This window comes from Saccoglossus kowalevskii, chromosome 20, assembly GCF_978046115.1.
Source record: "Saccoglossus kowalevskii chromosome 20, keSacKowa6.1, whole genome shotgun sequence".
NCBI lineage: Eukaryota > Metazoa > Hemichordata > Enteropneusta > Harrimaniidae > Saccoglossus > Saccoglossus kowalevskii.
In genome coordinates, this window is record NC_140660.1 from 13,078,173 (window position 1) to 13,150,261 (window position 72,089).

At 38.2% G+C, this 72,089-nt stretch overlaps 3 protein-coding genes and 2 long non-coding RNA genes across 5 annotated transcripts; 3 read left to right on the forward strand and 2 right to left on the reverse strand.

The window, feature by feature from the left end:
• The first annotated feature begins 8,620 nt into the window (after positions 1–8,620).
• Positions 8,621–9,231, forward strand: LOC146730024 (uncharacterized). Its single transcript, XR_014927864.1, has 2 exons — positions 8,621–8,666; positions 9,143–9,231. It is a non-coding gene; the product is annotated as an uncharacterized LOC146730024 (long non-coding RNA).
• Positions 9,232–9,468: 237 nt separating this feature from the next.
• Positions 9,469–15,783, forward strand: LOC102809325 (uncharacterized). The gene has a single exon (XM_006812842.2). It carries the CDS (start codon positions 9,469–9,471, stop codon positions 15,781–15,783), a length of 6,315 nt encoding a protein of 2,104 aa, XP_006812905.2.
• A 504-nt stretch (positions 15,784–16,287) lies between these two features.
• LOC146730025 (uncharacterized) lies at positions 16,288–16,898 on the forward strand. Its single transcript, XR_014927807.1, has 2 exons — positions 16,288–16,333; positions 16,810–16,898. It is a non-coding gene; the product is annotated as an uncharacterized LOC146730025 (long non-coding RNA).
• Positions 16,899–18,190: 1,292 nt separating this feature from the next.
• Positions 18,191–42,029, reverse strand: LOC102803719 (death-associated protein kinase 1-like). Its single transcript, XM_085494383.1, has 13 exons — positions 41,885–42,029; positions 36,570–36,659; positions 35,607–35,705; positions 33,736–33,834; positions 32,912–33,010; positions 31,413–31,562; positions 29,983–30,087; positions 28,350–28,466; positions 27,176–27,448; positions 24,956–25,082; positions 23,883–24,046; positions 23,338–23,526; positions 18,191–20,915 (listed from the first exon to the last, which is right to left on the reverse strand). The coding sequence occupies exons 1-13, from the start codon at positions 41,945–41,947 to the stop codon at positions 19,659–19,661; spliced, it is 2,832 nt and encodes a 943-aa protein (XP_085350509.1). The 5' UTR covers positions 41,948–42,029; the 3' UTR covers positions 18,191–19,658.
• A 7,586-nt stretch (positions 42,030–49,615) lies between these two features.
• On the reverse strand, positions 49,616–55,313 carry LOC146730026 (guanine deaminase-like). Its single transcript, XM_085494281.1, has 4 exons — positions 55,173–55,313; positions 51,978–52,105; positions 51,067–51,094; positions 49,616–50,298 (listed from the first exon to the last, which is right to left on the reverse strand). Exons 1-4 carry the CDS (start codon positions 55,195–55,197, stop codon positions 50,240–50,242), a joined length of 240 nt encoding a protein of 79 aa, XP_085350407.1. The 5' UTR covers positions 55,198–55,313; the 3' UTR covers positions 49,616–50,239.
• Between the last annotated feature and the right edge of the window lie 16,776 nt (positions 55,314–72,089).

Consider the following 72,089-nt stretch of genomic DNA (forward strand, 5'->3'; position numbering starts at 1 on the left):
TCCCCCCATGATTTTAAATGGCCGACCCCTTACAAGTTCTCATTGCTCTTCAACAACAAAATATGTTAAATTATGTAAAAATATAAAATATAAATTATGTAAGTCGAACTACTGACCCAAATCTTACCCGATCTAGTTTAACGTGACGTTGTAACGAACTCAACTCAACTCTGGAATGAGATGCTGAACTGTTCGAGTTACGAGCATCGAGTTACAAAACATCAAATTACAGAAATGACCACGCCCATATTTTTGAAACCACGGCCACTTTTGTAAAACCACGCCCAAATTGCAATGTTCAATTAACAGTCAACAGAACTTCGAGTTACGGGCAATATACATTCCGTTTTTTGTTGAACGTCCACATTCAGTAACTCAAACTTTAAATAACAGTTAACCAAACTTTGAGTTGTGGGCAACATATATTTTTTGTTCTGTCTAACTTTCAAATTTTGTAACTCGAACTTGAATTAACAGTTATGAGCAAATCTGTGTATAAAGACCACCTGTCTGTAGTGACCACTTTTACACGGTTCCAAGGCATAACATATGGGCGACCTGTGTATAAAGAACACCTGTCTATAGTGACCACTTTTACACAGTCCCAAGGCATAACATACGAGCAACCTGTGTATAAAGACCACCTGTCTATAGTGACCACTTTCACACAGTCCCAAGACATAACATATGGGCGACCTGTGTATAAAGAACACCTGTCTATAGTGACCACTTTCACACAGTCCCAGGGCAAATCTGTGTATAAAGACCACCTGCCTATAGTGACCACTTTTACGTAGTCCCAAGGCATAACATATGGGCAAACATGTGTATAAAGACCACCTGTCCATAGTGACCACTTTCACACAGTCCCAAGGCATAAAATACGAACAACCTGTGTATAAAGAACACCTATCTATAGTGACCACTTTCACACAGTCCCAAGGCATAACATATGAGCAACCTGTTTATAAAGACCACCTGCCTATAGTGACCACGATTACAGTTCCAAGGCATAACATATGAGCAACCTGTGTATAAAGACAACCTGCCTACAGTGATCACTTTCACACAGTCCCAAGGCATAACATATGGGCGACCTGTGTATAAAGAACACCTGTCTATAGTGACCACTTTCACACAGTCCCAGGGCAAATCTGTGTATAAAGACCACCTGCCTATAGTGACCACTTTTACGTAGTCCCAAGGCATAACATATGGGCAAACCTGTGTATAAAGACCACCTGTCCATAGTGACCACTTTCACACAGTCCCAAGGCATAAAATACGAACAACCTGTGTATAAAGAACACCTATCTATAGTGACCACTTTCACACAGTCCCAAGGCATAACATATGAGCAACCTGTTTATAAAGACCACCTGCCTATAGTGACCACGATTACAGTTCCAAGGCATAACATATGAGCAACCTGTGTATAAAGACAACCTGTCTATAGTGACCACTTTTAGACAGTCCCAAGGCATAACATATGGGCAACCTGTGTATAAAGACCACCTGTCCGTAGTGACCACTTTTACACAATCCCAAGGTATAACATATGAGCAACCTGTGTATAAAGACAACCTGCCTATAGTGACCACTTTCAAACAGTCAGGTATAACATATGAGCAACCTGTGTATAAAGACCACCTGTCCGTAGTGACCACTTTTACACAGTCCCAAGGCATAACATATGGGCAAACCTGTGTATAAAGACCACCTGTCCGTAGTGACCACTTTTACACAATCCCAAGGTATAACATATGGGCAACCTGTGCATAAAGACCACCTGCCTATAGTGACCACTTTTAAACAGTCAGGTATAACACATGAGCAACCTGTGTATAAAGACCACCTGTCCGTAGTGACCAATTTTACACAGTCCCAAGGCATAACGTATGGGCAAACCTGTGTATAAAGACAACCTGCCTATAGTGACCACTTTTAAACAGTCAGGTATAACATATGAGCAACCTGTGTATAAAGACCACCTGTCCGTAGTGACCACTTTTACACAATCCCAAGGCATAACATATGGGCAAACCTGTGTATAAAGACCACCTGTCTATAGTGACCACTTTTACACAGTCCCAAGGCATAAGCGATGCGACCAGATATATACACAAGCTAACAAGACTCGCCAGCCCAGCTACTGCATGCTCAGCAAAAGATTTGTACACACTCCTACCAAGTCATATTCTTTAAAGCGGAGGAGCTATCAGGGGGGAAATTCTTCTCTCTGGGGTTCTCCACATGTGTCAGGGGGGAATCTCGTCTCGTCTCTCTATCGCGTCCCCTTGAGGTACGGGATCAGGAAAGTCACTTATACTTTACAGTCAAATAAGACACACACAACGAAACACGTTTCAACCCTCGTCTTAGTCGATCAGTCGAGCACTCTCTAAGACACGGCGCCCTGGGGAAAAAACCCCAAGACTATCACAAGGCTGACCCAAGACCCAAGACCCAAGACCCAATACTCGAGTATTCAATGTTTAGGGGTCAAACATTTAAAAAATATGGGGGGGTCTGAAAGACAATGATTAGTGCATTTTTTCGCGATGTTTTGTGTTTTTATTTTCTTGAATTTTGTCAAAACGTTGGCCCGGAAAAACCTTGCATGCATTTTTTCTCTCTCTGTAGTTTGTAACTCCCCCCATGATTTTAAATGGCCGACCCCTTACAAGTTCTCATTGCTCTTCAACAACAAAATATGTTAAATTATGTAAAAATATAAAATATAAATTATGTAAGTCGAACTACTGACCCAAATCTTACTCGATCTAGTTTAACGTGACGTTGTAACGAACTCAACTCAACTCTGGAATGAGATGCTGAACTGTTCGAGTTACGAGCATCGAGTTACGAGCATCGAGTTACAAAACATCAAATTACAGAAATGACCACGCCCATATTTTTGAAACCACGGCCACTTTTGTAAAACCACGCCCAAATTGCAATGTTCAATTAACAGTCAACAGAACTTCGAGTTACGGGCAATATACATTCCGTTTTTTGTTGAACGTCCACATTCAGTAACTCAAACTTTAAATAACAGTTAACCAAACTTTGAGTTGTGGGCAACATATATTTTTTGTTCTGTCTAACTTTCAAATTTTGTAACTCGAACTTGAATTAACAGTTATGAGCAAATCTGTGTATAAAGACCACCTGTCTGTAGTGACCACTTTTACACGGTTCCAAGGCATAACATATGGGCGACCTGTGTATAAAGAACACCTGTCTATAGTGACCACTTTTACACAGTCCCAAGGCATAACATACGAGCAACCTGTGTATAAAGACCACCTGTCTATAGTGACCACTTTCACACAGTCCCAAGACATAACATATGGGCGACCTGTGTATAAAGAACACCTGTCTATAGTGACCACTTTCACACAGTCCCAGGGCAAATCTGTGTATAAAGACCACCTGCCTATAGTGACCACTTTTACGTAGTCCCAAGGCATAACATATGGGCAAACATGTGTATAAAGACCACCTGTCCATAGTGACCACTTTCACACAGTCCCAAGGCATAAAATACGAACAACCTGTGTATAAAGAACACCTATCTATAGTGACCACTTTCACACAGTCCCAAGGCATAACATATGAGCAACCTGTTTATAAAGACCACCTGCCTATAGTGACCACGATTACAGTTCCAAGGCATAACATATGAGCAACCTGTGTATAAAGACAACCTGCCTACAGTGATCACTTTCACACAGTCCCAAGGCATAACATATGGGCGACCTGTGTATAAAGAACACCTGTCTATAGTGACCACTTTCACACAGTCCCAGGGCAAATCTGTGTATAAAGACCACCTGCCTATAGTGACCACTTTTACGTAGTCCCAAGGCATAACATATGGGCAAACCTGTGTATAAAGACCACCTGTCCATAGTGACCACTTTCACACAGTCCCAAGGCATAAAATACGAACAACCTGTGTATAAAGAACACCTATCTATAGTGACCACTTTCACACAGTCCCAAGGCATAACATATGAGCAACCTGTTTATAAAGACCACCTGCCTATAGTGACCACGATTACAGTTCCAAGGCATAACATATGAGCAACCTGTGTATAAAGACAACCTGTCTATAGTGACCACTTTTAGACAGTCCCAAGGCATAACATATGGGCAACCTGTGTATAAAGACCACCTGTCCGTAGTGACCACTTTTACACAATCCCAAGGTATAACATATGAGCAACCTGTGTATAAAGACAACCTGCCTATAGTGACCACTTTCAAACAGTCAGGTATAACATATGAGCAACCTGTGTATAAAGACCACCTGTCCGTAGTGACCACTTTTACACAGTCCCAAGGCATAACATATGGGCAAACCTGTGTATAAAGACCACCTGTCCGTAGTGACCACTTTTACACAATCCCAAGGTATAACATATGGGCAACCTGTGCATAAAGACCACCTGCCTATAGTGACCACTTTTAAACAGTCAGGTATAACACATGAGCAACCTGTGTATAAAGACCACCTGTCCGTAGTGACCAATTTTACACAGTCCCAAGGCATAACGTATGGGCAAACCTGTGTATAAAGACAACCTGCCTATAGTGACCACTTTTAAACAGTCAGGTATAACATATGAGCAACCTGTGTATAAAGACCACCTGTCCGTAGTGACCACTTTTACACAATCCCAAGGCATAACATATGGGCAAACCTGTGTATAAAGACCACCTGTCTATAGTGACCACTTTTACACAGTCCCAAGGCATAAGCGATGCGACCAGATATATACACAAGCTAACAAGACTCGCCAGCCCAGCTACTGCATGCTCAGCAAAAGATTTGTACACACTCCTACCAAGTCATATTCTTTAAAGCGGAGGAGCTATCAGGGGGGAAATTCTTCTCTCTGGGGTTCTCCACATGTGTCAGGGGGGAATCTCGTCTCGTCTCTCTATCGCGTCCCCTTGAGGTACGGGATCAGGAAAGTCACTTATACTTTACAGTCAAATAAGACACACACAACGAAACACGTTTCAACCCTCGTCTTAGTCGATCAGTCGAGCACTCTCTAAGACACGGCGCCCTGGGGAAAAAACCCCAAGACTATCACAAGGCTGACCCAAGACCCAAGACCCAAGACCCAATACTCGAGTATTCAATGTTTAGGGGTCAAACATTTAAAAAATATGGGGGGGTCTGAAAGACAATGATTAGTGCATTTTTTCGCGATGTTTTGTGTTTTTATTTTCTTGAATTTTGTCAAAACGTTGGCCCGGAAAAACCTTGCATGCATTTTTTCTCTCTCTGTAGTTTGTAACTCCCCCCATGATTTTAAATGGCCGACCCCTTACAAGTTCTCATTGCTCTTCAACAACAAAATATGTTAAATTATGTAAAAATATAAAATATAAATTATGTAAGTCGAACTACTGACCCAAATCTTACTCGATCTAGTTTAACGTGACGTTGTAACGAACTCAACTCAACTCTGGAATGAGATGCTGAACTGTTCGAGTTACGAGCATCGAGTTACGAGCATCGAGTTACAAAACATCAAATTACAGAAATGACCACGCCCATATTTTTGAAACCACGGCCACTTTTGTAAAACCACGCCCAAATTGCAATGTTCAATTAACAGTCAACAGAACTTCGAGTTACGGGCAATATACATTCCGTTTTTTGTTGTACGTCCACATTCAGTAACTCGAACTTTAAGTAACAGTTATGAGCAAATCTGTGTATAAAGACCACCTGTCCGTAGTGACCACTTTTACACGGTTCCAAGGCATAACATATGGGCAAACCTGTGTATAAAGACCACCTGTCCGTAGTGACCACTTTTACACAATCCCAAGGTATAACATATGAGCAACCTGTGTATAAAGACAACCTGCCTATAGTGACCACTTTCAAACAGTCAGGTATAACATATGAGCAACCTGTGTATAAAGACCACCTGTCCGTAGTGACCACTTTTACACAGTCCCAAGGCATAACATATGGGCAAACCTGTGTATAAAGACCACCTGTCCGTAGTGACCACTTTTACACAATCCCAAGGTATAACATATGGGCAACCTGTGCATAAAGACCACCTGCCTATAGTGACCAGTTTTAAACAGTCAGGTATAACACATGAGCAACCTGTGTATAAAGACCACCTGTCCATAGTGACCAATTTTACACAGTCCCAAGGCATAACGTATGGGCAAACCTGTGTATAAAGACAACCTGCCTATAGTGACCACTTTTAAACAGTCAGGTATAACATATGAGCAACCTGTGTATAAAGACCACCTGTCCGTAGTGACCACTTTTACACAATCCCAAGGCATAACATATGGGCAAACCTGTGTATAAAGACCACCTGTCTATAGTGACCACTTTTACACAATCCCAAAGCATAACATATGGGCAAACCTGTGTATAAAGACCACCTGTCTATAGTGACCACTTTTACACAATCCCAAAGCATAACATATGGGCAAACCTGTGTATAAAGACCACCTGTCTATAGTGACCACTTTTACACAATCCCAAAGCATAACATATGGGCAAACCTGTGTATAAAGACCACCTGTCTATAGTGACCACTTTTACACAGTCCCAAGGCATAAGCGATGCGACCAGATATATACACAAGCTAACAAGACTCGCCAGCCCAGCTACTGCATGCTCAGCAAAAGATTTGTACACACTCCTACCAATTCATTTTCTTTAAAGCGGAGGAGCCGTCACATGCGCATGCGTCAGATGGCCATAGCGTGTCATTTACAAACAAGCGTTTACCCATAAGCCTTTGCGTTTTTAGCGTGTGTTATCGTCGCTTGAGACTCAATTCCCGCGCGTGCGCAGTTGACGACCCTCCCGCTTTAATATGCAATTACAATTCTGGTTTCCCAATAACTCTGGGTTCGATAGTATATAGGGAAAGTACCGTCTTCAATATAACGGTGCCAGTAATTGATGAGATGTGCGGGCAATCAGATAGAGAATAGCAGGGAGCAGTAAAAGTTAATCAATCTGGTCAGCTCTTCAATTCGATTCAATAACTTCAAATATTTAAAAGTTCACTTGGCTTTGCCTTTATGTGATAAAAATGTAGTTCGACATTTCCCTGTCTATGTACTGCATTGCTTTAGGGCACAGGTTTCCAGAGAATTTCCCGCAATATACAATTATAAGGTTTTTTACCTCTTGTTTTCCATTCCTGGATAACGGGAAATGTACAACAAGGGCTCTATATCTGTAAAACTGCCAACTTTTCCAGTTGAGTCAAAACGTATATACAAGGCAGAATTCAAACGACGGAAAAAACAGTCAATAAACAAGATTCTCTCTGATTGGTTTGATTCTTGGGTGTTAGCGGTGGTTAGCCAATCAGATACTGTCTTGTAAAGTAGATAAGCACTTCTCTTATGAATATGACGACGTTGTGTCGTCACAGGAAGCGCTGTAACAGCACAGACGTGTAGAAAAAACGCCGACCTGCAGCGTCAACACCACTCGACGGTATCCAATTCATACTCGAACCTGTGGTCATGCGAGACCTACTACTACCACAACTACATTTTCGGGAAAAATACACGCATTGTTTTGTTTTGTATTCAACGTAAATGGTCGCTTCGGACTAAAAGAGCGATCCAGTACACCTCTATGCAAAGTGTACGAATCATTTGCAAGATAGATATTACACCAATCATGCTAACCCGTGGCAAAAACATTCAATATAAATGAAATTGTGTTTATTGTTTGTAGAAGGCACTTTAAAAATAATGTACATATTAAGATAAACAAAATATATGCAATCGTATATTAAACACATTCAATATATCATTCCTATAAATCGCGCCCTCTAGTGACAGAACGTTTTTATTACGTCAAAATACGTGTTGACCACTTTCCCGGAAGTAGCGAGACTGGGGTGCAAAATAGTCCTACTTTGTTATGGCTTAAAATACAAACATGTCAGTTTGTTGACAGTCCATAGAAAGGAATTTTATTTTTTGTGACGTCGATTGGTACACCTAGAAGCACAATATCACACGTGCAAATTTACGTTACACCCCAAAACGGCACGCGCGCGCATGCGAAACGCCGTATCTTCGACTTCCGGGAAAGTCGTCTATATTGGCGAAGGCTATTTCATTCAAATCAACAAGTGTATTTTAGCGATTGATTAGATTTTAGCCAAATCTCTCAAAAACAATCTTTAATTCTGGACGACTACATATCAAAACGATATCGACGCTTTGAACGGCTTTCGCTTCACCTAATTGCGTCATACACACGCTATGTCGCTAGAGGGCACGATTCACTTGGTTATACCACGGTTCCTCACACTCCACATCCCAGAGTTCATAGCGCAGGCAGGCTAACACTTCTGCCACACATGACTTTTCACGCTATGATTTGCCACTGTTATGGCCAAAAACAAACTTATTTAACTCAGTTTATCATTCCTGTTACATTGTACTTGCTCTCTTAAATCCGCTATTGTTATTCACGATACTACGTGTGGTTAGTGCGCCACCTATGGTAGCATTGGAGGTGAGACGGGAAGTAGAACTTGAACAAACAAACAAGGTGGTTATTGCAAGAAATCAAGCGTATGCAGTGACACATAGCGTTGGTTAAGTTTTGTGGCAGAAACTTCGAAAGACTGGCAAGTTTACAGCTTACAAGCAATCGAACGTTTAGTTGATAGCTGGGTAGATCTACAAGTACGGTGAGAGACACTTTATGCAGATTAATCTTGTTATATTTTAGCGAGTCGTTTCTCCATGCGGCAGAGTTGTGTCGATGATGTAATAACATGTTGCAACCACGTTGGGCGATCACGCATTCACTTAGTGATCACAGCCGGACGCCCAAATAATGCCAGTTTACAAAATAATAATAGTTCAGTGATTCATGAATGATTTACTCTGTACTGTCATTTTCTGAATTTGTGTGGTATTTTATATACATGAAGGTTATTTACTGAAAAGTATGTGTATTTTTTCTTGTTGCCTGAGGGCGCTATTACTGTTGATATATTTCCCTTTGTGTGTGCTCTTATGGAGCTGTATTTGTAACATTGAGAAAGGCTTGGTGAGACTTTGTGACATTCTATTTTTTGTATTGTTTGTATTTTTGCAGTCAATCATTCTATACCATCAGAGTACTATTCAGCCTGTACATGTCATAACTGGTATGATGAATAGGAATAAAGCATAACTTAAAGGGAAACTGTTGTTTCATAACTGTCGGAAGAATGCATTGACGTGGGAGACCCATAGCCTGTCAACAGTGGTGTCTATATATTTCATTGAGTCAATAACATTTATACGGAGCTCTACAGTTTTGGGAAATTTATACGGACACTACATTTCTATTGACGTACTTGGTCAACTCCCATTGAAAGGATTGGGACATTCTCCACCAATGCCAGTGATTATCTTGAACAAGAATACAAGTGGATTATAATGGAGTCTACAACAAGTAGCCACATTGGTGAAGAAAACCTAAGGGTTGATGGAATTGGTTCTTTTACTAGCAATCAAGAAAGACAAAGAGGAGATACCTTATACTCCAAGCGATCAAGGATTCCTACAGAAAAGGGAAAAGCATACTTTCTTGAACTTAAATTGAAGAATCGATATACTATATGTAAGAAACTTAACAGCGAGTCTGACCACATCTTGTCATTAATGAATGATCGAATGACAGACCTGAGTTCAATAAGATCAGTGTACACAAAGTGGATGATGACGTATGAGGAGTTCTTAATATGCCATGATGAATATCGGAAATTGCTTACACCATCTGACGAGCATGAAGATCGATTACAGTGGTTCAGACCTCAGAACGAATTTTACAAGAATATACAAGACAACGTCAGGGAATGGATACGGAGAGAGGAACATGTAACACAGAGATTGTATGAAGCCAATGTAAAGCCAGGGGACAGCGCTTCGCAAACAAGTAAAGCAGCTTCAAGGCTCTCCAAGAGGTCACGTTCGAGCACTGCCTCAACTCATGTTAGTTCCCTTGCTATGGCGAAGGCAAAAGAAGACCAAAGAAAGGCAGAGTTGTTAGCCAGAGTGGAGAAGCTGAAAGAAAAACAGGCATTAGAACAAGAAAACCAAGCTCTACAGCAAGCAAGATTTCAGCTCAAAATAAAGGAAGAGCAACTTGATTTAGAAACGGAGATGGCCGTAGCAGATGCCAGACGCAAGGTTCTTACTGAGCTGGAAGCAAACGAGTTAACAGAAAGTGACATTTCACAGGGACAGCTTTATAGAGCAACCAATGATAAGTCAGGTAGAGTAGACCATGTACATGATGATGCATATGGACAAGTAGGTGATGCTAGTGTTTTCAATTTGAAGGGGGGTCCTTGTTTAGGGATGCATGATGGCGAGTCAGTGTTGAATTCTTTCAGGGGGGTGCCTCCTGCTCATAGTCTTGGTGGTGTTGATGCTGCCTTTGTGCGTGACATGCATGGTTCGCTCGGCGGCGGGGGGCGCGGCCGTGATGCTGGGTATCAGCGCTCAAGAGCGGATAGCGGATCGTCAAATGAGGGCATCCTGGCAGTGGTTAGGGAACTGAAAAAGCCGCAGTCAGATATCAAAAGGTTCAGTGGGAACTGTTTGGAGTACAGGAAGTTTGTTCGCCAGTTCAATGCCAGAATTGTGTCCGTTACTGACGACATTGAGGAGCGCATGAATTACTTGGAGCAGTACACCACTGGTGAAGCAAATAAAATAGTAACTGGATATAGTTTCCTTGCTGCCGAAATTGGATACACAGCTGCCTTTAAAGAGCTTGACAAGAGGTATGGAAATGCGCAAATGATTGCTAATGCTTATTTAGAGAAAGCCAAAAAATGGCCGATAATTAAAGCTGATGATGCCAAAGCCTTAGACGAATTTGCGATTTTCCTATGCGAATGTGAATATGCAACTCGAAGCATTAGTTACATGAAGACGATGGAATACCATGATCACATGAAAATCCTCATTCAGAAACTGCCTTACTACCTTCATGGCAAGTGGAGAGCAATTGTACATAGAGCTAATGAGAATGGGAAGCCCATTACCTTTGGAAAGTTGGTAGAGTTTGTTAAAGCTGAAGCCGAGCAGGCCAATGATCCATTGTATGGAAAACAAGCCATGCACATAGAAACCTCTTCCTTTAAAGGTACAAAGACTCGTACACAGCCATACAGAAATAGAGGGAGTTATGCTACTGATGTTGATAAGGTGGACCAGATTGAGCAAGAACACTGCTGCTCAGATTCCCGTGGCACAGTTGGACAGAGCCCATCTTGTAATGCAGCAAAGTTGGCCAACCAGGTATCTAATCTTACCTTAAAAGAAGTCTGCATGTTCTGCAAGAGTGAACACCATGGTGTAGATAGGTGTGATAGCTTAATGAAGGAATCGCGTGAGGTCAAACTGAATTTCTTGAAATCTAAGGGTGTATGTTTTGGTTGTTTAAAGCCTGGGCATATGAGCAAAGAATGCCGCTTCAGAGCAACGTGCACCAAATGTAAAGGACGTCACCCTACAATTCTTCATGAAGAAAGGTATGTGAAGGCAGACGAGCATGCTGAAACTAAGTCACGTGACAATAATTTTGGGCATAAGGCTACAAGTGCCTGTGCAAGTGTAAATGAAGAGTCCAGTGCCCATATGGGGGCCGGTGATTGTACAATGGCCATTATACCTGTGGTTGTGAAGACAAAGAATGGCGGTACGGGTATCCAGACGTATGCATTTCTTGACCCTGGAAGTAGTGTTTCATTTTGCACCGAGGGTCTAATGAGGCGACTGGGGGCTAGTGGTAATAAGGCGAAAATTACTCTCAACACGATGGGTGTACCTTACACCATGAACACATACATGGTCAAAGGGTTGGAGCTGAGTGACTTGAGATGTAACAATTCCATTAAACTTCCAACAGTGTATACAAAGGATAAAATGCCGGTTTCTCTCCATCATATGCCCACCTGGAAAGACATCTCAATGTGGCCCCATCTGCGTCACCTTGAACTTCCACAGATTGATGCTGACATTGAGCTACTAATAGGAAATGAGGTACCTGATGCCTACACACCATTAGAGACTATCACTGGTCCACGTGGCAGTCCCCATGCTTCGAGAAGTTTGCTAGGATGGATCCCATGGAATGTGGTTCGAGGAGCAAGTAATAAACAAATGGGTATGGTGCAGAACAGTTTAGTCGTTAATAGAGCAGAAGTAGTTGCCATACAAGAGGTGGAGGGACTCAAAGCATTAGACAAGCTAGTGAGAAGTTCCATAAACATGGATTTTCCTGAGCGGGTAATAGATGACAAAAGAGAAAACTCTCAAGAAGATAAATTGTTTCTATCAAAGGTAGACACCTCTATGAAATATACCGAGGGACACTACACGATTGGGCTGCCATTTCGAAATGATGATTCAAAGCTGCCAAATAACAAGGAGTACGCTAAGCAGAGACTTAGGGGTCTTGAGAAAAGGATGAGAAGAGATTCTAAGTTCTCTAGTGATTATAAGGCATTCATGGCTAACATGATTGAGAAGAAATATGCTATCCTTGTACCAAAAAAAATACTAGATCGAAATGATGGCAGGGTGTGGTACATACCACACCACGGTGTCTACCACCCGAAGAAGCCTGACAAAATTAGAGTGGTCTTTGATTGCTCGGCAAAGTGTCGAGGTGTGTCTCTAAATGACTTGCTGTTACAGGGCCCAGATCTAACAAATAATCTACTGGGAGTACTCTTACGGTTCAGACAAGAACCTGTGGCACTAATGGCGGACATAGAGGCCATGTTTCACCAAGTGGGTGTTCCAGCTAGAGATAGAGACTGTTTGAGATTCCATTGGTGGACAGATGGCAACTTGGACACTCAGCCAGATGTATACCAGATGACAGTCCACTTATTTGGTGCAGTGTCTTCTCCAAGTTGTGCAAATGCTGCACTGCACAAAAATGCTATAGATAACCAAGATTTGTTCGATCCTGAGATTGCGGAAACAGTTCTGAAGAATTTCTATGTGGACGACTGTTTAAAGTCATGTGCAACTGAAGAAAGTGCTAAGTTGGTAGCCCAAGACCTAATAAGCCTCTGTGATATGGGTGGTTTTAAGTTAACTAAGTGGATAAGTAATAGCCACAAGGTTTTGGAATCGATTCCAGTTAAAAGCAGGGCCAAGAATGTTAAGCAACTAAATCTAAGTTGTGATGATCTTCCTATGCAGCGTGCACTTGGTGTGTTCTGGAATGTCGAGTCAGATGCCCTGGGTTTTGATATTGACATTCAGGAGCGATCCTCCACGAGAAGGAGCCTTTTATCAGTGATCTGCTCAATCTATGATCCAATTGGGTTAGCGGCTCCATTTGTGCTGCCTGGTAAAATTCTTCTGCAAGACTTGTGTCGACGCAATATCGGATGGGACGAAGAGATAGACAGTAAAGATCTACAAAGGTGGAGAAAATGGGCAGCAGACCTCCCTCAATTAAAGACCATCTCTGTACAAAGGTGTCTCAAGCCCCCCAGCTTTGGCAAAATAGTTTCATGTCAACTTCACAACTTTTCTGATGCAAGCGAAAGAGGTTATGGTACCGCATCCTACGTTCGTTTTGTAAATGACAAAGGAATGGTCCACTGTGCTCTTTTGGTTGGTAAATCCAGAGTAGCTCCAGTCAAGAAGGTAACCATTCCACGCATGGAATTGACAGCTGCTGTCATCTCGGTACGAATGAGCAAGCTGATAAAGAGAGAGTTGGAGTATACTTTCGACAAAACGTTCTTCTGGACAGACAGTATGTCAGTCATACGGTATTGCTTGAATGAAACTGCTCGCTTTCACACATTCGTGGCAAATCGTGTAAATGTTATCCGAGAAGCATCTGAGACATCACAATGGAGGTATGTAGATTCTAAATCTAATCCTGCAGATGACTCTTCTAGGGGACTTGATGTAGCTGACTCAGCTCGGCGGAATAGGTGGTTGGATGGTCCGTCATTTCTCTGGAAACCTGAGACCGAATGGCCTACATGCAGTGCCTTTTCTACTGCACTCCCGGATACTGACCCAGAGATAAAGAAAGAGGTGCATACATCAGTTCTAATGAACCCATCTCCTGGAATCTTGGACAGATTCATGTCACACTACTCAAGCTGGATGAATTTGAAGATAGCCATTGGTTGGATTTTGGTAGCAAAGGAGAAGCTTCGGAAATTGGCTACGACGCGTAAGGAAGTGAGAGAAGCAGTAAGAAAAACATTTATGGATCCAATAGAACAAGAGAAGGTTGTTAATGACAAAATGAAAGAGTTCAAAAGGGTGTCAAAGCATTTTAAGCCTGCAGAGCTCACAGTACAGGACTTACGAAAGGCAGAGCATAGTATATTGGCTTACACCCAAAGGCAACATTTCTCAGATGACTTCAAGGCCTTGACATCAGACTCCCAAAGGATTACATGTGGGAGCCGTTTGTACAAATTAGATCCAGTAGTAAAAGATGGACTCATTCGAGTTGGAGGCCGCCTGGAACGTGCAGTATTATCAGAGAGTATTAGACATCCAATAGTTCTACCCAAAGACTCCCCTGTGTCACATCTCATTATAGATGCTGTACATAAATCTGTTGGACATCTTGGTAGGAATGCTATGCTGAACAGTCTCCGTCAGAAGTATTGGATTTTATGTGCCAACACCTTAGTGAGGAGAGCTGTAGCCAGATGCATTGTGTGCCGAAGATACAGGGCCAAAATAGGTGAACAAAAAATGGCGGATCTGCCATCCGAGCGTGTCACACCAGATAACCCTCCATTTACGCATACCGGCGTTGATTACTTTGGGCCTTTGGAGGTCAGACGAGGTCGTTGTACTGTTAAAAGGTATGGTGTTGTATTTACCTGCATGGCAACACGTGCAGTCCACTTGGAAGTTGCCTATTCAATGAATACTGATTCTTGTGTTAATGCTCTTAGGCGATTTAAAGCCAGAAGAGGGAATGTCCAGTCTATAAGATCAGATAACGGTACTAACCTTGTAGGTGCCAAAAGAGAACTGCAGGAGGAACTTAATAAATGGAACCACAAAAAGATTGGAAGCATACTTCGGCAAGATCATATTGAGTGGAGATTTAATCCTCCTGCTGGATCACATATGGGCGGGATATGGGAGCGACAAATTAGAACGATTCGAAAGATTCTTGTGTCACTCTTTAAGGAACAAACAGTATACTTGAATGACGAAGCACTTCAGACTCTGTTTTGTGAGGTGGAGGCTATTATCAATGGACGCCCCATATCAGTTGTATCAGAAGATCCTAATGATCTTGAAGCATTAACTCCAAATCACCTGCTGTTGCTGCATGCAAATCAGACCCTGCCTCCTGGTGTATTTGAGAAGCAAGACACATACGTGAAACGTAGATGGCGCCAAGTACAATATTTGGCAGATGTGTTCTGGAGGAGATGGCTAAATGAGTACCTACCATCGCTGCAGGAAAGACAAAAATGGGTTCACCCCAGACGAAACCTGGCTTTGGGGGATATTGTCCTTGTCATAAATAATTCAGTCCCAAGAAACATCTGGCCAATGGGAAAGGTAGTGGAGGTGATGAAGGACCGAAGAGGGCTGGTTCGAATGGTTGAAGTTAAGACGAAGACCAATGTGTATTTGCGTCCAGTGGACAAGTTATGTTTGCTACTGGAATCTGATGATGCTGATGGTGGATTTGATGGTCCTAAGCCACAGGTCGGTGATGTTTAAGTTTGCGGTTAGCAGTCCTTCGTGAGTGCTTGGTGGCCTGTTGCGGGTGTGTCTTCCGTGGTGGGTGGCGCTGTGCGTGTTTATGTGCGGGGGCTGCGTTGATGCCATCAAGCTCCTGTGATTGCTTTGGCTACCTCATGGGTGGATTTTGGCTGACTCGCACTTTAATGTTTTTTTTTGTTTTTTTTTTGTTTTGTTTTGTTTTGTTTTTGTTTTGTTTTTTAGTGATACTTTAATTAGATTTGGCCATTAGTTAGTTTTAAATAATTGGTTCGACTAAGTCTGTACAATTAGGGGACCGGAATGTTATGGCCAAAAACAAACTTATTTAACTCAGTTTATCATTCCTGTTACATTGTACTTGCTCTCTTAAATCCGCTATTGTTATTCACGATACTACGTGTGGTTAGTGCGCCACCTATGGTAGCATTGGAGGTGAGACGGGAAGTAGAACTTGAACAAACAAACAAGGTGGTTATTGCAAGAAATCAAGCGTATGCAGTGACACATAGCGTTGGTTAAGTTTTGTGGCAGAAACTTCGAAAGACTGGCAAGTTTACAGCTTACAAGCAATCGAACGTTTAGTTGATAGCTGGGTAGATCTACAAGTACGGTGAGAGACACTTTATGCAGATTAATCTTGTTATATTTTAGCGAGTCGTTTCTCCATGCGGCAGAGTTGTGTCGATGATGTAATAACATGTTGCAACCACGTTGGGCGATCACGCATTCACTTAGTGATCACAGCCGGACGCCCAAATAATGCCAGTTTACAAAATAATAATAGTTCAGTGATTCATGAATGATTTACTCTGTACTGTCATTTTCTGAATTTGTGTGGTATTTTATATACATGAAGGTTATTTACTGAAAAGTATGTGTATTTTTTCTTGTTGCCTGAGGGCGCTATTACTGTTGATATATTTCCCTTTGTGTGTGCTCTTATGGAGCTGTATTTGTAACATTGAGAAAGGCTTGGTGAGACTTTGTGACATTCTATTTTTTGTATTGTTTGTATTTTTGCAGTCAATCATTCTATACCATCAGAGTACTATTCAGCCTGTACATGTCATAACTGGTATGATGAATAGGAATAAAGCATAACTTAAAGGGAAACTGTTGTTTCATAACTGTCGGAAGAATGCATTGACGTGGGAGACCCATAGCCTGTCAACAGTGGTGTCTATATATTTCATTGAGTCAATAACATTTATACGGAGCTCTACAGTTTTGGGAAATTTATACGGACACTACAGCCACATATCAATACGCAGGTGTTGTTCGGTTATTCAAGACGGCAACCCAAATCCAGTTGGCAAGGAAACTATTAAATCTTCCCATACACTTTCCATCTGCTTTAGTTTCAATCCCACGTCAGAATTGTACTTATTCAGAATACGTTTTAAAGTTCCAGCGAACTCCGCCATATTTGAATATAGTTCGGGTTTGACCCGTGATTTGCATAAATGCATAACCAAGCTGTGGCAGGGGTGATTTGAAAAAGCGCCATCTTGTGTAGAAAGTGAGTTCCTCAGTGTGGAGCGACTGTGGTTATGCAAATACAACTAAGATAACCGGGTTTTTTTCAATGGTAACTTTCATTAGTTTGCAGGATTGTTATATTTCATATTTATTGCAGATTGTTTTCATTTACTGTCAAATACTTTTAGCTGAAATTAATTTTCGCTGAAAAGATTTCTAGGTGTTTTGTATGGAATTTATTTTCACTGATTTTTGACGAGATGAATGTAAAATATAGGAAAAGGAAATATAAAAAATATAGGAAAAGTATATTCTCTGGATTTTAGTTTCACTGAACCATACCTTCAGTGAAAATAGCAAAAATAAATTCCAAGCGAAAATAAAGTATTTTACAGTATAGCATGGTCTTCGCATTGGGTGGAATCAGATGTACATTACTTGGGGTTTGCAACGCGCATAGTATTGTATGATGACATCATGCCATAATCCCATTCAAGTCTCATCTCGTAGATAGCGAGATAGATGCTACGACCTTCAGACATGACATGGCGGTTTGTAATAAAACAATAAAACATGTATTACCAAATTCATAGTGAAAAAATGTAATACATCGAAAATGTACAGAAAATATAGTTATCGAATCCGTCATATCGTGAGCAGCCATTTTGATCCACCTGGACATCACAGTATCCTAGTTACCTCGGGCATGCGCATTCGCAGTTTTCTGAGTTAGAACGCTTATGCGAGAGCGAGATTGAAATGGGATCTTGGTATCATGTCACCGTAGTTGCAAACCCCAAGTAATGTACCTCTGGTGGAATGTAATTATAATATTATCAATTTTTAAAAGTTTGTATAAACTGGGAAGTTTAGTAGTTGCATGGACCATATTACTCATATTACTGAGGTTTGACTCCACGTGAAGACATTTCAGCCAGCAATAGTCGTACAGTACCTTCACTGATTTTACCATAGAGCCAATACGCCACCTCATACCTATCACCAACCCGCATGATTAGTCTCTACCCAGAAGATCCTTTCTCCATTACATGGATGCAATTTGTTGGAACACCGAATATCGCTATTTTAAGATGCCCATGCCCCAAATTTGCTAAGTACAGTTTTTAAAAACAAATATTAAAAAATAACATCACAAATTTAAAAACAACAAAAGAAACATCAACCACATAATGTCCTACTACACATAATATTTAGATATACGCTATCGCTCTGTGACGTCGTATGTTTAGAATTTTTACAACCATTATGCGAAAGCGGATAACGAATTGTTCGAGTTACGGACTTTGAGTTACGAAAACATCGGGGCTAATCTGCACTGGCTCGGAAGGTTGTAAATGATTAGCTAGTTTGAATTTGCATAACAATACTGACAATGAACGTGCATTCAACGCCACAAGTTTTTTTGTTTTTTTAGCCAATCAGAATTCATCTTCCGAGCCAGTGCAGATCAGCCGAAACATCGAGTTACAATTTACATATTTTAAGTGCCACGCCCACTTCTGTGAAACCACGCCCACATTGCAACTTCATATTAAATTACAGGTTAACACAACTTCGAGGTACGGGCAACATAGATTATTTTATTTTGTTCGGTTAACTGTTAATTCCAGTTTGAGTTACTAAATGTGGACGACAAACAACAATAGCAATTTATGTTGCCCGCGACTCGAAGTTAGAGTTCAAATTCGGGCGTGGTTTTGCAAAAGTGGGCGTGGACACGAAAATATGGGCGTGGCCATTTTTGTATGTTACAAAAAACGATGTTTTCGGAATTTGATTTCCGTAGCTCGAATAATTCAGCATCTCGTGACTAACCCAGGCACGCGATCTGATGTGGCAACATCAGTAAACAAGGCCGTTATTTCATCTTCAAGTGTGAACGACCGGTGCTTGTCAACCAGTCACTGCACACGCGCGCATAAAGTAAACAAGTGTGACGGTCTATTATGAGATCATAAATGGGATGAAACACGATCATCTGAAAAACAAAATTTTAAAATTATAGATGATTGTATTCATCTATGTCCTATCCATTGTTACGTGAAACCCTGAGACTTTGGACGAAATGTGGTCTTATAAAGGTCATAAAACGACTATAAAAGACCATCCATTGAATGTACAAGTTACAATAATAAACTTTCTTTAAAAATTGAAAACGAGTTCTATGTGACTTGATTTTGCTTTTCGGTATAGTGCTTCATTTTTTGCAGTCATCACGTCCACTTTTCCTGTGCTATGCTAATAAACCTTAATCACGAATGGACACACATATCTCGTTGAGAACAAGAGTTCCATGCGCATGCGCATGCGCATGCGTCGGAGCCTTAGTTCATCTCGTGCATTGGTTTACATGTCACATGACCTCGTTTGAATTAAACTCCAACATCCTTTGGATGTCTTTGCAATAATTCAAACATATCAATTATTGCACATTTCACGTCATAATGGTCGATTTCATTAATGATTTTAAGTAGATTGTCAATACTGCTTTCATAGTAATACACACCATACGACGTATTTTCATATTTCACAGCTGATGGGCCATCTCGTTTCCTCTTCTTCGCCCAATTTTCAGACCATTTATTTAGAATCATTTTGGTGACCGTGGTGTTTCTCTTGTAAGCTACCCTGGCCATGTATTGTCTTTCTGAATTCGATATTCCCATGTATTGTGCCATGATTCGATGATCACGGAGTCCTGATGGGTCCTCTATTTCTAGATTCTCAATCAGTTCTTCCTTTGTCTTCTGTAGCAGCCACTTCACATCGCATTGGTACCTTTGGATATCGAGAAAAGTCCTGTCATGTCCTGGACAGAGTAGATCTGTTATGACCTCTGTTCGACCAACTATTTCGTCATAGACTTTTCTCTTCTGAATTTCAGCCTCGCACACCTGCTGTAAAGTGTAGTAGCAGATATCTTCCGGGTTTTCGTGATCTCTGAGTGACTGTGGGCTTAGAATACACATTCCAATATTTGTCCCTGGACACGAGGTGCGCAGCACATCATATATGTCTCGCGTGACGAGGTCAAGCAGTCGAGAGCATTCTCCAATTTCTTCATCATCTTCTGTCCTGACGCACACATGTACGGCTCTCCTGTCATCGGTCATGTAGACCAGCCCTTCCACACTGTCACAAACTTTTATTCCATTCCTCCATATTCCACTGGGCCGGTGACCCAGACTAGTGAAGTGTAGATAAAGGCGCGTCTGAAGACGTGAAAAGAAACCAGGCGAGAAGTTATCAGTATCCTGCAGACAATGGACACGCCTGCCAAAGTAACGTCGTTTGGTGGCGCTCATCCGCCATTGATTATCTGGCATATCACTGGGAAGCAATCCGGGAATTATATATGAATACGCAACGCTGCCGGAACCACGTGTCAATGGAAATAAAAGCTCAAAAGCCTCAAGCAACTTGACCAGTAGCTCAACATCGGCTCTGTCACTTAGGACCTTCTCTAGCTCTGGTCGGGTGTAGATTTCTTTCATTCCCAGCCGATGTGTATACTGGTTGAATACATTGGAAGCTAACATAGGACCAATAACTCTCTCACAGAACCATTGTGGTTCTAATACTATGATGTTCCCACTGTAAGAAGCATCGTCGCTCTTAAAATATAGGATCTATAACAAATGTAAAATAACAATGATAAATAAACAATATGAGAACAAAATAACTGACTGGTCAAATATGATGCAACATATTCTCGGGCGGACATCCGGGCATTTTCACCGCCTTGCAACCATAACGGTGAAAACAAAGGCCGAAAAGGCGTCTCAGCAATGTAGAACGTTCTGTGATGTAGCTACAGGTCCGAGAATAGGCATGCAGTGGAGAGGAGTCAGCACATCCTGTGCCACATGTTATGTCTATTTATAAACTGACTGACAAAACTACGTACCAGGGGGTAGGTGACTTAATGTCAGAGCGAACCAGGTGGTATGAGAAGGATTGTCAAATCACACAATTTTAATTGTTTATGATTAGTTACCTGGACATTATATATGACAAATATGTAAATGACACTGGAATTATTTATATCAATACATTTATGGACAGCTTACACCAGTAAATGATTCGAGTAAATGTTGCTAGAAGAGTCTGCTTGGGTATATTTATAGTTATGCCAATGGCTTATCTATATTGTTGTGCATTGTATTGAATTGCATTGCATGTGTCTAAGGAGCTCTTAGGAGCTGCTATTCAAGATTACACACATCTCTATTGGGGATGATGAGTTCTGATCGTGAAAATCAAAGAAAAGATGTTCTGTTGAGCTCATGAACACCTATATGTTGTTTATTAAATTTGACATAATATTGGTAAAACATTTTTAGAATACAGTATGAGAGCGATTATGAGATTAACAAACCATTGTCAATGACATGTAGGGTGCCAAACAAAATCGTCCAAAGCACAAACAAATTGTCACGAACATGACGCTCATTAGGTATTGCGTATTGCTTAGTTTTGTACCAAATTTAAACGAAATTGGTCTTGAAATCAATATCAGGAAAAGTACATCTAAAAAAGAAGTAGGACACAAAATGGCCGACTGAATGACACCATGGAACAAAGTGATGAGCATCAGTTATTCAACTTTAGTGATGTCATTACAGCGTTTGAATTGGGAATCCAGGTTTCAGGAAGTTGTTATTTGGTTATATGAACCCATATTACGTATTCTTTGAATTAAATTGGGTCACAGTCCAGGTTTCAGGTTTTTATTTGGTTATATGAACCCCATTTTATGTCTTCTAGATTCCAATTGGGTCAAAGCCCAGGTTTCAGGTTTTTATTTGGTTATATGAACCCCATATTACGTCTTCTTAGAATTGAATTGGGTCAGAGTTCAGGTTTCAGGTTTTTATTTGATTATATGAGCCCCATGTTACATCTTTTTAGAATTCAATTGGATCAGAGTCCAGGTTTTTATTTGGTTATATGAACCCCATGTTACGTCTTAGAAAAATTAAATTGCAAAATTTGTTGCACAATCATCGATTTCCACTTCTGAGTCCAGGTTTCAGGTTTTTATTTGGTTATATGAACCCCATATTACGTCTTATTAGAATTCAATTGGGTCAGAGTCCAGGTTTCAGGTTTCAGGTTTTTATTTGGTTATATGAATCCCATGTTACGTCTTCTTAGAATTGAATTGGGTCAGAGTCCAGGTTTCAGGTTTTTATTTGGTTATATGAACCCCACATTACGTCTTATTAGAATTCAATTGGGTCAAAGTCCAGGTTTCAGGTTTTTATTTGGTTATATGAACCCCATATTACGTCTTATTAGAATTCAATTGGGTCAGAGTCCAGGTTTCAGGTTTTATTTAGTTATATGAACCCCATATTATGTCTTCTTAGAATTCAATTGGGTCAGAGTCCAGGTTTCAGGTTTTATTTAGTTATATGAACCCCATATTACGTCTTATTAGAATTCAATTGGGTAAGAGTCCAGGTTTTTATTTGGTTATATGAACCCCATATTACTTCTTCTTGGAATTCAATTGGGTCAGAGTCCAAGTTTCAGGTTTTTATTTGGTTATATGAACCCCATATTACGTCTTCTTAGAATTCAATTGGGTCAGAGTCCAGGTTTCAGGTTTTATTTAGTTATATGAACCCCATATTACGTCTTATTAGAATTCAATTGGGTAAGAGTCCAGGTTTTTATTTGGTTATATGAACCCCATATTACTTCTTCTTGGAATTCAATTGGGTCAGAGTCCAAGTTTCAGGTTTTTATTTGGTTATATGAACCCCATGTTACGTCTTCTCAGAATTCAATTGGGTCAGAATTCAGGTTTCAGGTTTTTATTTGACTATATGAGCCCCATGTTACATCTTTTTAGAATTCAATTGGATCAGAGTCCAGGTTTTTATTTGGTTATATGAACCCCATGTTACGTCTTCTTAGAAAAATTAAATTGCAAAATTTAATCATCGATTTCCACAACACTTCTGTGCAACACAGACAACATATGTGAGAAGCAGAAGCTAACTGGGTCTGCTGTGGAGACCAATAAGTTAAACATAATCTTACCTCGCCCATATTATAAAGATAATCTGTTGCCTTGTCTAAGAAATGTTCTTCGATGTTTGAATCAATAGTTTCTTTCACGTGACTGTAATAATCATCCCAGTGCATCACAGGATACAGCTTCTTTTCTCCAATCAATGTGTGTATGTTCTTTGCAATCTTGTCACATATGCTGGGCATTGGTTTTTCGTTCTAAGTGAATAAACCGCAATAAATGTCAATTAATGTACTTTATTTGCATATGGCCGTCAGAATCTCATTGACACTGAGAAGAGTGCAAGAATTGTGTTTCCCCTCCCAAAATAAAGTTCCATTCTCTGTCATCATCACGCACACACCACCCTCCCAACTTATGTAACTATGGTATTTAGAACAGTGGTCGCCATTAGGACGATAAAAAATATACCAGTATTTGAGAAGTAAAAGCAAGTCACGTGACTATTGCTCCCAACGAGATCTTGGCGGCCATTACGACTCGCCATTCCTGCATGTTTATATTCTGACATTTTTTTTTGAACGTAAACATGACCTCGGGAAAATCATTTTACCTGAAGAACGTTGGTGATCCTTGCATTTAGTAAATTCCTGAGACGTGCCATGTCTGCAGTATCTGGCTCATGACCATTGATGACAAAACATTCATCCACGATGTTAAGGTGGTCCTTCATGATTTCTGAACAGTCTTCTGTTATTTGTTTAGCCACTTGCTTAGCTAGCGCATAAACAAATAAATGTTAATAAATGTTAATAAATGTTAATAAATGTTAATGAATGTTAACAAATGTTAATAAATGTTAATAAATGTCTGTTATTTCAGACACTGAATGCAGCCCTTAGCAACAACTGATATCAATGGCTGAATAATATGAGGTTATTACGAGAATACCTTAAAGTATGCACGAAGACAGTACAGCGGGAGTATCGACTGACGTGCAGCGGAGGTCGATGCGCCGGCGTACTGTCTGAGTGCATACTTTGAGGTATTTTCGTAATAACCTTATTATTATACATCTTTTCCTTCCAAGGATACATCATGGGAATGCCGAAATTCAAAATGTTTAGAACAGAATCAGTGAACTTCTTTGTGTGGAGTGCGGTCACGCGCGTAATCGTTCCATATTTGGAATTCGCATTTCCTTATATGGTAGGATGAAAATGTCCTGTAAAATAATTCAAAATTACGGCACACTGTAACTTATGGCGTTACGTCGACAGATGTATAATTATACTATATAATTGATGTGTTGCCATTATGTCTAGGGATTGTAAGAATAAGTCTCTTGTATCCACTTCAAAAGTAACACACTCAGGTACTTTCTATGGATATTGCTTTCTATAACATCACTAATTGTCAGCATTATATGCCAATGAAAATGTAAGACAATGTGGGGGTCATGCATAAGACCTATTCTACGTGCTCTTGTTACTTTTAAAGGGCGGTGGTCGTCGTGCCACATCCTGGTCGGCATGGGACTCATAGCGATGTACTATATATATATGTGGATATGTTTTTAATCTCACTGTTTCATAATCTCATAATGTTTAAAGAGAATTAGGAAACCTTAATGGTCTTTTGAAAGTGGCATCAAGAGCAGAAGTAAAAATATGTTTTATTACCCACCTTCCTGTTCCCATTGTGCTGCCCAGTCAGCTCTACTTGCCACAAGTATTACAGTTGGCTTTTGACCTTCTTGACCTTTCACCTTGGAAGGATTAGTTGCCTTTATTAGTCGCAGCCAATGGAGAACCTTTAAAATAGAACCAATAGGAATACAGCATTACCGGGGCTGGAACCACCAAATTATGACTTGATTTTAATATCGAAATAGTTTTAATATTAATAAGTGAATAAATATTAATGAGACGAACAATAATAACGAAATCATAATTATTTTTAATGAGAATATTGAATTTCTTCTGCACTACAATCAATAATTAATCTCAGAACACAGAAAAAAAATGTGATATCGTATGTTAATGAACATGAATTAGATTATATAAGTGAAAGAGGTCATGAAAAATAATATTAAATGGTCCATATTCAATAAATTATGAATATATGAATGGAATTATGAATAATAATCACCTCATGAGTATGAATTATAATTATTAAATGTGAATAAATTTGTGTATAACAATAAGAATATGAATACTAATATGAATATAAATGAAATACTGAATATTAAATAAATCATTAATATTGAATCGAGAATATTCAATTTATTATATTATTTACATAATAACTGATTATGAATGTTTATGAGTAATTAAATTATGAATATGAATGAGTTTATGAATGATTAGATAGTAAATATGCATAAATTCGTAATTATTAATTAGTTTATGTATGTGAATAATAATTAGATCGTGAAAATCAATTACTATAAAATGATTTATTTCAGCTGGAATTAATTTTCACTGAATAGACGTTTTGGGTGTTGTGTATGGAATTTAATTTTCACTAATTGAAGAGTTTTTGACGAATGTTAAATATAGGAAAAAAGTATATTCGCTGGATATTATTTATCACAAATAAATCCCAAGCTAAAATATAGTATTCCACAGTATATTGTAAACATGAAATAAAAGTTATCTTGTCCAAGTTTGAAGGCTGAACCATCTGGTATGTACTGTAGAATACTTTATTTTCGCTTGGAATTTATTTTCGCCATTTTCGCTGAAGGGATGATTCCATGAAAATAAAATCCAGCGAATATACCTTTTTCCCTATATTTCACATTAAACTCATCAAAAATCAGTGGAAATAAATTCCATACAAAACGCCCCAAAAGCCTTATCAGCGAAAATTAATTCCAGCGAAAATAAAGTATTCCACAGTATGTTATTATTCTCAGAATTTTATACATGATACACGCAAAGCAGCAAGTTGGTTCGTTAAAACATTCATGGATCACACATTTCTCAAATTGTGGCCATTATTGCTGAAAATTCAAGATGGTTACCAAACCATGTGGTTGATCAAAACTATTTTATTTTTTTTCATAAGAAGCCTTGGTCTTACACATATCAAGTATCAAATCGATCATTTTAAGCATTCCTGAAAAACAAATGCGCCAAATTGCGGTCATTTTGTCAGAATTCCAAGATGGTGACCAAACCATGTGACTGGTCGAAATTATTTCTCATAATTTTCTTTTTCGGTCATACTTGTTATATCCAAATTATCAAGTTGGTCGCACAAAGCACTCGTGAGAAACGAATGCTCCAAAATTTTGGTCTATTTTGTCAGAAATCCAAGATGGTAAAGCATTTATATTGTCTGAAGGAGTACGCTTGAGGGATACAAATTTTGAAGTAAAAAGATAAATGAAATAACAGTTAAAATGACTTTCGAAATATTAGACATAGCGGCCAAACCACATGAACACCCACCCCAATTCTCAAATTTGAATGTGATTTATCCATACATGCTAAAAAAACGTTTACGTCAATATGTTTAGTTTTTCTGAAGAAGATTTTTAAGCATGTTTTTACGTTTTTTAGGGGAAAATGGCAGGAAGAAATCACGTGACTGCTACAGATTTTATTGATGGAATATGCAACCAATATCCTAATAAAGCTACAACAACAAAATCATAATCGCTTGACCCACGAAAAGGGTTCAAAATGGCCACTTCTGGTTTAACTTCAATCCAAGATGGCTACCAAACCAATTGACCAATCAAAATTCAGATAATTCAAGTCCATTAGCGTTTATCATTATAGGAAAAAAAACAGCGGAAGAAGAATTTGATTAGCTTTCACAGCCAAGAATGCATTTTCGACCGCTTTTTTTTTTTCTTATTTGTGTGCCTTTCCTCTGATTTTTCATCTGCCTTACCTTGTTTTTTTGTTCTTCCATGATTTCAATTGGTCGCCTGATTTCTACACCATGTGGTTTTTTATGGTAATCTGCTATCTGATACAACACAACAAAAGTCGCTGTTCTTGCGCCCAGGAACATCGTGTGTGTCACAAAAAACTCTGCGTGGCCGGCATAGTCCCATAAGCTGACCTTACCTATTCCTGGAACGAATATGTTTTCGACCTCTATTCCAGCTGTAGGGACATACTTGTCATCTCCAGGGGGTGGTGCATCTGTGGCTTTTGTTGACTGTGATGAAAACAGGTGAAAATTAAATAGACCATTTGTGGCTTCCAGTGGTTTGTGTTGTTTCACATAATCGGACTCGCTTGCTCGCATAGATATAATCATAATGGTAATCCTTCAAGTATCCATTTTTATATATCTATAACACCATGAATGAACAGGTAATTTTCTGTAGTAAAGTTTTTCGTTTTTAAGACAAATTAGTTGTGCACTCGCCAGTGACCAAGCGCGTGTGCGATAATTTAGTTTAGGAGGTTTACCAGAAATCAGCAAAAAGTATATTGTCAAATAGACAGTTCCTTTAAAGGGGGGTAGTCGTCGCGCCACGCATGCGCAAGATATATGGTGTCTCATATAAACAAAGATGGTGACTTTGGCTGTTGCGTAGATCAACGAATACAAACTGAAACATTTCTAAGCTTAGGTACTTTTTAGGTGATTGGAAGGTATCGAAGAAGTCATCGGCGGTATTCAGCGCAAGTCACACCCAGGTCAAACCTCATACTTGTGATTTCCATTTGAAGAGCGCATTGGAATGTGGGAAAATCAATGTTTATTAACACAAATGACGCACATGCGCTGCGCGATGACCAGCGCGATTTAAATAGCACTCTCTATGGATGAAAAGTTTTCATGACGTAAATGGACGGCACAAAGGCGGTTCAAAACGACGATATAGTTTCAATCTGTAGTGGCCAATCAATGAAGATGATATATTTGATTGTGTATTCTACACGAAGAACCACGACCAATTAAACACATTTCCTTCACCCATATACATCATTTTAACGTCACAAAGTGCTCTGTCACTAGAGGACGTAATTTATAGGAATGGTGTATTCAGTAATTACTTAAAGTCACATAGTTCGTAATGTATTTTCTACAAGTGATGATAAATACTCACAAGTAAAAGAGATCTCTTCAATGTTGACTTGCCAGCACCACAATGACCACAGATATAAAGTTTACCAACAGTTACTGGCACACCTTTTTCAATCATAAGTTCTTGATAAACTTTTTCCTGAAATAGCATTAGATTAAAGTTCAAAATGAAGATTTGTTCCGCTCGGTTATTATCTCCCGACAAATATGCTAATTTGTTCCCTAATTAGCATACTCGGATCCAGTGAACAAAACAGCCGTCCCAATGAGTAAAGCATCGCATAACCAATACTTGTTATCAATATTTTAACATCAGACATACAGAAAATATTGTGGTGATATTGTTGTTTATTTATTTTGTTGTTGTACTAGGTTTCAGTACCACAACAAGATATAAGTTCCACGTTCCATGTTCCACAGGCGACTTACATCATGAGGCAGGAACGCCACGACGCCTGCCGGCGCGAGCTCATCCCTCCTTAATTTTTCGGCAACTCTTGTGTCTGTGTCTTTTATTGGGCATTAATTATTTGGTTACAAATATGCATATATTTTGTAACCAGTGTTAATGCACACTGGACACAGTATTTAATCCCAACACCTATTGTTTTGCATAATGAGACTTTAGGCTGAACTTTGGCATTTCATTCAAGCACACACAGTCTTAACCCATCGCATCGCTTGGGGATTAACACTGACCTTTGGCATTTTATCATTTGGCTTAAATAGCCACCTAAAACCTTAGCTAATCAGTTCACTCTCGATTCTACACGAGTCCACATCGGTCCGTTCCAGAAATCAGCAAACCACCCACCCACCCTGCTGTTGGTCATTAACATGTGTAATTCTGTAACCTTTCAAGTCATACTGTACCATTTGGCACTCTTTGTGCTCAATTGTTTCTTTATGAATAAAGTAAGGGGGTTGCCACCACAGGGCATGCAGGCTGACCCAGGTACCACGATGTCATTCCTTATGGCCTTGCGAGTCAAATCTGAGACTCCGGTCATGAGATAACCATCTATGACGCCTGCGCGTACAGTCACTGCTGGTGGCAGGCTACGCCCAGGTACCACGCTTCAGGCCTGATGATGTCAGTCACAGGCGACTTACATCATGAGGCAGGAACGCCACGACGCCTGCCGGCGCGAGCTCATCCCTCCTTAATTTTTCGGCAACTCTTGTGTCTGTGTCTTTTATTGGGCATTAACATCTATTAAATAATTCCTTCCAAAACATGCATTACAAATGTACTATCCTCCTAATCAGAACGTCCCCTTATTCTACCGCACATGGCGCTCTTCACCAGTATGCAAATTTCAAAAAAAAAATGTCTTCCATGTCTCTTCCATAATGCATTGTTATGACTTATCTCCCATGATGCATTTGTACATCCTGAGTAAATTTAACATTACCCTGGGTATTGAAATTATAAGGCCAAAAAAAAAAATTGTTTTGTTGCTCTCAGTGACCGACCGAAAAATACGAAATACCAGGTCGCGTTTTTTCCCCCCATATACCTCAGCTATTTACGATACCCTTAGTTTTCACGAGTTTAAAAAAAAAAAAATCTGACCGACCGATCCAATTTTTCAATTTTCCGACTTAAGGGCAACATAAGTTGTTGTATTTTTGCCTAATAATGAGAACATTACCAGTTTGGCAGCCAGTATCACATGTTCAGCGCCTTTATAGAAAGTTGTTCTTGCACAGTGTCTTCCGATATTTGATTGTGTTACTTCTAGTGGTGTTCTGCCATCCTGAAAAATATATCTTGCTATATTATAGTATGCGGTTATTACGAAGATACCTCAAAGTATGCACGAAGGCAGTACAGCGGGAGTATCGATGCGCGGCGTACTGTCTGAGTGCATACTTTGAGGTAGCCTCGTAATAATCTTGTTATTATACATCTTTTCCTTCCATCATGGGTATGCCAAAATTCAAAAACTTCTTTGTGTGGAGTCCGGTCAAACCCTGGTGGCAGCCATGTTTTTTTTATTATTAGAGGATGTTTACGCGCGTAATTGTTCCGTATTTGAAATTTGCATTTTCTTATATGGTAGAATGAAAATACACCGTAAAATACCGCAATATTACGACACGCTGTAACTTATGGCGTTATGGTGACAGATGTATAATTATAGTTATTAATACACAACTGACAGAGGCGTAATGCTTAAAATGAAATAAATTTCTGTCCCTAAAAGAGGGAAGGGGCTTTAAGGTGTTGGTTGCATAGAACCAGTTCTCATGACATCTATTATTATCTGGACAGATTAACAGGTCAGAAAGATGTAAAATGTGGATGAACGTAATTACATAAGGTATGCTTGCAAAATACTGAAGAGTGTAACAGTGGCGGCGGCACTGGGGCAGAGGGGGCGGTCGCCCATCTGAAAAAAAAACGTCGTCCCCTCCCAATCAAGCTTAAATCCTTTATGTCAGCAAAATTTGCCCCCCAAAGTGCAGAAATAGCGTTTCAGAGGGTCTAGATTTCAGATCTCGCCCCTCATGAAAAATTCCGTGCCGCCGCCTTTGTATACTGCTGATGTTTATGTTTCTTGATGAGGGTCAATTTAGTCATAGCGCTTCGCCTCCTATTAGCTTTTAGGGGTTTCTGAAATGTACAACTCGTTTTAACTGAACACATATTGTATATGTTGTGATTCGCATACTGGAAAAATTGTTACATTCTTCTTTGTTTGTCTTAAAGCGGGAGAGACGTCACCTGCGCACGCGCGGGAATTGAGTCTCAAGCGATGATAACAACACGTGCTAAGAACGCAAAGGCTCATGGGTAGCCGCTTGTTTGTAAACAATGACACGCTTATCCTCTCAAGATGGCGACGTATTTGACCTTTAGCCCAGGGCTGAAGGTGAATAGACGGTGCCCTCTATCTGACGCATGCGCAGGTGACAACACCCCGCTTTAATAGGCCGTAATCACAAATAACCGTCATGTGACACTCATATTTAACCATGATGTTATTAATATTCATGATCTAATTGATATTTATGATCGCATTAATATTAATGATATATGGCAGTATTTCATAACTCTAATAACGATAAACCAACTTACAGTACTTATGTGATCAATATTAATATCGGCTTCCACCAACAATTTGACAATTCCCAGAGCATCCTCTTGTTTCTGAACACTCTCCTCAAATTTAGAAGACGTTAAATGTCTTATTGGATAGCGTAGTATGGTGTAGAGAGCATTATTTTTCTGAAAATGAAATCAATTATTGGAATTAAATTCAAAACATTTGTGTTATACTTGTTTTCAAAGGTCTTACTAGCATATACAAAGGCATCGTCCGCCTGCACGGTGTTGTTCCGTTCGGACATTCCTCCCTCTACAACACCGTGCGGTAATACCATTCATAACCGTGTATGTCACGTGGTTGCGCGATAGAAAGTTTACCGACCAATAGAAAGCTTTGTTACAAAGTCTGCCAGAAAGCGCTCGGAGCTCTGCATTTCTGATATTTTCGGCTTCATTACTGCCGATATGTGTTGCAGTGATATCATGAGCTTTGGGGTATAACACCTACTCTTCTATAATAGTCAACAGTGGTGACAACACTATTACCACTATTATTAAGTAAAGCTTGAATAGCTTTGATCTGAATATCAGTGAGTTGCATGATGTATGGATATTGTCGCTGTATCGCCTCGACATCCAAGCCAACACAGCTTTAGCTGTGCTCAGCGACATTTATTCTCGGGTCAGGCATTTTCACCGCCTGGCAACCATCATGGTGAAACAAAGGCCAATAAATTCTCAGAAAACGGTATTTTGGGATGGTTGTTGTCACCCCCTACATATGCAAACTATTTAAATTTGGTTGGATTTCTTCAAAGTTAAGTTTGTGCTGTTTTCTCGATTTTAGCTATTTTCACCGGCTTTTTGATCAGTGCACATGGAAATACATGGTAGAGTGGTGCGCGTTTTAAATAGCAACGTGGAGCGTTTAGTGACTTAGCTCCGCCTCGAAGATTTTGATAGCTTGGCCAAGCGCGTTGAAGAAAGAAGTTATATGATTGGCTGTTGTTAAACTGATTCTAAACTGTGAGGGCATTGTCACATACACATATTCCTAATGAAATACTTCAAGGTGATAGTGGAGTGCTTCGCCGGAACATTTACCTTGAAAATTCAAGATGATACAAAGGTGGAATGTACCAGGATGTGTAAATATAACAGGTTTAGGAAACCTTTTTCATCGCCTGGCAACCCTTGCGGTGAAAACATAGGCCAAAAACTCGCAGAAAACAGTACTTTGGGATGGTTGTTGAGACCGTGACTCCCCTGAACAGTGTAACAAGATTAGCCCTGCGTGTGTAACGCATATAAATTTGATTGTTCGAGATTACTTCAAAGTTGAGTTCCTGTTGTTTTCTCGAATTTTCACCGACTCGACCGGCGTTCCTCAGCAGCGCGGGCAGAGCCCATAGAAATACGTGGTACAGTGGTGCGCGTCTTAGTAACGTAGAACGTCCTGTGACGTAGCTCCGCCCAGAGGATAGCAGGATATGTGACTTTCAAGGGTCATACATGAAAACAATTCTCACCTCAAAAAGACTGTTCACGTCGCATCTGTACTGGATGAGAACTTTCACAACTTCTATATTATTATTTAAGGTGGCAAGATAAAGAGGCGTCTGTCCTTCCTGTAAAACAACACAAGATATATATCAATAACTGATAAATGGTACTAACTAAACTAAAACGATGAATAGATTTCAAGTAGAACACGAGAACCATTCATTCGTTGTTTTCTGCTTTTCGATGAGTATTATTATTGGACAAATATGTGGTGGGTGAGATAGGGTTGCGTTGTGTAGAGAAATAGACTTCCATGGGACAAAGTCATAGTTCTTTTTCTTGTGTCTCTGGTCTTAGTTACGAGTCAAAGGTTATTAAAAGAGGCGGCAAGACCAACATTTAACATTGCAACATTAAATGATAAACAAGATACAATGTAATACAATGTTATACTACACAAGTAAACAGTAGAATTCTGAACCATGCATGTAAATAAATTTTGAAATGTTGATTGCAATGGAGCTCTCAGCGATAAAATACAATGGAATTTGTGTTCTTTGTCAAAAAGAATTTGGAAAATCTGTTGAACAGACCCAGAGGCATTTCGTCTGGGGTTGGATTTTGGATAACCTAAAACTTGGGCCAGAAGTAATATGGGCGGTGGTCGTCGCGCATCGCGTCTTCGAATTTCACATAACCAAACAATGTACTTTACATGCGTTGTATACTTCACTGGGAGCGACGACCACTGCCCTTTATCTTAAAAAACTGAGGTGGAAATATTTGCCTTTGCTGACTGCCGAGATGCATTGATGATAATCATAATACATTTTGCTTTTTGTATGCTTACATTGTTCTTGCAGTTTGGATCTACGCCATTACGTAACAGAACTTCAACTACGGAAGAATGACCATTGTGGGAGGCAAAATGTATTGCAGTGTTGCCATTCTGTAGACACAATTGATAAGACAATCAGATCAGTACAAGTGAACACTACCATTACGTTTGGTTGTAATTTAAATGACACTAAGACTTTTTTTCAGAAAGAAAGAAACTGGTAAGGTGCTTGGTTAATGTAGCAGTGTCTCGTGATGTTTTTTTTTTCAGTACGTCATCAAATCCGCGATTTTGTGTATCCTCGTTCGTAATTCATCCAAATTCATTCCAATTCATGCTTGATTTGAATCGGCGTGTAATTCCTTGACTCAAATCGTTATATAGCCCCCGGCATAAATATCGATCCGTCCCTTGATTCTCAGTTAGTTCCTACTATATATATAACTGCATCCCTTGAATTAACTTCCAGCATAAATAATTGTACATCCCTTGATCATAGTTTAGACCCCCCAGCATAAATAATTGTACATCCCTTGATCATAGTTTAGACCTCCCAGCATAAATAATTGTACATCCCTTGATCATAGTTTAGACCTCCCAGCATAAATAATTGTACATCCCTTGATCATAGTTTAGACCTCCTAGCATAAATAATTGTACATCCCTTGATCATAGTTTAGACCTCCTAGCATAAATAATTGTACATCCCTTGATCATAGTTTAGACCTCCCAGCATAAATAATTGTACATCCCTAGATCATAGTTTAGACCTCCCAGCATAAATAATTGTACATCCCTAGATCATAGTTTAGACCTCCCAGCATAAATAGTTGTACATCCCTTGATCATAGTTTAGACCTCCCAGCATAAATAGTTGTACATCCCTTGATCATAGTTTAGACCTCCCAGCATAAATAATTGTACATCCCTTGATCATAGTTTAGACCTCCCAGCATAAATAATTGTACATCCCTTGATCATAGTTTAGACCTCCCAGCATAAATAATTGTACATCCCTTGATCATAGTTTAGACCTCCCAGCATAAATAATTGTACATCCCTTGATCATAGTTTAGACCACCCAGCATAAATAATTGTACATCCCTTGATCATAGTTTAGACCTCCCAGCATAAATAGTGATGATCAATCCCAATATTCTAGCTTTGCTCCCAACATAAATAATCATCCAACTATTGATAATAGGTTACCCTCCACAGCAAATTTTGCCCCCCGCATAAATAATTGTACATCCCTTGATCATAGTTTAGACCCCCCAGCATAAATAATTGTACATCCCTTGATCATAGTTTAGACCTCCCAGCATAAATAATTGTACATCCCTTGATCATAGTTTAGACCTCCCAGCATAAATAATTGTACATCCCTTGATCATAGTTTAGACCTCCCAGCATAAATAATTGTACATCCCTTGATCATAGTTTAGACCCCCCAGCATAAATAATTGTACATCCCTTGATCATAGTTTAGACCTCCCAGCATAAATAATTGTACATCCCTTGATCATAGTTTAGACCCCCCAGCATAAATAATTGTACATCCCTTGATCATAGTTTAGACCTCCCAGCATAAATAGTGATGATCAATCCCAATATTCTAGCTTTGCTCCCAACATAAATAATCATCCAACTATTGATAATAGGTTACCCTCCACAGCAAGTTTTGCCCCCCCCCCGCATAAATAATGATAAGTCCCTTGATTCAACTTTAAAGAAAGTTCCCTTTGATTCTAGATTCCTCCAATGAAATAAATAATGGTTCATCCCTTAATTCTAGGTTACCTCATTGAATCTAGGCTAGCCCAGTGTAAGTAACAATATATCTCCCAATTTGACTTGAGGCTTTAATTATTAACGGAACTCACCGCCTCTTTACATCCAGCACTCGCACCAGCATTAATCAATGTTTCGACTACTTCTCGTTGACCATACGACGATGCATGGGTAACCAACGTTCGCTGATACTGTAACAATGCACAACAATAATTTTTGGATAACAGATGTTTCGTGGCCAGTAATAAGCCAAGAACCCATTACACAATAAAAGCGCAACGGCAGCTCCGCAGTTGAAATGAAGCACATATGCAAGACAGAATTTGGTATGCCGAAAAAACCTGTCAACTAACAACCTGCTCTCTGATTGGTCTAACTGTTAGGCTTTGGTGGCCAAGCAAGCACAATCTAGCCTGGCATTGACTTCTACTATGTGACGTGAAAGTATTCATGGCAGTGTAATATAATAGACCATTTTCCGTTCACTGCGAGAATCACGCGTTATGCGTGAAATCGAACGTAAAAACAGGACAAACAAAGGTCATAGCGTCGTAGTCGCGTCAAACATCGCGTGGGATTCGACAAACACGAAAGTATTTGGGGGGACATTTCCATGCTTAATAATGTGCTGTCCACATTTGATGATAGGCAATTTCGATTAAGTAAGGGTATTCGGAAGCAATATTCCTCTGTCGAAGATCGGCCGGTCAATGTAAGCTACGAAATAAAGAAATTCTAGTTCAAAATCAAATCGTTCGATTTTTGCGGCAGACGTTCGACGCGCGTCTTTCATGCATCTTGCGAGATCTCGCAATTGTACGGAAAATCACTTATTATGACAGACGGATGGTTCTTCAGACGGTGCAGAAAATCTCATGAATCTCACTGAGCAACTCAAAAACAAAATACATGTAGTGACCAATTACCTCTATGGCGTAATAGAATAGTGCCTCTATTTTTAATATTCCACAACGTCTGAGTATATATCTGTGATCACCTTGAATGTCACATGATAATATCACGTGAGATTGGGAGTCAAACAATAATGTACTTACATAAAAATATTTCCTATCCAAGTCTTCAACGTTACTGATGAACGATTTAATGACATCTAAATTTCCTTCTTGAGCAGCTCTGTAATAATCCTAGTAGCATTGTAAAATGATAATCAAAAAGATATTAAAATTTTTGACCAATAATAGCCAAGCTTGAGTGGATGCGTCTGTTGGGAAGATGCCCAATCAAACGCTGTGTAACATAGCGCCGTAAGACAAAGAACAAAATGTCGGAAATGGCGACGTGTAGCACGGTTACAAAATTCTTCTAGCCACCGTGCATGCAGAGATAGGAGTGCTTAGGTTGCTTGCCAAACCCAAAAAAAACCGGCGCTGCATTTTTTCACCCAGTTTTCCATATTTTTTTATGCCAACGTTGCAGGCTGTTTGTGGCATACTTCGTCAGCAAAGTGACAAATATTTATGTCGACGATATTTTAACAAAGTAATGAAACTGTCAACTCTGAAAGAAAATCTCAGAAACTCAACTCAACTGATCATTCAAGAGTTGAACTGTTGCCAAAAAAACGCTCTTAGAGTGTTGATACAATGTAGCTGATTGGCTGTTTATTTTTGTCGCATCTCCCCTCCTTGTCGTTAAGGGCGCCTATTAAATACACACTGTAGTGGTTCAATCTGCCAAGGGTTAGTTTGGAGGGGTGACCCGAAACAAACGTTCATTGGCTGGCGAAGATGCTTTACAATTCGCACTGCCAATCATGAGTCCAGCATTCCCGTCGTGCTTATGAAAAAACACAAAGGTTTATGACCGCTTGACCCTACTTTTCAACACCCGTTTTTTAAAATTATAATACTGTAGAATACTTTATTTTCGCTATTTTCGCTGAAGGGATGATTCAGTGAAAATAAAATCCAGCAAATATACTTTTTTTCCTATATTTCACATAATACTCATCCAAAATCAGTGAAAATAAATTCCATACAAAACGCCCAAAAAGCCTTTTCAGCGAAAATTAATTCCAGCGAAAATAAAGTATTCCACAGTACGTAGCATTGGTATAGGCAAACAGTTACATGACAGGTACACACTGTACATGTTTATAATTATGTAGTTTGTTTTAATTTCTTTCTGTAAGACCCTTTTTATCCTTTCCTAAGGATTTTATGCGTCTAATAAAAAATATATATACATGTTTATAAATATATGTAAATTATAAAATCGTATTTACGCGAGAAACACAGTATAGTATCATCCAATGGCGTAGATACGAAGAATTTGAACCGATATTTATCAAGGAGCACGGACTTGTGTACGATTTGTTTTACTGTCGTGTTAGTGAAACATCATAAAATTCAAGTATGGTGATCGCATCACATTTAGCCGCAGGTGTGTCCGACACAGTGTTTTTTTTTTCAAGTGCCTATATATACATGGCGTATTAACGCTCAGCTCAACTTTGCAAATACGAGCCACTTCCGCGTAGCCTGGAACCCGGCCATTTACAGTGCTCGTTCTTCTCAGTGCACTCAAGAACGGTCTGGCAGTCGGCGTAGAATTCTGTGTCATCGCTGATTGGCTGTCTCCATGACTTCAGTACATTACCATGGAAACTCGCATGCGCAGACTGAGCAGGACATGAGACCCGGCCCACAGCCCTCCGACATATTCACTCGTCTATTATTCGTATATTTGTCCAAGTCTCGCGATAATAGATGGCATATAGTCTAACATGGATGAATGTAAACTTGTTTTGTATTCTCACGCACCAATACGGAGCAGCGAATATAACGAATAAATAAAACAGTATTTCCTAGAGAATAATTTATTTAAATTTAATACATGTACTTCAAATTGCACACCTGTAAGCAGAGCTCCTACAATGATCGAAATGGGCCATCATTTCAACGTACTCATTGCGATAAGAATACATGGGTTCTTTAATACGCTAAGAACATAAACATAAACGCATGAGACCCACAGTTTTAGCGTCTCCGTCCGCCCGCCATTCTCTATATTTAGTTTAGTCCGGCGTTGTTTTGATCATGTGAATGGGGTTAATGTTGCTCACTGTAATTATCAATGAATTGCCGATCATTCCTGGAGGAATTTGCGAAGTTCTGAAACTGTTTTGAAAATAAGTTTATTCTACGTTACGCCTCGGTTATCATTTCAGAACAACCCCACTCGCAGTGCGCCCGCATACGTTCAAACCTTGAAATGGTTATGCAAATGAGCAATCTTTAGGAACCCGAAAGTCCAAGTCAATTGTTGTGGATCATGCCGTGCGTGACTCACTTGTGTGTGAGCGCGTGACACCTGGTCTCGTCTGTAAATAGACCAGCCGTGGACGCATTGTGTGTTGAGGGCGATGGACCCTATCCTCGGGGGCGGACATCCGGGCATTTTCACCGCCTGGCAACCCGCGGCGGTAAAAACAAAGGCCCAAAACTCGCAGAAAATGGTACTTTGGAGTGATTGTTGAGACTCCTCTGAACAGTGCAACAAGATTATCCCTACGTGTGTAACATATATAAATTTGGTTGTTCGGGATTACTTTAAAGTTGAGTTTGTGTTGTTTTCTCGAATTTTCACCGACTCGACCGGCGTTCCACAGCAGCGCGCACAGAGCCCATAGAAATGCATGGTACAGTGGTGCGCGTCTTAGCAACGTGGAACGTCTGTGACGTTGCGTCGCCACGTACAGAAAGCTGGGGATTACTCTAATACATTGTACACGTGGTGGTGGTGGTGGTCGGGAAGGGGGTATGTGCTATAACAGTGACTGGGGTATACAAGTACTGTAAAATACTTTATTTTTGGTTGGAAGTTATTTAGCGATTTTCACTGAAGGGGTGATCCATTCAAAATAAAATCTGGCAAATATGCTTTTTTTCCATAGTTTACAGTCAACTCATCAAAAATCAGTGTAAATAAATTCCATACAAAGCATGTAAAAAGTCATTTCTGAGCAAAAAATAATTTTAGTTAAAATAAAGTACTTCACAGTAAATAAACTTTCATACAATTCAGATTGATTTTTCCTGTAATCATCGATAAATATTTGTACCCTGATCATAAAATATCGATTTCTGGATTAATTTTAAATTTATAACTCTATAAACTGATGCTTCAGCTCGATATTGGTGACGCCCACGGACACGCGGAATATCAACTCTCCCGGCCGTCCTGCAATCTCAAAGCAATCACCTCCGATTGCATCATCTATATACCATCGGGCACCCACGACTCTGACATAATTATATTCCATAAACATTCAATTCACAGGATGTTTATTTCAAACACAATGAAACTGACACTATACACCGCGTTACAATATGTACGCGTGCTTTCTCCACGTAACATGTTACTTTCACAACAGAAACGAAAAGTGCAAACACCTTGCGTGGAAGAATACTGTTGTGTGGACTTGTGGGAGGGTATTTGCATTCTGCGCATGCGTATCCAGTAGGATATTTTATTCATCTCCTAGTATTGATGTAGCCTGACATGTAGGCGTGAGTGAAGATACCGCGTTTCGCATGCGCGCGCATGTCGTTTTGGGCTGTAACGTAAACTTGCACGCGTGATATTGTATTTCTGGGTGTACCAATCGACGTCACACAAAAATGAAATTCCCTTCTATCGACTATCGGCAAACTGACTTGTTTGTATTTTCCGCCATGACAAAGCAGTAGTATTTTTGCACCCCAGTGTTGCTACATCTGGGAAAGTGGTCTATGTGTTGGGTTTGTAGCACCGCTGAGGGCGCAACTCACACCACCTCGTCAGGCTATTTGATTAGATGCAATTTATAAAATCTTCCTTGTACAAGAAATAGTATGTATACCTAACAGATATGTACTCTGAATTTCAGTTAGGCATCAACAGTGTTTATATAACATTTATAAAAAACTGTTCATGCCTGTGTGAAATTCGATGTACTATCCACAGTAACCCAGTTTGAAATTATAGTTGTTTACATTTCACAAACAAACGGGGCGTGTTTACGAGTAGAAATTAACTTTAATTGCAATAACGTCATCACATATAATTGTCAAGTGACCATAAAAACCAAACAATCCATATTTTGCTTTGATTCGTTTCAAATTTCCCCGAAACTGAACCATGATTACTAATACATCTAGTACTTGTGCAAAAAAAAAAGACACCAATTGTTTGTAATGTTTGTCACGTGATGAGTAGGTCACGTGATGCGTGCGCCGTACCTGATCTATTCGGGTATATTAGTCGTATACGTAATACGAGTGGGTGGGATATGGCCATCGTGTTCTCTAACATACAGAAGTTTGCGATTTGTGTGAGTCAAAAATGAAAAGTAGAAATTTGTATGAGTCAATTTGGACTTCAACAATAAATATCACCGTTATACAGAAGACAATAGAGAGCGTCTTTAGTTACAGGGCACCGTGTAGCAACATTCTGCGTGGGCGAGAGTTTGGAATTTTTAGAGGAATCTAAATGGCATCTGAAGCCATTTAATTACAATTAAATCAATAACGTCATGCCCTTTTCCCGCCAATTGCAATGTTTTATTATATTACCAACCTGTGTTTAGAGACAATATTTTCAATGGTTACGATTTTTTTTTTTTCAAATTGCGTCGAAATCACTATTTCCAGTTGCGTCATTTTGTACCCATCCCCTTGCGTGGGCGACGCGTCAAAATTGATTAGATGGCACACTGGATAGCTATAGAGTCTCGTGATGGAAGAGTGGAGGGTATAACTCAAATACAAAGAGGTCAACTCGGGTCACTATGACATTACGTCCATAAACAAAATGAAAGCATGACCTTCGTCTTACGCTGTCTACAACCAAATCGTACCTTTCGCTGTCTACCACCAACTCGTACCTTAACGGATTTGAAAATACCAGTGAATTCGAGATTTTAACTGCATTGGTGACGCCAATTGACCCGATGTATCATACATGTTACGTGCGACATTCTACTGTTCATCCACACACTATGATTCGACGTCTGTTATGACGTATACTCCATACACCTTCGATTCACTGGTTGTTCATTTCAAAAACGGAGAAATGTATGTCTCATCGGAATACGAGACTGTATAAGTTTTTATCTACCTGTTTTTTTCACCTAGCATATTATTTGTATTGCGCTGTAAACATGACTAATTAATTAATTAATTAATTAATTAATTTAAAACATTAATGTAAGTTGTGCAGTTTTTTAGGGGGCTGAAGTGCCAGCGTATGGAGTCACGTTCACGGTGGGTCGTAAACATGAATGCAAAACGGAGACATGGAAATGGTAATTAAACAATCTCAATATTACGCAAAATGCTGAGAAATTAAAATAATTGATACATACGTCACGTTCGTGCCATGTAGGTTTCTCCTGGTCGGAGTCTTCATCGGAACTTACAGCCGACATGTTAAATTTGGTGCAAGGTCATAGTAAACAGATTCATAACAGACGCAAGTCTCTCGTCACTTTGCTACCACACTAGTTAATAAACTGGTATACAAGTCCCGGCAAGGCTTACGTCACTCGTTTTGCTTTGACGCCCTAGGTTAGCGGCCAATATGTCACACTTAGAGTAACCGTTAATGAGTGTCGAACGGTGTGCGCACTAGGGGGTTTCCCAAGGAAAGTACCTAAAGTGTCATCGGAAAAATGATTTACAAATGCACTTTCACTATTCACCACGCATGCGCAATGTGTATATGAATTCTAATCAGGAGCGTGGTTAGAAACGACCTCTGTACTGAGTTTGACCTACAAACAACGATCTGTATCGTTACCACGAGCTTAAATGGCCCTGGATAAGTAAAACATGTGCGGAACTGACGTCATTCCTCTAACATTCAACCCTCCCGCTAAATGAAAACAAACAAACATCAAAACCAGTTCAGTGTAATATTAACACGCTCTCTTCGAGATTATGTTCGACCTTCCCCTTTGACGAAGATATTACGTTTACTCTGTACACGTTTTAATTATGCACGGCCTCCGATATCGTAAGGCTGTGCGAAAGTGGTTCTTTGTTTGACGTAACTCTGAAATAAAAAAAAGGGTGGTTTACAGAGAAATGTTCCAAAATATGCAGATTTATATATATCCCACATATAAAGAAAAAATGCTAAATTTTCGCAGTTTTATCGAAGACGATAAATTATTGTCTATCATAGTTTTTTAAACTGATGTCAACGCGAGACGTGGGTTAATATTAAAACTTGATAATTATAGTGATAATCATTGGAACGTCGAATTTGGTATTCACCAGTGGCGGATCCAGAGGGGGGCAGGGGGCCATGCCCCCTCCAAACGCATGACGATTCATATCATCTGGATTACGCATAGCTTCTCTGCGATTTACGCTTCGTAAGTAAGTAAGTAAGTAATTCTTTATTGCTATGGTATCCCATTTGAGATCTTGACAAAAAGTACAATAAAGTCAAAAACATGTAATAATAAAAAAATGAAAATAAAAGGAAATACTAAAAATACAGTAAATGAATGAAATAAATACACATCTCACAATAAGATATAAATGAATAATTGTAATATAATGTAAATAAATGTAAATCTGTGTTTTGTGGGGTTTTTTTTGAGGCAGCTGGTACTGAAGTTATTGTTTGATTTTTTGCTCTCTAAGCATAAAGCAAGTATAAATGTGTTTTGAAATGTCTTTAATTATGTGATCGTTTTTATTATTTAATATGTTTATTAATGTCTCTCCATGCATTTTATGTTTAGTAAAAAGGCTGGTTCTTTCTTTATCATATAGCTGGCACGTGAAAAGGAAATGTTTCTCATCTTCAATTTCTCCAAGATCACAGACAGGGCATATTCTATCAGAGATGGAGATGTTTTTGTATCTGCCTGATTCAATCTGTAAACGGTGGGCACTTATTCTAAGTTTAGTCATTGCAGCACGATATAGTGGATTTTTAATTATTTGGAGGTATTTCTCAAAAGAAAAATCAGTTTTTATTTCTCTGTATGTTCTCAATTTGTTTTTGTGATGCACGCCCTTATCATCATCAAACATGCATTCTTTACTTTTTTTCTGGAATTGCATTTTAAGTTTTTCTGTGATGTCTTCAATAGTAGCATTGCTGTATTTAATTTGCCCATCTTTCCAGATATTACTTAAATTTAGGTTTTCCAAAATCTTTTTCACACCAGATACCCAGTTTTTAGTACCAGAATCATGCATCTTAATACCAAGCTTGTATGCTTCACATACTAATGTATTTTCAGGCATTTCCTGAACCCTCATCCAATATTTTAACAATTGTTTTGTACCCTGTATTGTAAGAGGGTACCTCCCTAATTCAATTAAACATGGCAAGTTTGAGGCTCTGCTGTTCACCTTTAATAAAAACTTGCAGAATTTGGTATGGAGTTTTTCCATGGGTGTTGACAAATTCCAAAGCTGTTTTGTGTGGGCAATAATATCACTAGACCATATTTCAGTGCAGTATAAGAGAATTGGTCTAACTACTGCATCAAACATCTTCAAATGAATTCTGAGTGGTGTACAAGTTGCCGAAAATAATAGCTGATTCATTTTGAAGCAGGCCTTAAGAGCTTTGTTTTTTAGGTCTATCTGGGCTTTTTCTAATTTCCCTGTTGTATTTAAATTTATGCCAAGGTAGGTGTATGATGTCACTCTTTCTAGTACATCCTGGTTTATAAAAAAATTATATTTGTCTAGGCGTCTACCTGCTTTGTTAAATATGATTGTTTTAGATTTTTTAATGTTGATCTCCAACTTCCATTTGTGGCAGTATAATTGCAGGGAATTAATCGCATTCTGAAGACCTGTATTGGTTTCTGAAAGGAGAAGCAAGTCATCTGCATAAAGTAAACATGGAAGTTGGTTATTTAATAAAGTTGGTGGGTCATTGTTTGATGCATTTAAATGACTTTTAATATCATTTAAGTATATATTAAAAAGCAGCGGACTTAGACCATCGCCCTGTCTGATGCCTTTCTCAATTGGGAAAGTATTGGTCAAGCCGTTTTTAACCTTCACACATCCAGTAGAGTTTGTATAGATTGCTTTAATAATATTATAAAATTTACCAGTGACTCCATTGTTTCTGAGCTTGTGTAAAAGACCCACATGCCAGATGGAGTCAAAGGCCTTTTTGAAATCGATAAAGCATGAAAACAGGTACTTTCCATTGGTAGTATATTTTGTTAGCAACTGTTTTAACACAAAAATGTGATCGCGGGTCCCAAATTTTGGCATGAATCCTATCTGCTCTTTGATTATTAAATTTTTTCCAAGAGATAGTTGCTTAAACGCTGTTTGAGAATGGATGTAAACAATTTGCTTAAAGTGTTGAGGAGAGTTATCCCCCTGTAATTACCAGGGTCTGTAGAGTCGCCTTTTTTGAAAATTGGGGTGATGATCCCTAGGTCCCAGGTGTTAGGGTATTGGCCACTAGCTAATATCAAATTAAAAAGTTTATCTAATGATTTTATTAGTGTGTTCCTGCCTGCCTTAATCATTTCATTTGTAATTTTATCAATACCCGGGGCTTTGCCATTTTTTAACTTGTTAATTGCATTGTGAATTTCAAGCTGTGAAATAGGATTATCCAGAATATCTATATGGAAACTGTTACCTTGATTTTTTTCATTATCCATGGTTACATTGATATTATTTTGTGATGTTTGAGAATTTAAATTCTGGAAATGTTTAAACCATTTTTGGCTCTCAATGTTTTCATTTTTTGTATCATTCTCATCACATTTTAATTCTTTTATGAGGTCCCAATAATCATTTGGGTTTGATTTACTCAAATTATCTAGTTTATTTAAAATACTGTTATTGAATTCTCTCTTTTTTCTTTTGAGAGAATGTTTGTAATTCTTTTTTAGATTGTAACATTGAGATCTTAATTCTTTATTAAATGGGTCTAAACATAATTTACTGGACAGCTTTTGAATGTCTTTTTTCATAACTGAAAGATCATTGCTGTACCATTTTGTTTTTTTCTTTTTTTTATGCTTTTTTCTTATATTTTTATGGTAATTTTTTTTAAAACTTTTACCAGCTGCCTCAAGATATATGTCAGTTAATAACATGCTTGCAGTGTTAATTGACTGCTGGGTGTTGGAAAAATTTGTATTGTTGAAATTGTTAATTAACCTGTTTATATTTTCGCCCTGTAATGCACAACTGAAACGATACCTTGATTCATTATCCCACATGTATGAAACATTGGTTTGTGCAGTTACATCATCATTTTTATCCTGAGGTTTTTGCAGTGTTCTATCGTATACTGCATTTGTTTCAAACTGACAAGAAATCTGACAGTGGTCAGACAATGACAGATTTAGCTGGTGCACATTAAATAATTTAAATTTGGTAAATAAGTCATTACTGACAATTGTGTAATCAACAATACTGCTACCCTTGCGTTGATGACAGGTAAATTTACCTGTGGTGTCCCCCATACATCTACCATTCAAAATTGTCAAATCAGAGGCTATACAAAGATCCAACAGTAAATCTCCATAGTTGTTTTTCACTGTTAGATCTTGGGAAGCTCTCCTAAGAAAATTATTTGTATCTGAGGACCGGTAGTCAGAATTGTTGTAAATAACAGTGTCTTCATCATTTTTTGTCCTTGCATTAAAGTCCCCAGTCAGAATAATAGAACCATATCGTATATCTTAAGCGAAGCTTGGACCCCCCCCCCCGAATACATTTTGCTGGATCCGCCACTGGTATTCACTGTTCATCGCGGACTGATTTAAACTCGCATTCACGATTGGGGCATCGTATTTGGTTGTAGCATGGAACTATAATTCCATGGTTGTAGGAAATATAACAGACTAACTTTTGCACAGCCTAAGTACGAATACCTTGGGGGAAGAATAGTTAAGCACGCACAGATGGGGTATATCGTTCTGCGCATGCGTAACCGGCCGGGCTAGACATATGACGCGAGTTCATAAGTGGGAAGTAGGTGAAGTCAAACTCAACTCCTTGGTCCTTGGTAATCTGATTGTTTGAGAATATGTTGAATTAATTTAGTTTGATACTGCATATTGGAAAAAATTAAAAATATTAGGACAGTATTTATCTCAAAACAATAAAAATAATGTCTTGACTATAAACATTGCATTATTCGTTGGATTCGCCGAGCATCCCGATACTTCCCAGTAAGTTGTCGATAGAGGGCGCTATTTATAATAAGGTATACTCACTGGAAGATTATCGGTGATATCACGCAGTAAATGCACCATGTTTTAGAAGAAAAAAAAAGATTCATTCACATACGTATGATTTCACAATCATAAGAGAATTATTCTTTTGAGTTTGTCACGTGATACAAGTATAAATCCCCCACCCAATTAATAACACGGTGAATACACATATTGATATTAGATATTTATTGTAAGTTTTACAATTATATATTTCTTTTTATAAATGCCTGTATGTAAATACACAGCTATTCAATTGCATAGAAATGTAAGACGTACTCTTAATTTAATTGTACTTTTTTTTTTGTAACACAAAATATCTTTTCACGTGTTTCAGAATTGTTTCACATAAGTAATAATGTCTCATGCGCTCAGAAAGTTCCTCAAACGCACTCGCTTCAATTTCATTGAATAAAAGAACCTTCCCTTAGACTAGGAATTTCCGATTACTCTCAGTTCAATTTTTAACAAATATTTCCCCTCCAAGCTTAGTTAGCACCATGATAACTTTAAAAATTGGCAGATTTTGCATGAATCGTTGAATTTTGATTCCGATTCCTGATTGCAAGGTTGTGATACTGTGTCGATGAATACACCGTGCTTGTAATTTGCGCCCTCTAGAGATGAAGTGCTTCTGTGACGTTATAGGATAGAAGTGACGCCATTCACAGCGTGGATAGTGTTTTAATCTGAACACGTCCGCCATTTTAAAAGTTTCTTACATTCTAAATAACGAATGCATACCGAATATGGTTGTCATTTTCAGCTTTATGTTCATCTACTGATTCTGACGTCACGGAAGTGAATCGTCACTGGAGGGCGCAATCTATTGGACGAACTTCATATCCATCTGTCGCTAACAAGATGGACCAACAATTTGCTTGTAACTATTTACATTTCAACAAAGACATTGTGAATAACAACATGTAATATTGCAGTTTGATACTGTTTGCTGATTGATATGTTTTATTCATCTTAAACTAAAAACGCTGTTGGTGGCGCCATTTCAGCAACACTCGTAATGCCGAAAAAACTCGAAGGTGACGGGAGAGGGGGCGTGGCCCGATTTTGGAATATCATTGACTGTTTACCCAATTTATATACCTTTTTCACTTGATTTTTTTTCATAATGTTGTTTATAAATAAATTTTGCACCCAAAAAAGTCAATTGACCCAATGTAAGTATACTTTAAAGTACACATTATACCGATTATTTGTTTCATAATCGAAACCATGAAGAATTGTAATTTTTTTAAATACAATATATATTGCCCGTTAAAGAATAATGCAACAACGTTTTTAGTTCATAGTGAAATCTAATCGTGTTGTCACCAGTATGAAGTAGTATAAAAAAAATAAAAATAATAATTACATGTCGATGAAGCATCTGTAAAGGGACAGACAGCTTTTTTTTCAAATCTATAAGTGTTTTTAAAATTAATTCAACCTAACTTAAATCTTAGACTATACGAATGTATTCATAAAGTCTATGATTGAAATAATTTAAAGCGAGAGGTTTGTCACCTGCGCACGCGTCCCAGGCGATGATGACACGCGCTAAGAACGCAAAGACTCATGGTAGACGCTTGTTTGTAAACAATGACACACTATGGCCATCTGACGCACGCGCAGGTGACGACCCCCCCACTTTAAGGTCGAAGCCTACTAATGATTTTTGAGAAAGTTAGTCATAATTAAAGTAAATTAAGAACATAAAGATGCAATGTGGTTGAGACCAAGTAATTATGCAAAATGTTGATTAATACGAACAACCAAACACTCTTATACGCATGCGCACTGGTTGTGGAACGTACAATGACATTCATCGCACATGCGTAACATTTTCTATCGTACAAATATACATTATACTTATTTCGCTGACTGTAAAATGCGCTAAATTAAAACCCAGTGAATATGTAAAATTTAGCATAAAACATATTATCTAAATGATAAAACCGTGAATTTAAAACCCACTGAATATGCCTGAAATGGTAAATCAGTGAAATTTAAACCCAGTGAAAATTAGTCATTTTACAGTACTTCAAATAAACATTTTGTTTTGATTTAAGGCAAATCAGAATACAATTTGGTTACAGTTCCGACGTATATATGAATCAAACGACAAAATTCTTTAAATGTGTGTTACAACTTTAGGACGAAAACGACAAGTAATGAGGTCGTAGGTCATCATAAATTTATGTTAATTACATGAAATTACCTGGAAGTATTTGTAGTAAAAAAGTAACCATACAGCTTTACCCCTTTTTAGATTCCTTTGGTTCTATTAAGACGATCGTGTATTACATGACTATATACCCCTCCCCCTGGCAAAAAATAAAATAACGAAAAACACAACTCATACCCCCTTCAAATAATAAGATATTAAATTTGTATTTGCTGCACAAGTAGGAATTGTCCTGCTACACTGTCGAGAGAGATACTCAACAACTATCTCTAAGCACAGTTTTCAGCGTTTTCTCACTGATTGTGGTTGCTAGGCGATGACAATTTTTAGATTTCAGATGTTCCCTTCCGGGAATTGGTAAAACGTGCAAGACCGACACTTTCGTCTCGCAGTTCCCGCGAAATTTGATAATATTCTCGAATTTCTTTATATTCTCACTCATTGGCGAATTTTAAAATTCTCGCCGTAAGCTCACTCGGGAGAATCTAAATTCTTGCCATATGTTGGAGGAACTGTAAGAATTTGACAGGGTAACAGTGACATATGGAATTTACCTGAAACGATTTTAAAAACATATTCTGTTTAAGTTTTTGAATATAATCCCCAGTCTTCCAATCAGATAACCATCAAACAAATTAACACAACAAAACATACTTTAAAAATAAACAAACTCACAAAACAAAAAATCAGTGTCCCAAGCGTAAGTCACAATATTATTATTTAGTAAACATTAAATATGTAAATAAAAAATAGTCATGTGGTTATTATATGGTAGCACACTTCAAACAGTTTTGTTCTCGGTAATTGATATTCAGACATGTTCAAATTTAAAGTAGTAATATCGATAATTCTGAGTGTGATTAAAAGGGCGGCAGTCGTCGCGCCGCGCCGTGTTCGATATGGGACTCATAGCGACATATACAACGCGTGTAAAATACATTGTTTATTTACATGAAATTCGAACACGCGCTGCGCGACGACCACCGCGCTTTAAAATACGCAAATGCACATGCGCCATTTCCATAATTCGCGCCCCCCTAGAGAAGGCAACAATTACGTATATGAATGAAGGCAATATCATTCAGATGAACGACCGCCGTGTAGTCGTTCGTCATCAAGAATATAGTCAAATCTCTCATTAACATAATCTCTGTTAGTGACGACACAGTTCGAAACGATATCGAGAATTTGAACGGCCTTTATGTCACTTACTAGTATTTATGTCATGAGAAGCGTCGCCACTAGAGGGCGTGATTTACAGAAAATGTGTCGTCAGTAGATTGATCATTCACTCTTCAAGGTCCCTGTCATTATTTGGATTTTACTTTCACACCAGCGACGTAAACTTCTTTGATATTCCTATCATCTCCTGAAATGTAAACAGTGAAAAAAAAGTATGTGCCATTACTGTAAAATACTTTATTTCAACTTGGAATTAAGTTTCGCTGAAGGAATGATTGAGTGAAAAATAAAATTCAGCTTTATTACCAAAAATGACAAAAATAATCATTAAAATTAGATAATTGAAGATGTCATCACGAAATGAACAAATCTGAGAGAGGTTTACCTGAGGTATATGTATAATATCAAAGCAATCGGACTTGCGGTTTTTAACGAGAAGTCGAAAATATCACTTTTTACCAAAAATGACAAAAATATTCACCAAAATTAGAGAATTGACGATATCATCATGAAATGAACAGAGAAGTCTACCCAAGGTACATATACACCAAGTATCAAAGCATTCAGACTTGTAGTTTCCAAGAAGAAGTCAAAAAAGTAAAAAGTTGACGCGGACGACTGACGACGACGGACAATCACTCATATCATAAGCTCTGCTCAACAAAGTGGAGCTAAAAACAATACACTATATCCAGCATTTCTTATAGGATGACAATACTTGTTGAGAAGACAATTACTGTTCTATTGTCCTCAAAAAGAACAACAGGACAGTAATTATCCGAGTTAAAAATTAACCCTTTGAAACTTCTTCGGAAGTGTCACCTATTTTGTTATCGTGTGTGACCGTGATGCTAAGACGCAAATTTTAAATGACAGACGCAAGAACTACTCGATCACATGACTGCCTTCGACCAATCAAACTGACTTTAGATAATAATTTGTTCACTAGACTTACCCAAAAACAGAAACTTTTGAAGGATGTCCTGGAAATGATAAACAAAAGAAACATTTATCTATGAATGCTGCAAGGTTTAAAAAAAAAATATTTACCAATACATATTCATTCTCCGTCGTGCCCTCTATGATGAGACACCTTTTACGTGAAGACGACGTGAATGCAGAGTGTTCGGCAATTATCATGGACGACTTTCCCGGAAGTCGAAGATACAGCGTTTTGCATGCGCGCGCATGTCGTTTTGGGGTGTAACGTAAACTTGCATGCGTGATATTGTGTTTCTTGGTGTACCAATCGTTGTCACAAATATAGAATTCTTTTCTACTGACTATCAGCAAACTGACATATTTGTATTTTCAGCTATGGCAAAGCAGAGGTATTTTTGCACCCCAGCCTCGCTACTTCCGGGAAAGTCGTCTATACCCTTCTCCTCATTCGATATGGCGCTATGAGGGTACTAGTACATTATTGATTAAATAACAGATACGTTTTTAGAGCTGAACTAAGCCGAGTTAAAGGGCGGTAGTCGTCGCGCCACGCATGCGCTAGATCACATGGGTCTCATATAAACAAAGATGGCGACTTTGACTGTTGCGCAGATCAAACAGTACAATCCAAGCTTTAATTAGACATATTCAGGTGATTGGAAGGCGGTGATCGTTGCGCCACGTATGCGCGAGATTTGGGTCTCATATAAACAAAGAAGGAGACTGAGATGTTACCAGGCTTTAACTAGCACTGAATTAGTTATTTTTTTTAGTGACTTGAAGGTATCCAAGAAGTCACCGATGGCAATTAGTACAAGTGGCGCCCAGTTCTAAACTTGTACTCGTGATTTCATTAGAAGAGCGCACTGGAGCATGCGAAATACATGCACATGCTTCGCGACGACCATCGCCCTTTAAACTCACCTCGAAGGTATCTTTGTAATGGCCATCAAACGTGTCAAACGGACTGTCCTTGCAGGCTGTTTCGATTAATAATGCATCAAACTCTTTCCCTACCATAAAATTACCAATCCGGTCATCCAGACCCAGCGCTATGAAGGCAAGACATGAACAAAAATTAAAACGAGTGTCACTCTCTCCAAAATACATGGGCTAATAAAAGGCTAGAAGTCTACTTCAAGTATATTTACTTCGCACGCAAAGTGCATGTATTCTCGGGGCGGACATCCAGGCCGAAAACATCAAAGGCCGAAAACTCTCAGAAAACGGTACTTTGAGATGGTTGTTGAGACTCCCCTGAACAGAGTAACAAGATTACCCCTGTGTGTGCAGCATATATAAATTTGGTCGGTCGGGATTACTTCAAAGTTGCGTGTTTTTTCTTCTTGAATTTAGCTGTTTTCAGCAGCGCGCACAAAGCCCATAGAAATACGTGGTACAGTGGTGCGCGTCTTAGCAACGTTGAACGTCTTGTGACGTAGCTCCGCCCCGAGAATAATAAATGTAAATATTAGTTATAGCGCCATCAGTCGGTTTCTGTGCGAGAATGTGAGGTTATTTTCTGACTCACGCAATTTATTTGCTATTTTTTTTTTTTTTGAGATTTCTGACGTTCTGACGAAGTATCGAATGTTTACGCATCAAAACACTCCTACGCAGACGAAATTATAACGTGTTTACATCACTAGCGTGCAAGTTTCTATGGTAACGGTGGACCTTGAAACTTGTCTATTTGGTAAGGGCAATGACATTCAATAGTACCATGTCGAAAACCCAACACGCTAATAAGTTGGTTCTAGATTTGTTTAAAAACACTAGAAATCAAAGAAAGCTTAGAAAGAACTCCCATGTGCTGAGAGTATTGGAGACACATTAAATATAATTCGAAATTACTTAGCTGAAAACTAATTATGCAAATCAGAAAATTAATATGAACAGATTTGAGTGTAAAACTAATGAGGTCTGCGCAATGTAACAGAAAATCTATGTTTCCAAGTTTAATTGAAATGTGATTAGAACCAAAAAATTATGAATTATTATGCTTATTAGGGAATTAATATGAACAGATTTTTACCCCAAACTAATTAGGTTTGTACATTGTCCTAGAGCATCTTTGTACTAAGTTTCATTGAAATGGAATAATTAGTACTTTAGATATCAGTGTGAAAGCTTAAAATTGGTTAATTATGCAAATTAGGTAATTAATATGTACAGGTTTTAACCCACAATTATCCAGGTCTGTCTATTGTCCTACAGCATCCATGTACATTCATTGATATGTGATGTTTAGTACCCGAGATATCAGTGTGAAAGTTGGTTAATTATGCAAATTAGGTGATTAATATGCACAAATATTTACCAGAAACTCATTGGGTCTGCATAATTCTAGATTCATTGAAATGTGATGATTAGTACTTTAGATATCAGTAGAAAAGCTGAAAAATAATTATGCAAATTATTTATTAATATGCACAATTATTTGCCCTAAAACTAATCAGGTCTTTGCATAGTCCTACAGGATCTATGTACCAAGTTTCATTGAAATGCGATGATTAGTACTTGAGATACCCGTGGAAAAGCTGAAAATTAACTAATTATGCAAATTAGGTGATTAATATGCACAAATATTTATCAGAAACAATCAATCTCTGCATAGTCCTCGAGTATGTAAGTACCAAGTTTCATTGAAATGTAATGCTCACTACTTATATCAAATGCTGAAAATTAATTAATTATGCAAATTAGGTAATTAATATGTACTGATATTACCATAAAACTATCAGGTCTGTGCAGTGTCATATGACATCTATGTACCAAGTTTCATTGAAATGTGATGATTAGTACTTGAGATATCAGTGGAAAAACCGAAAATTGACTAATCATTATGCAAATTAGGTGATTAATATGCACAAATATTTATCAGAAACAATCAATCTCTGCATAGTCCTTGAGTATGTAAGTACCAAGTTTCATTGAAATGTAATGCTCACTACTTATATCAAATGCTGAAAATTAATTAATTATGCAAATTAGGTAATTAATATGTACTGATATTACCATAAAAACTATCAGGTCTGTGCAGTGTCATATGACATCTATGTACCAAGTTTCATTGAAATGTGATGATTAGTACTTATATCAAATGCTGAAAATTAATTATGCAAATTAGGTAATTAATATGTACTGATATTACCATAAAAACTATCAGGTCTGTACAGTGTCATATGACATCTATGTACCAAGTTTCATTGAAATGTGATGATTAGTACTTGAGATATCAGTGGAAAAACCAAAAATTGACTAATCATTATGCAAATTAGGTAATTAGTATCCACGGATTATTACAAAAAACTAATCAAAACCTAGCATTAGTTCAGAGCATCTATGTACCAAGTTTCATCAAAATCCAATGAGTGGTTGTTTAGATATCAGTGGAACAATCATGGAACAGCTAAAAATCAGCTAATTATCATGCAAATTAGGTAATTAATATGCACGGATTTTTACCAAAAACTAATCAAATCTGCGCACATGTTCAGAGCATCTATGTACCAAGTTTCATCAAAATCCAATGAGTGGTTCTTTAGATATCAGTGGAACAGTCATAGAACAGCTAAAAATTAGCTAATTATCATGCAAATTAGGTAATTAATATGCACGGATTTTTACCAAAAACTAATCAAATCTGCGCACATGTTCAGAGCATCTATGTACCAAGTTTCATCAAAATCCAATGAGTGGTTCTATAGATATCAGTGGAACAGTCATAGAACAGCTAAAAATTAGCTAATTATCATGCAAATTAGGTAATTAACGAGCATGGATTTTTACCAAAACCTAATCAAATCTGCGCATTGGCCCAGAGCATCTATGCACCAAGTTTCATCAAAAACCGATGTATGGTTCTTGAGATAGCAGTGGAACAGTCGGACACACATACACACATACACACATACACACATACACACACACACACATACACACATACACACATACACACATACACACATACAGACACACTAACTGCAAAGACTCCCATTTTGTGCTTCGCACATGGGAGTCAAATATGTATTTTCTAGTGTCTTTGATTAGCTCAAGCTGGACGTCTAGATGTTAGGGCCGGGCAGCCAATCATTGAAGTTCTTGTATGTAAGTCACCTTCACTTCCGCCCAGTGTAGCCATTCTGAATGCTTCCTTGTATGTGATTGGTTGATATTTTTCTCTGTCCACTGACAGTAGTTTTGAGACTCCGACTGCTTGACGTATCGAATCTAAGATGGCGGGATGGTAGCCACCAGATACATCTGAAATAGCACATATTTAAAGACAATTAGGGCCCATACTAACTTAATTAATCGGAAGAAGTTTAAAGGGCGGTAGTCGTCGCGCTGCGCATGAGCGACATTTGTGTTGATAAACATTGATTTTCTCATAATCCAATGCGCGTTTCTAATGAAATCACGAGTACGAGTTTTGCCCTAAGGCGTCACTTGTACCAATCACTGCCGGCGGCTCCATCGATACCTTCCAAACACCAACAAACTACCTAATTAAAGCTTGGTATCCTCTCAGTTTGTACTAGTTGGTGTGCGCAGCAGTCAAAATCGCCATCTTTGTTTATATGAGACCCTTTATATGCGTGGCGCGGCGACTATCGCCTTTAATTGGTATTTTTCTGAGTGAAAAAAATCAAAGGGCAAAAATAATGGAAATAATGCGGATGCATGATAGATTGACCAATACGTAAACATGTTTTCTGTATTTAATGAAACAATATGTTTGCTACCAAAAAATTATTGTAATATCAAGCAAAATTATTCCAAGTTATTCATTTCACCTCTCCATGTGTAATGGATAAAATATTGTCAACAACGTAACCAGGTATGTCAATCAGTCAACACAAATATAAAAACTAAAACGTGAAAACAAATAAAGTTGATAATATAAACAAATAATAAACCCCCACTTCAATGACATTTGAACAACGATGAAATCATAAACATTACCCCCAAATCATGCTTTGTGTCAGCAGGAAATGGCGTTTCAGAGGGTCTAGATTTCAGATCTCGCCCCTTATGTAAAATTTCCTGCCGCCGCCTCTGATAACGTTTTTTTGCTTTGAAACCCAAAATTCTACTTTTTTGTATTTTTCAATGTTGGATTACAAGGAGCAAACACTCAGTAGGTAAAACAGTGAATTGGATATTTTTATATGGTGTAAAAATCAATTTTTGTTAATTAAATACAAAACACATGTCATTGTTTTGAAAGCTATGTTTTAATTAATCAGCCAAAGACATAATAGACAGATAATTTGCATAATAGTCACCCCCCCATAGCAAATATAAACAGTCTCTTGCATTCAGTACAAGCTCAGACTAGTAATACAAGTATTAGTAGTCCGAGGTACAAGTTACACGCATTCCATTTACGATCGTCCACAAATTTAATTTCGTTGAATTTCTCGCTCTTCAAGCAGTCAACTATGAGACCGTCTTGGGGTCGACTATGACAGTGACAAAAGAAAACGAATCCAAGGAAATTTGGAGAAGAACGTCAACAGTATGTAAAGCGATTATTATGCAAATTTAATCATGGAAGGTACTAACATTAGTACCTTCCACGATTCAATCAATCAAAAACTATTTTTAACTAATAATTTTAACATTACAATATAATATAAGAATTAAAAGAAATGACATTTCAATGAAACAATGACAAAAATAGATAGAAAAAAAACAATTTTAGAAACAGTTCTATTTTAGCGATGAAGTAAATTTATAGAATAAATATATCAAATTGAACTATTACCTGTTCCCAGACCCACTTTAATTCCAGCGTCCAATAGCTTCCTCACATCCAGTATGCCGCTTTTTAATCTATGGACGAGAGCAAATGTATACAATGGTCACATGCCCATCGAGTATTTGAAGTGCGCCCTCAAGTTAAAAGTCATATCCACCAAAAAACACGCTCGAGAAATGGTTTAAAAGGGGTTCACTTGCGCATGTGGCAGAAGGGCTCAGAGGAGATGCTGAATTGTTCGAGTCACGAACATCGAGTTACGAAAACATCAAGTAACACAAATGACCACGCCCATATTTGAGAAACCACGCCCAAATTGTAAATCGATGTTCAATTAACAGTTAACAGAACTTCCAAGTTACGGGGAACATATATTTTTGTTTTTGTTTATTTCCCATTTATTTCTTTGTTCACTTAAAATCCGTTAACTTAATATGCAACTTTTATTATTTTCCTAGTACTATGGTGTGCCGAGTGGAACTCTATCTAAATAAATTATAATGAGACTAACACTTGCACTTGTTCAAATATTTCAATATATTGTGGACTGCTTCAAACAAGTCAACACCCGATTAAACACATTCAGAAGAACATCAATCAGTTCTTCCATTGTGTTTTTGCAAATGTCTACATGTCAACCTTTTCCCATGATGCAATGCATGAAACAGAGCGAACACGTTCCAAAAACGCGCACGTTTTGTACATGAGGTACTGAGAATACTATTCAGGAGAGGGCTTAAGGTAGAAACCTAGTCATAATTTTTGACAAAATTGGTCATAAATCGCATGACAATATTCATTAGTTTATTATGTACAATCATGAAGCTAATGTCCTATGGTACAATGAAATAGCATTATTTTGTGTGTTACAGTTATGCTTTTTGAGAAACGTGTTCTAATATTTCTTGAAAAATGCTATTTTCAGAACAATTCCATAGAACACAATCTTAAAGAAAAATTGCATTTTTTGACACTTTTTAAAACCCGGATTTTTTAATAATTCAGAACAAGAAAAAGTACTCCATCAATAACAAGATATGATTTGTTCAGCCTATGTCACCAGGCTAGATTTTGAGATATTGCATAATATCTCTGCCATAGGAACCTGTGGTAAAAGTATTATAATAGTGTCAAAATGACGACTTTCCACTAAAATACAACCATCAATTTCTCGAAAAAAAGGCTGGTGACCCCTAACTTTTTTTAAGTCAATATCCTTATATTGCCTTGGAGTACAATTTATTGCAAAATGAATAAATTCTGGGTTTTTTAATTTATGAGTAGGCTTCTACCTTAAACAAGCCACGTGTTCTCTCGTTCTCAACAAGATCTCGGTGGCCAAATAAGGTATATTGGCTCGCTGAAGACTAACAATGTTTAGCCACAATTAAAAAAAAGCACTGCTGAACTTGAATTTCATCGTAATGCATTATACCAGAGGTACATTACTTAGGGTTTGCAACTACGGTGACATGATTCCAAGATCCCGTTTCAATCTCGCTCTCTCATAAGCGTTCCAACTCAGAAAAATGCGAATGCACATGCCCGAGGTAACTAGGATATTGGGATGTCCAGGTGGATCAAAATAGCTGCTCACGATATGACGGATTACGATAACTATATTTTCTTTACATTTTCAATGTATTACATTTTTTCACTATGATAGTGGTAATGTTTTATTGTTTTATTACAAACCGCCTATGTCATGTCAGAAGGTCGTAGCATCTGTCTCGCTATCTACGAGATGAAACTTGAATGGGATCTTGACATGATGTCACCATACAGTACTATGCGCATTGCAAACCCCAAGTAATGTATCTCTGATTATTGGTAATCTTAACATGTCAAATTTGCATACTCACGTGATATTTGAATTTGGACAGTGAGACACGGCAGTGCCTGTCTCCTTGAGTTGAGCGATTTCTGCATCACTCAGGTAAATACAGTGCGCCATCACCGTCTGAGAAAACAATAATTATAATATTTTGAGCGAATGCAAATATATCATGACAACATCCAAAAAGTAAAACAATATCCAGAATATACCATGACGTTCTCGGAAAAATACCACGACAAACTCTAGAATATACCATGACATTCTCGGTAATATACCACGACAACCTTCAGAATATACCATGACAACCTCAAGAATATACCATGACAACTTCCAGAATATACCATGACAACCTCCAGAATATATCATGACAACCTCCAGAATATACCATGACAACCTCTAGAATATACCATGAAAACCTCCAGAATATACCATGACAACCTCTAGAATATACCATGACAACCTCCAGAATATACCATGACAACCTCTAGAATATACCACGACAACCTCTAAAATATACCATGACAACCTCTAGAATATACCATGACAACCTCCAGAATATACCATGACAACCTCTAGAATATACCACGACAACCTCTAAAATATACCATGACAACCTCCAGAATATACCATGACAACCTCAAGAATATACCACGACAACCTCTAGAATATACCACGACAACCTCTAAAATATACCATGACAACCTCCAGAATATACCATGACAACTTCCAGAATATACCATGACAACCTCTGGAATATACCATGACAACTTCCAGAATATACCATGACAACCTCCAGAATATATCACAACAATCTCCAGAATATACCTGACAATCTCCAGAATATACCATGACAACCTCCAGAATATACCATGACAACCTCCAGAATATACCATGACAACCTCTAGAATATACCATGACAACCTCCAGAATATACCATGACAACCTCTAAAATATACCATGACAACCTCCAGAATATACCATGACAACCTCCAGAATATACCATGACAATCTCTAGAATATACCATGACAACTTCCAGAACATACCATGACAACATCTGGAAAATACCATGACAACTTCCATAATATACCATGACAACCTCCATAATATACCATGACAACCTTTGGAATATACCATGACAACCTCCAGAATATACCATGACAACCTCTGGAATATACCATGACAACCTCTACAATATACCATGACAGCCTCTGGAATATACCATGACAACCTCTGAAATATACCATGACAACTTCCAGAATATACAAAGACAACCTCTGGAATATACCATGACAACTTCCAGAATATACCATGACAACTTTCAGAATATACAATGACAACCTCCAGAATATACCATGACAACCTCCAGAATATACCATGACAACTTCCATAATATACCATGACAACTTTCAGAATATACAATGACAACCTCCAGAATATACCATGACAACCTCCAGAATATACCATGACAACCTCCAGAATATACTATGACAACTTCCATAATATATCATGACAACCTCTGGAATATACCATGACAACCTCTGGAATATACCATGACAACTTCCAGAATATACAAAGACAACCTCTGGAATATACCATGACAACTTCCAGAATATACCATGACTACCTCTAGAATATACCATGACAACTTCCATAATATATCATGACAACCTCTGGAATATACCATGACAACCTCTGGAATATACCATGACAACTTCCAGAATATACAAAGACAACCTCTGGAATATACCATGACAAGTTCCATAATATATCATGACAACCTCTGGAATATACCATGACAACTTCCAGAATATACCATGATAACCTCTGGAATATGCCATGACAACCTCTGGAATATACCATGACAACTTCCAGAATATACAAAGACAACCTCTGGAATATACCATGACAACTTCCAGAATATACCATGATAACCTCTGGAATATACCATGACAACCTCTAGAATTTCAGAATATACAATGACAACCTCCAGAATATACCATGACAACCTCCAGAATATATCATGACAACCTCCAGAATATACTATGACAACTTCCATAATATATCATGACAACCTCCAGAATATACGATGACAACCTCTGGAATATACCATGACAACCTCCAGAATATACCATGACAATCTCCAGAATATACCATGACAACTTCCAGAATATACCATGACAACCTCTGGAATATACCATGACAACCTCTGGAATATACCATGACAACCTCCAGAATATACCATGACAACTTCCAGAATATACCATGACAACCTCTGGAATATACCATGACAACTTCCAGAATATACCATGAAAACTTCCAGAATATACCATGACAATCTCCATAATATACCATGACAACTTCCAGAATATACCATGACAACTTCGAGAAGATACTATGACAATCTCCAGAATATACCATGACAACCTCTAGAATATACCATGACAACTTTCAGAATATATCATGACAACCTCCAGAATAAACGATAACAACCTTTAGAATATACTAGTACCATGACAACTTCCAGAATACACAATGACAACTTCGAGAAGATACCATGACAACCTCCAGAATATACCATGACAACCTCTAGAATATACCATGACAACCTCTAGAATATACCACGACAACCTCTGGAATATACCATGACAACTTCCAGAATATACAAAGACAACCTCTGGAATATACCATGACAACTTCCAGAATATACCATGACTACCTCTAGAATATACCATGACAACTTCCATAATATATCATGACAACCTCTGGAATATACCATGACAACCTCTGGAATATACCATGACAACTTCCAGAATATACAAAGACAACCTCTGGAATATACCATGACAAGTTCCATAATATATCATGACAACCTCCAGAATATACCATGACAACCTCCAGAATATACGATGATAACCTCTGGAATATACCATAACAACCTCCAGAATATACCATGACAACTTCGAGAAGATACTATGACAACTTCCAGAATATATCATGACAACTTTCAGAATATACCATGACAACTTCCAGAATATACCATGACAACTTCGAGAAGATACTATGACAATCTCCAGAATATACCAAGACAACTTCTAGAATATATCATGACAACCTCCAGAATATATCATGACAACTTCCAGAATATACCATGACAACTTCCAGAATATACGATAACAATCTTTAGAATATACTAGTACCATGACAACTTCCAGAATATACCATGACAACTTCCAGAATATATCATGACAACCTCCTGAATATATCATGACAACTTCCAGAATATACCATGACAACTTCCAGAATATACGATAACAACCTTTAGAATATACTAGTACTATGACAACCTCTAGGATATATCATGACAACCTCTAGAACATACCATGACAACCTCAGGAATATACCATGACAACTTCCAGAATACACAATGACAACCTCTAGGATATATCATGACAACCTCTAGAATATACCATGACAACCTCTAGAATATACCATGACAGTACAACTTCCAGAATACACAATGACAACTTCCAGAATACACAATGACAACCTCTAGAATATACCATGACAACCTCTAGAATATACCATGACAACCTCTGGAATATACCATGACAACTTCCAGAATACACAATGACAACTTCGAGAAGATACCATGACAACTTCTAGGATATATCATGACAACCTCTGGCATATACCATGACAACCTCTAGAATATACCATGACAACTTCCAGAATATACCATGACAACTTCCAGAATACACAATGACAACCTCTAGGGTATATCATGACAACCTCTGGAATGTACCATGATAACCTCTGGAATATACCATGACAACTTCCAGAATACACAATGACAACTTCGAGAAGATACCATGACAACTTCTAGGATATATCATGACAACCTCCTGAATATACGATAACAACCTTTAGAATATACTAGTACCATGACAACTTCCAGAATACACAATGACAACTTCGAGAAGATACCATGACAACCTCCAGAATATATCATGACAACCTCTAGAATATACCAATACAACTTCGGGAAGATACCATGACAACTTCTAGGATATATCATGACAACCTCCAGAATATACCATGACAACCTCTGGAATATACCATGACAACCTCTGGAATATACCATGACAACTTCCAGAATACACCATGACAACTTCGAGAAGATACCATGACAACTTCTAGGATATATCATGACAACCTCTAGAATATACCATGACAACCTCTGGAATATACCATGACAACTTCCAGAATACACAATGACAATCTCTAGAATATACCATGACAACCTCTAGAACATACCATGACAACTTCCAGAATATATCATGACAACCTCCAGAATATACGATAACAACCTTTAGAATATACTAGTACCATGACAACTTCCAGAATACACAATGATAACTTCGAGAAGATACGATGACAACCTCCAGAATATACAATAACAACTCTTAGAATATACTAGTACCATGATAACTTCGAGAAGATACCATGACAACCTCGATAAGATACCATGACAACCGCCAGAAAGATTGTCATCCGACTAACTTAAAATTCTGGTACCGAACATGGGTTAATGCAATGGTGATCAATCTGGAATCTTAGATTTGTTTTTCTCACTCCCTGTGAAAAAAATATACTTAAACGACACGAATATGCAAATGTTGATGCGATCACGTGATGACAACTCACCCTATTGGACAGTAGTTTTGTCTGATAGTATATGTCAGCGTAACTCTTGAATTGTGGGTACATGTCGTGTATCGCACAGCATTCTCCCTTTGACTCAGATAGATGGCTCTGTAACGACATGAACAATGAATGAAGATTTTCTATAGCGCATGCGTTGTTTTTGAAAAAAAGCACGATCTACTCACTCTCCGCTATTTATGATACCTCCATGGCGCCTGGCAACAATGGTTGGTTTATCTTTTTAGCTATGCAAAATTATTCAGACGTCATGTTTTATTGAGCGCGATATCTGAAAGTCTGGTCTGAACAATGGGAAATAAAATACTCTAGGCTCATGGCCTAGTTTATGTCCTATAATCACATTACTTTAAATTACGGGAGGGTCGTCATCTGCGCACGCGCGGGAATTGAGTCACAAGCAATGATAACACACGCTAAAACGTAATAGTCGAAGAGCCAGATAGGTTTTATTTATGTTGGAAGCGCCAAATGGTCTGAGGAATGATTCTAGACCGAAATGTCTTCAGGAATTCAAAAATCAATTTCTGATGAGGATATAGGTAGACCTAAGACTAGAAAATTGAGCTTGAAGTTGGGTACCGTAAAAAAAAGTTGACAAAAAATGACAATTTTTCATATTGTCGTTATAGTTATTATGAGCTCTGTCGTGGTGTGTATTAGTTATTTAATAACATATTTCATTGAATTTCATTATCAGCATGTGTTTAGTTGTTTATATTGATGCATATAGGTTTTGAAAATCCAAGATGGCCACCATTTTTACTGATGGGTTGCCTTCAAAATCCAAGATGGCTACCATTTTTTACTGATGGGTTGCCTATTTTGTGTCGGTTATCAATATAAATCCTAAATAAAACATTCTGAGAAATTGTGAATTGAACTGTCATCTGGTCTGAGGGTTTATTGTATATGGAAATTAATTCAATTAAATTTTAAAAAAACCTGTGGGAAACATAAAGGCAAGCGCTAGGCAAGAATATTTTGTGCTGGCATATATGGTGGAAATCGGAAATCATCTTAATGTTGCAAGGAGATGTCGGTCGGTATGTAATAATTATCTGTTGACATATTTCAATTGATTCTGTTATAGTGACATGATCAGTATTTCATATATCTTGACAATCCAAGGTGACAACGCATAGACATATGTATGTTTGTTATAGAAATCTTTGGATAGCATTATAACATTTCTTTACTGACATATTTTCACATGCAAACTTTATTCGACAAAAGTTTAGCTGAGGATAGCATTATAAAATGTATTTACTGACATATTTTCACATGCAAACTTTATTCGACAAAAGTTTAGCTGACATATTAATTTTAGAAACATGTTGCATACTTTATTTAAAGTGGTCAACCTCTAGACAACTTACACTTTAGGTGAGGTTTCTTTTCTTGGAGCACCATTGAATCAACATCACACTAGTATTTCAGAATATATTGTATATCAACATTTATTAAGGTATATTAGATGTACTAAATGATAATAATTTTCAAATGCAAATGCAATGAGCTGAATATAATATTCTATTTTCAGGTAGATAACTGATTGTAGTGAGATATCATGATGGCATACAGCAAAATTCCGGAAAGAACTGCCAGGACATGCGTTTTACATTTGGACAGAAAAACATCTGCTGAAGAAATAAAATTGTTTGATAAATCTACCTGGAGGAAAGTTAAATTGTGTCATGCACACAGAAGAAAGCATTGTGGGACATCAAAATATTTGTCCCTGAAACTACCGGAGATGCATAATGATACAATTGGGTACCACACCACTTGCTACAAAAACTACACAGCCATTTCAGTACCTTCAGGTGAAGACGAAGATGATACTGACATTAAACAATATACATTGAGATCAGCCATAGAGGGTACACGTCCACAGCCATCTGGTATCTTTCCAGCAGTATGTCTCTTTTGTGGTATTGCCAAAAAGTCTAAAGGCCGATATAGCAAGGAGATGCTTGGAAACTGTGAAACTACAGATGCAGCTAAGGTCATATATGATTCAGCTCTCATGCTGAATGATGATAAACTGTTAACCCGAATCAGTGGTGTTAACATGATTTCGAAAGAGGTGAAATATCACCACAGTTGCAAACGCTCTTATCTACATAAGTTTGTTCTAAATCTGAGAAGATGGATGTTGATCCATCACATCATGAACGTGCATTCAACAACCTGCAAAATCACATCAAAGACACATTAGTTGATGTCCAGGGTGCTAAATTTCTAACATCCCTGCATTCCAAATATCTGCGCGAAATCGGAGAAGAGACTAGTTATTCTGCACAGTCACTCAGAGACAAGATCCTCAAGACATTCCCCATGCTCAAACAGTGTAAACAGAGCAACAAGACTGGCATCATCTTATATAATGCCAATCTTAGTCAGGAATCAGCAATAAAGAGGGCCAATTTTGACCAAAACTCGATTGTTGAAGCTGCCTTCTACTTGAGAGGACTTGTGAAACAAATTGAGAGAAACCTGGACGAATTACCTGAAAGCTTATCTGTAGAGGCTCTTGCTAAAGGTCAAGCAGAACTGTCAGATGAGTTGGTGAAGTTCTTCCGTGTATTGTACACTGGCTCCTCAGGTATCATAGATTAAAGATGTGTGATATATGTTGTTTGATGTCATGTTTAAAGTCATGTTGTTTTGTCAATTGTCTATTTAAACCTGTCTGATTATACTGTGAATTCTGTTTACTCACTGGTAAATTACAGATCCAGTATTTGCGAAAAATTAATACTTAAATATTTCTGTATATTTTACAGATGAGGAAACCAGTGAGAAAGTGACACGTTTGATCAACTCCACCTGCTGTGATGTCCTATTTGCTGCCAGTCGAGGAGTAATCAAACCTGGAAAACATCTGACGATGGGTCTTGGCATGAAAAGCATCAAGGCTCCCGCAAGGTTATTGATATCTTGAATCGCATGGGACACAGTATCAGTTACCAGATAACAGAAGAGATGGAGACACGACTTGCTACATAAATGAGCGTAAGATTGCAATGCCTGATGGTTTGCTGAGACAGTCTGGTCTGGCAATGGCTTTGGCTTGGGATAACTTTGATCAGAACACAGAAACAGTTTCAGGCAAAGGAACAGTCCACGACACAGTTGGCATTTGCTACCAGAATATACCTACACGCACCATCACTGATCTAAACAATGATAAAATCTTCAGTGCTCCTCAAAAAAAAAAGCAAAAGTTAAGAGTATTTGCTGGATCTCAAAAATGTTTAGTACCTTATCGAAAGAAGCCAAAAATGTCCAAATTTCATTATGAAAACCGAGAGATTAAGAGACCACCTATTCTTACTCTGGTTGAGTGGAGGGACATCCTTTGGATGATCAGTATGAATTTGGAGTCTACCTTTCTCTGGACTTGATGGAATGCTCTAGTTATAGAAGATCTCTTACCTTTACAGAGGATTGAGTACATGGAAAATATCAGCCTCCCACCAACTCAACTTGATGTTGTAGCTGAAACACTTAAAGTATCACAGAAGGTGGCTGATGAATGTGGAGAGAATGTGCAGTATGCCGTTGTTACTTATGATCTTGCCATAGCCAAACCCGCTCTTCAAATCCAAGGTCAGGAATCACCCACCTATGATAATGTGTTCATATGATTTGGTGCCTTCCACATAGCTCTTGCATATTTTGGATGCCTGGGATATTTCATCGATGGTTCAGGTGGCCCAAACATCATAACAGAAATGGAAGTGTTAGGTCCAGGTTCATTTATGGAACAGGTGCAAAAGACTACATCCTTTGCTAGCTACATCAATGCAATCCCTCCATTTTAATGCCTTTCTAGACAAGATAGGGCCACTGAGTGATGAACTCAGAGACATGCTTCATGATGTGACAGCTTCATTGTCACCATTAACACTTTGAGGAATCCCAGCACTATATAGATCTGATGGTCAAATATGAAGCTTATTGTGATGAGACCTTGAGTGGGCAGCATGGGAGCACACAACAGTACTGGTTGATGTATATAAACCTTGTCAGGAGATTCCTCCTCTTCAATAGAGCATGCAGAACAAATGATTTGTCTCTCTTTTTATATGCTCTTGAGCAGCTAATTCCAGTATTTTTTGCAGGAAATCATCCAAATTATTCCAGGTGGATGATACGTTATAATCTGAACCTTTTGAATGCAGAACATACTCATCCTGGTATCATGAAAATGCTAGAAGATGGGGCATTCTCAGTGAGAAGAACAAACAAGTCTTTCTCTCGTATGGCAGTTGATATGACACTTGAACAGACGGCGAATGCTGATGCTGCATCACGGCATACAGGCATGGGGTCTTTTGTGCACTCAGAAAATGCTCGAAAACGTTGGATAATAACATGGTCAGTACGTAGTTCAATCGTCAACAGTCTGTTGCATTCAGCTGGTTTGAATATTCCTGAAGATATCACTAAGGATTTGAAGAAACACAGAATTTTGAGAGATCAAGAAGATCTTGAGAAAATAGTTAGTGGAATCCAGTCTACTATGAATCCCTTCTCCTTGGAACCAGACAACAATCTATACTGCCTCACTTCTGGTCAGAAGGTACTGCTCCTATAAAGGATGATTGCTGAGTTTCATAGTGAAGGGTGAAAAATGGTCAGTAGAATTTAGAGAAGGCTGTTTTGAAGACCCTACTCGGTTTGAAAAATCCATTCCCAGAAGAAAGGTATCTAATTTTGCATCAGCATCAGTGAAGACAAAGCTTCCATTGAAGAAAAAGGTTCTGGAAGTTGAAGGAACTCGTGATCTTTTTGGGCGTCTACTGTTAATAAGTACCATGGAGAAGATAGACCTGGAAACGTTCTGGAATATCCACTAACACCAGTTTCATTATCACTAGCACATAGCGATGGAAGCATGAATACCACAGACAAATCAAAGCTCATGCACAGACTTGAAACTCATTTGAACAACCCTCCAAAACCTATTGATGTAGATGTGTGCATTGTGGATGCTTCGTTCCTCTTGCATACTCAAAGGAATCCTCCAATGTTGTTTGGCCAACTAGCAGAATCCCTTCTCTGTCAAATAACTTGTATGGCTCAACAGGTGCATCTAGTCTGTGATGTATATAACACCCCATCTATCAAAGATGCTGAGCGACAAAGGAGAAGGCAGATGAAATGGTATACAACATCACTGGGCCTGATCAAAATAGGCCCAAGGATTGGCAGAATGCACTTCGATCTCCCTCCTTCAAAACCCAACTCGTGAAATTTCTGGCAGTTGAGTGGGCGAATACATCTTATGCACAATTACTTGCGAATTTTGCTGTGTATCTTGCAGTTGATGACAACTGCTACTGCTTCACTGCATCCGATGATGAAGTCAGCAGAGTTACTGTTCCAGCACTAAGGTCCTTCCACGAAGAAGCTGACACCAGAATGGTGTTTCACCTTGACTTCATAGCTCAAGTGCAAGATGCAGTCAAAATATCAATTAAAAGTAATGATACTGATGTAGCCATTGTAAACATCTGCACGAGAAACATCAAACATTGAACATACATGTATCTTCATAATGAAATTAAATGAGCTTTACAAACTATAATATAACTAATTTTGGTCCAAACGGTGATATGTGTATGCAGTATATGATTGGTGATGATGCCCAAATTCAAGTTATGTTTTCTAGACTTAGGTCTACCTATATGCTTCTCAGAGATAAATTTCTGAATTGCCGAGTAAATTACCGAATAGAATAAACCCTCAGACCCCTGGACAGTACTATTCATCAATTATATTAATAACCAATACAAAATAGGCAACCCATCAGTAAAAAGTTGTAGCCATATTGGATTTTGAAGGCAACCCATCAGTAAAATTGGCGGCCATCTTGGATTTTCAAAACCTGTATGCATCAATATAAACAACTAAACACATGCTGATAATAAAATTCAATGAAATATATTATTAAATAACTAATACACACCACGACAGAGCTCATAATAACTATAAAGACAATATAAAAAATTCACATTTTTTGTCAACTTTTTTTTTTACGGTACCCAACTTCAAGCTCAATTTTCTAGTCTTAGGTCTACCTATATCCTCATCAGAAATTGATTTTTGAATTCCTGAGGAAATTTCGGTCTAGAATCATTCCTCAGACCATTTGGCGCTTCCAACATAAATAAAACCTATCTGGCTCTTGGACTATAAAGGCTCATGGGTAGATGCTTGTTTGTAAACAATGACACGCTAAGGCTATCTGACGCATGTGCAGGTGACGACTCCCTGCTTTAATATATGAACCAATCGAATTCGTGGTATTTAAGGGCTGTCCGCGATTGCGTTCATTGCGCTTAATAGATTCTATGTGGTATTGTGTCTCATACCACGGAACGCACATTGATTCTAGGCATTAATGTAGGTGTCTCATACCACAGAACGCACATTGATTCTAGGCATTAATGTAGGTGTCTCATACCACGGAACGCACATTGATTCTAGGCATTAATTTAGGTGTCTCATACCACGGAACGCACATTGATTCTAGGCATTAATGTAGGTGTCTCATACCACGGAACACACATTGATTCTAGGCATTAATGTAGGTGTCTCATACCACGGAACGCACATTGATTCTAGGCATTAATGTAGGTGTCTCATACCACGGAACACACATTGATTCTAGGCATTAATGTAGGTGTCTCATACCACTGAACGCACATTGATTCTAGGCATTAATGTAGGTGTCTCATACCACGGAATGCACATTGATTCTAGGCATTAATGTAGGTGTCTCATACCACGGAACGTACATTGATTCTAGGCATTAATGTAGGTGTCTCATACCACGGAACGCACATTGATTCTAGGCATTAATGTAGGTGTCTCATACCACGGAACGCACATTGATTCTAGGCATTAATGTAGGTGTCTCATACCACGGAACGCACATTGATTCTAGGCATTAATGTAGGTGTCTCATACCACGGAACGCACATTGATTCTAGGCATTAATGTAGGTGTCTCATACCACGGAACACACATTGATTTTAGGCATTAATGTAGGTGTCTCATACCACGGAACACACATTGATTCTAGGCATTAATGTAGGTGTCTCATACCACAGAACGCACATTGATTCTAGGCATTAATGTAGGTGTCTCATACTACGGAACGCACATTGATTCTAGGCATTAATGTAGGTGTCTCATACCACGGAACGCACATTGATTCTAGGCATTAATGTAGGTGTCTCATACCACGGAACACACATTGATTCTAGGCATTAATGTAGGTGTCTCATACCACGGAACACACATTGATTCTAGGCATTAATTTAGGTCTCTCATACCACGGAACGCACATTGATTCTAGGCATTAATTTAGGTGTCTCATACCCCGGGGGGCTACTTCCATAGAAGTGCAATACGGGTATGTGCCGCCCGACTGGGGTGTCATTTCACGTTATTTTGTTTGGAAGTGGGTAGCCATTTATCAATGGTTTGGTTTAGAAATGTGTAGCATATATTTACTTTTTCACAGATCTTTATATTCAAAGCCAAATACTGGAAAAGGCTGAATAAAATGCATTGCCCTGATGCGCTCACTGGTTGCGAAAGTTGTGAGCTGGGTGTTTTTTTTTTCTCGCTGAAAACACTTGTGTTTAGAAGTGGGTATATAAATAGACAAGCAGCCTCTCGGCTGAGATAGCTCCGCTGTTAGCGATGCACATTTCAATTAAAGAACAGAAGATATGATTAGAAAATGTACAATATGCATAGTATCAATGCAATGGGACTTGCTGTTTTCAACAAGAATTCAAAAATATCATTTTTCACCATAAATGATTGTGGTTTTTAACAAGAAAAAAATATCACTTTTTACCAAAAATTACAAAAATATTCACCAAAATTAGAGAATTAAAGATATCATTACAAAATGAACAAATCTGAGAGAGGTCCACATGTAGTACCTATATATGTAATATCAAAGCAATTGGACTTGCGGTTTTTAACTAGAAGTAAAAAATATTCACCAAAATTAGAAAATTGACGATATCATTACAAAATGAACAAATCTGAGAGTGGTCCACATGTAGTACCTATATATGTAATATCAAAGCAATTGAACTTGTGGTTTTTAACAAGAAGTCAAAAATATCACTTTTTACCAAAAATGACAAAAATATTCACCAAAATTAGAGAATTAAAAATATCATTACAAAATGAACAAATCTGAAAGAGGTCCACATGTAGTACCTATATATGTAATATCAAAGGAATTGGACTTGCGGTTTTTAACAAGAAGTTGAAAATATCACTTTTTACCAAAAATGACAAAAATATTCACCCAAATTAGAGGACAGAAGATATCATTACAAAATGAACAAATCTGAGAGAGGTCCACATGTAGTACCTATGTATGTAATATCGAAGCAATTGGACTTGCGGTTTTTAACAAGAAGTCGAAAATATCACTTTTTACCAAAAATGACAAAAATATTCACCAAAATTAGAGAATTGAAGATATCATCATGAAATGAACAAATCTGAGAGAGATCTACCCAAGGTACATATACACCAAGTATCAAAGCATTCAGGCTTGTAGTTTTCAAGAAGAAGTCGAATTAAAGCTGCAAGCAGCATCACAGGGGCCCAAGTATACATGCCATAAATAATGTCAAATGATTCACGTGATACACAATTAGT

What these genes read in the sequence shown, in the direction of transcription:
- LOC102809325 (XM_006812842.2), top strand. Translation starts at nt 9,469, where the DNA reads ATGGAGTCTACAACAAGTAGCCACATTGGTGAAGAAAACCTAAGGGTT.
- LOC102803719 (XM_085494383.1), bottom strand. Translation starts at nt 41,947, where the DNA reads ATGTCGGCTGTAAGTTCCGATGAAGACTCCGACCAGGAGAAACCTACA. An exon ending in CTACATGGCACGAACGTGAC is followed by an intron (nt 36,660 to 41,884) that starts GTATGTATCAAT and finishes CAATGCTACTAG; the next exon opens with GATTATTACAGAGCTGCTCA. An exon ending in TGGAAGAACAAAAAAACAAG is followed by an intron (nt 25,083 to 27,175) that starts GTAAGGCAGATG and finishes TCTATTTTAAAG; the next exon opens with GTTCTCCATTGGCTGCGACT.
- LOC146730026 (XM_085494281.1), bottom strand. Translation starts at nt 55,197, where the DNA reads ATGGCTACACTGGGCGGAAGTGAAG. An exon ending in ATTACAAAGATACCTTCGAG is followed by an intron (nt 51,095 to 51,977) that starts GTGAGTTTAAAG and finishes TATCATTTCCAG; the next exon opens with GACATCCTTCAAAAGTTTCT. An exon ending in TCAAAAGTTTCTGTTTTTGG is followed by an intron (nt 50,299 to 51,066) that starts GTAAGTCTAGTG and finishes TTTACATTTCAG; the next exon opens with GAGATGATAGGAATATCAAA.